This window comes from Melopsittacus undulatus, chromosome 21, assembly GCF_012275295.1.
Source record: "Melopsittacus undulatus isolate bMelUnd1 chromosome 21, bMelUnd1.mat.Z, whole genome shotgun sequence".
Lineage (NCBI taxonomy): Eukaryota > Metazoa > Chordata > Aves > Psittaciformes > Psittaculidae > Melopsittacus > Melopsittacus undulatus.
Genome location: NC_047547.1, coordinates 664,550 through 729,679, shown reverse-complemented (window position 1 = coordinate 729,679; position 65,130 = coordinate 664,550). Strand labels below are relative to the sequence as shown.

General features: G+C 59.7%; 8 protein-coding genes across 9 annotated transcripts; 4 read left to right on the top strand and 4 right to left on the bottom strand.

Moving 5' to 3' along the window:
* Nucleotides 1-5,020: 5,020 nt before the first annotated feature.
* On the bottom strand, nt 5,021-19,949 carry SENP1 (SUMO specific peptidase 1). The gene is made up of 17 exons (XM_034071608.1): nt 19,913-19,949; nt 18,480-18,811; nt 17,410-17,482; nt 17,148-17,307; nt 16,002-16,161; nt 15,673-15,776; nt 15,350-15,597; nt 15,132-15,186; nt 14,902-14,940; nt 14,728-14,812; nt 14,299-14,451; nt 13,973-14,104; nt 13,395-13,598; nt 12,447-12,526; nt 7,261-7,345; nt 6,826-6,921; nt 5,021-6,126 (listed from the first exon to the last, which is right to left on the bottom strand). Exons 1-17 carry the CDS (start codon nt 19,947-19,949, stop codon nt 6,064-6,066), a joined length of 2,106 nt encoding a protein of 701 aa, XP_033927499.1. The 3' UTR covers nt 5,021-6,063.
* A 997-nt stretch (nt 19,950-20,946) lies between these two features.
* Nucleotides 20,947-26,841, top strand: PFKM (phosphofructokinase, muscle). The gene is made up of 23 exons (XM_034071639.1): nt 20,947-21,000; nt 21,083-21,181; nt 21,746-21,819; nt 21,906-21,983; nt 22,085-22,274; nt 22,449-22,614; nt 22,704-22,748; nt 22,832-22,940; nt 23,010-23,105; nt 23,209-23,301; nt 23,385-23,510; nt 24,004-24,068; nt 24,151-24,214; nt 24,292-24,438; nt 24,636-24,706; nt 24,781-24,868; nt 24,972-25,124; nt 25,211-25,375; nt 25,486-25,547; nt 25,632-25,743; nt 25,915-26,014; nt 26,166-26,271; nt 26,406-26,841. Exons 2-23 carry the CDS (start codon nt 21,091-21,093, stop codon nt 26,551-26,553), a joined length of 2,349 nt encoding a protein of 782 aa, XP_033927530.1. The 5' UTR covers nt 20,947-21,000; nt 21,083-21,090; the 3' UTR covers nt 26,554-26,841.
* A 470-nt stretch (nt 26,842-27,311) lies between these two features.
* Nucleotides 27,312-31,112, bottom strand: ASB8 (ankyrin repeat and SOCS box containing 8). Its single transcript, XM_034071645.1, has 3 exons — nt 30,842-31,112; nt 29,598-29,702; nt 27,312-28,796 (listed from the first exon to the last, which is right to left on the bottom strand). The coding sequence occupies exons 1-3, from the start codon at nt 30,956-30,958 to the stop codon at nt 28,164-28,166; spliced, it is 855 nt and encodes a 284-aa protein (XP_033927536.1). The 5' UTR covers nt 30,959-31,112; the 3' UTR covers nt 27,312-28,163.
* Nucleotides 31,113-32,496: 1,384 nt separating this feature from the next.
* On the top strand, nt 32,497-33,824 carry LOC117437353 (zinc finger protein 853-like). Its single transcript, XM_034071606.1, has 2 exons — nt 32,497-32,560; nt 33,278-33,824. The coding sequence occupies exons 1-2, from the start codon at nt 32,497-32,499 to the stop codon at nt 33,775-33,777; spliced, it is 564 nt and encodes a 187-aa protein (XP_033927497.1). The 3' UTR covers nt 33,778-33,824.
* A 3,080-nt stretch (nt 33,825-36,904) lies between these two features.
* Nucleotides 36,905-40,254, top strand: LOC117437352 (zinc finger protein 79-like). Its single transcript, XM_034071605.1, has 4 exons — nt 36,905-37,137; nt 37,401-37,468; nt 37,793-37,888; nt 38,318-40,254. Exons 1-4 carry the CDS (start codon nt 36,905-36,907, stop codon nt 39,118-39,120), a joined length of 1,200 nt encoding a protein of 399 aa, XP_033927496.1. The 3' UTR covers nt 39,121-40,254.
* Nucleotides 40,255-40,397: 143 nt separating this feature from the next.
* On the bottom strand, nt 40,398-42,886 carry PFDN5 (prefoldin subunit 5). The gene is made up of 6 exons (XM_034071648.1): nt 42,770-42,886; nt 41,558-41,660; nt 41,425-41,456; nt 41,152-41,226; nt 40,718-40,823; nt 40,398-40,642 (listed from the first exon to the last, which is right to left on the bottom strand). Exons 1-6 carry the CDS (start codon nt 42,839-42,841, stop codon nt 40,563-40,565), a joined length of 468 nt encoding a protein of 155 aa, XP_033927539.1. The 5' UTR covers nt 42,842-42,886; the 3' UTR covers nt 40,398-40,562.
* A 381-nt stretch (nt 42,887-43,267) lies between these two features.
* On the bottom strand, nt 43,268-55,699 carry ESPL1 (extra spindle pole bodies like 1, separase). Of its 2 annotated transcripts, none has more exons than XM_034071556.1 (31): nt 55,647-55,699; nt 54,766-54,876; nt 53,584-54,681; nt 52,968-53,072; nt 52,682-52,805; nt 52,370-52,506; nt 51,941-52,134; nt 51,038-51,280; nt 50,710-50,854; nt 50,382-50,526; nt 50,144-50,283; nt 49,904-50,038; nt 49,697-49,816; nt 48,936-49,107; nt 48,622-48,750; nt 48,352-48,508; nt 47,915-48,024; nt 46,597-47,660; nt 46,202-46,520; nt 46,005-46,118; nt 45,574-45,775; nt 45,288-45,472; nt 45,072-45,187; nt 44,870-44,992; nt 44,641-44,796; nt 44,394-44,564; nt 44,202-44,306; nt 43,987-44,099; nt 43,829-43,912; nt 43,579-43,743; nt 43,268-43,496 (listed from the first exon to the last, which is right to left on the bottom strand). In XM_034071556.1, exons 2-31 carry the CDS (start codon nt 54,844-54,846, stop codon nt 43,295-43,297), a joined length of 6,354 nt encoding a protein of 2,117 aa, XP_033927447.1. In that variant the 5' UTR covers nt 54,847-54,876; nt 55,647-55,699; the 3' UTR covers nt 43,268-43,294. The 2 variants fall into 2 exon arrangements, with proteins under 2 accessions (XP_033927447.1, XP_033927448.1); XM_034071557.1 differs by having other exon boundaries at nt 43,987-44,096.
* A 633-nt stretch (nt 55,700-56,332) lies between these two features.
* BCDIN3D (BCDIN3 domain containing RNA methyltransferase) lies at nt 56,333-59,769 on the top strand. The gene is made up of 2 exons (XM_034071513.1): nt 56,333-56,538; nt 58,512-59,769. The coding sequence occupies exons 1-2, from the start codon at nt 56,347-56,349 to the stop codon at nt 59,148-59,150; spliced, it is 831 nt and encodes a 276-aa protein (XP_033927404.1). The 5' UTR covers nt 56,333-56,346; the 3' UTR covers nt 59,151-59,769.
* The last annotated feature ends 5,361 nt before the right edge of the window (nt 59,770-65,130 follow it).

Here is a 65,130-nt window from a genome sequence, read left to right as displayed (position 1 = left end):
AAAACCGAACAAATCCTCAGCTCAAAACTGTCACTTTTTGGTGCTGGCTCCTTTCGGGAACCCCAAATATTTCCCCTGGCCGGCCGGGAATGGGAGCAGAAAGACCCTTTTGTCCTCCATTCATTCCATATTGCTACTATGGGGGGGGGGGAAGCGCCTCCAAAGTGGTGCTTGAGCCCATTGGAGGGGATCTCCCCCCCCCCCCAAACCCAACATCAGCCCTGATTTGGGTGAATTTACCCCCAAAAAGCCGGTTTGGGGACCCCAGAACCAGGCAGGTCCCAGTCACCTCGAGGCTCAATCACAGCACCTCAATCACCTTTAGGCTCCATCACCCCCCCCCCCGGGATCCCCAATTCACCCTCTTCCCCCCCCTCCATCCCATCTCCCGTTGGGAATCCACCCCCAGCCCCTTTCCCAGCTGATCCGGATTCACTCAAAGCACCAAAATAGGTCTTTTCCCCCCCATTTTGGGGGGGTTTATCACACACAGCCCCTTTGTCCCACCGCCCCCCCCCCATCACCATCACTCCAAGGGGCTCCCAATGGGAATGTTGGGGGGGGGGGGGGGAGATGCCGGCATATTTGTGAGATGATGTCAAGCGATTCGCCCCCCGAAGCCGGCCCCTTCCTCCTCCTCCTCCTCCTCCTCCTCCTCCTCGGGAGGTTGGGATGAAAAGGAGCCTCTTTGGGAAGGTAGAGCCACACAAAGAGCCCCTTTGAGCTCGGAGCAGGGGGGGTTTGAGGGCGATCGTGGTGATTTTGGGGCTGTTTTTTTGGGGGGGGGGATATTCACACTCTTCTACCCCACATCTGGAGCAAGGCTGCGTTAATATTAGGGGGTTGGAGGGATGAGCCCCAAAACACCCCAAATTGAGCCATTTACCCCCCTTTTAAAGGGGCATCACCCCCCCCAAAGTGTTTGGAGAAGCAAACAAAAAGGGGTGAAGTGACCCCCCCCCCCCCCCCCCAAAACGCACAACCCTCATACAAACCATCAGAGAATCGCCAGGGTAAAAGCAGCTTCAAGGCTGGGACAAACCCCAATCCTGGGGTACCAAGGGCCCCCCCAAACCCTCCTTGGGATGGGGGGAGAGGATTATTTGCCCCCCCCCCCCCAAAGGAAAAGGGGGAATAAAGCTGCGGGAAGCAGTGCCAATGGGGGGGGGGATGCGGGCTCACCGCTAATGAGAGCCGTGATTGTCCCACATTAATGAGGCTGGAAAGGGGCCGGTGCCATTTGTGGGGCTGGGAGGGGGGGGGGAGGTCTTGGGGTGTCGCGGGGGGCCCTGGGGGGGGTGTTGGAGAAAACCATCGGATCAAGCCACTGCCCCTTCGTTTTGGGGCCAAATCCCATAAATTTGGGCAAAAAGAGCAATTTTAAGGAGTGGTGTGGCCTCGATGCTTTATTGGGGTGCAAATCAAAAGGGGGGGTGATTTGGGTGCTGGGGGTGCTCTGGCACCTCTGTCCCCATCCCTGTCCCCAGCACCGGAACCAAGCACCCTAAACCAGGCAGGATGATGGCACCCCCCCACTTTGGGGGCTCAGCACCCCCAAAGACAGAGCCCAGCAGTGTGTTTGGGGGTGGTTATGGGGCAGGATCCATCCCTAGAGGGGGCGGGGGGTGTTTCAGGGGCTATAAATACCTCCCGGGTTAAACAAACCCCAAAGCTCATCCCTGCTGCGACATCCCCACTGCTCTGCCTCCCAGATCCCAAATTACCCATCCCCAATCCCAAATTATTCATTTTGAACCCCAATTTATCCATCTGGAACCCAAATTTATCCATCCCAACCCCCGAATTACCCATTCTGAACCCAATATTATCCATCCCAACCCCAACATTATCCATCCCAAGCCCTAAATTACCCATCCCAAATCCAACCCTATCCATCCCCAAGGAGACCCCAAAAGCCACCCCAAACACTGTCTCAGGACCAGGGCACCCCAAACCCACTCCAGCTCCGAACCTGGAGGCGCAGGAGGGGATTTCACCCCTTTGGAGCACGGGAATAACGTGGGATTGAGCATCCTTTGATGCCGGGTCCCCCCCATCCAAAGGCATCTATTTGGGGTGGCAGGGAGCCAGCGCCCCAAGCGCTGCCCCGCAGCGCACCGGGGCCGGGGCACAGAGCGCGGCTTTGTGCCGGGATGAGGATGCTGGAAACAGGCAGGAATTGAATAAATCAAGGCAAAAAACACCCAAAAAACCCCTTTCCCCCCCCAAATCCCTTCCCAAAGCTCCGTTTCGGCCGCGGCTGCAACGAGGGTCCCGTGGCTTGAACGGAGACCGGGCTGGGGGCTTGGGAAGGGAGAGGAACTGGAGCAGCGGGATCGGGAGGGATAATGAGGGATTAGCGGGGGGGGGGGGGGGGCCTGGCTGGGGGCTGTCGTTAGCACCAATTACAATCAGCAGTGACCTGGACTGTGCAGCCCCCCCCCCCGCCTTGGCTGGGTTAGGGACCACAGACGGCTCCGGGGGGATGCGGGGGGATAGGGATGGGGATGGGGATAGGGATGGGGATGGGGATAGGGATGGGGATAGGGATGGGGATAGGGATGGGGATAGGGATGGGGATGGGGGGGGTGTGGACCCCTCCTTACCCGAGAGGGAAACTGAGTCACGGTTCATCCCACCCCTGGGCTGGATCCTGCATCCCGGCCGGCTCCGGGGTTGGGATTAGGGAGCCCATGGGAATGGGGGGGGGGGGGGGGAGGAAGATTCCAAGTGATTCCAGCACCCCAAGAAAGCAAAGATGGGGGAAAAGAGGGATTTGGGCATCAACCCCCTGTCAGGTCCCTAAATATCAAGCATTGGACCCAAAGCAGAGCGTGTGCCCCCCCTCCAAAGCTCCCACAGTGGGGTGGGGGGGACCCCAAAATCACCTGGAGCTGGATGGAAACCCCTCCCCAGCCCATTGCAGGGCTCACAGCGGGCATCGACCCCTGGGTTTGGGACCAAGGGATGTCCATGTGTGTGTGTCCCCCCCCAAATCCCCTTGGCACAAGGGCGTCTGTGTCCACACACACCGTAAATCCAGGCCTCGGCTTTATGGGAATGGCGCAGTTATCCCGGGCAGCGCTTCCCCAACAATGCGGATGCCAATCCCAACACGGAGCCACAAAGGGCACCTCTGTCCCAGACGGCTGCGCTGTATCCCCTTCCCCTTCCCTTCCCAGCAGCTGGGATGGATTCAGCTCCCAGCAGTGGGAGAGGGATCAAGGCTCATCCCTGTATCCCTGTCTGCGCCCGGAGCATCATGGGATGGGGTGGAAGGGAGCTGGGGTGATGGGATGTGCTGGGATACCTGGGGGCTCAATGAGGAGGTTCCATGGGGATCTCCAGGCATGGTCCATGCATCCGGGCTCCCAATGGTGCCTGAGCTCTGCTGGTGATGCAGACAATGGCATTGATGGTGCTGAGCTCTTAGGCACAAGCTCTTCCCTGGGAGGCAGCTGTGGCTGCCCCATCCCTGGCACTGCTCAGGGATGGACACAGGGATCCTGCTCCAGTGGAAGGGGTCCCTGGGGCTGGATTGGTGCTGGGGGAGCTTTAAGGTCCCTTCAACCCAAACCACTCTGGGCTTCAACCCACTGAGGGTCCCATAAGGGACCTGCTGGGCTCAGGACCTCAGGAGGGAAGGATGGAGATGGATCCCCAGGGCAGGAGGGACGATCTCACCTGCAGGAGCACAGCACCGAGCCCCATCCATCCCCACAGTAACCAGTGGAGGCCGTGGCTGGTGCATGCATCACTCCAAACCACTGCAGCATCATCCAGAGCAGCACCAGCTCCCGAGCCCTGCGCCCACCCCAATTCCCCAAGGATTTAATGGGAAGCCCCCCATGAGCCCCATCCTTGGGGAGATGCAAATCGCACCATAAGGGCTCCACCAGCGCATGGAGCAGGGCAGGTAATTCCCGACTTCCAGGCACGGCTTTGGGAGCAGCTGAATGGAGCATTGAGGCCGGGCTGTTTACAGAAGCCACGTGTGTGTGTGTGAGGAATGTCAGAGCCGCTCACAACTGCCTCTTTGGGAGCCCTTGCTCCCGTCTAGGAATAAGGATGCAGGAAGGAGGCAGGAGTCAATATGACCTGAAAATCCCCAGCCTGTGCTCAGTGATGGATGCTATTAATAAGCCTGGAGCAGGGCAGGGATCAATGCTCCATGCAGCTCCGGTGGCCGCAGAGGGAGGCTGGGAGCCTCACAGGGATCCCAGGCACAAACCGCCTTTGATGGGGAGCTGGGAGCTGGAGGCCAAGGAAAACAAGGGATGTGTTGATTCTGTCCCGGGACGGTGTAAGGGGCTCTTTCAGACCCATAACTGCTCCTGCAGGGAGGCAGTGGGGCTGGAAGCTCCAGTCTGGGACTGGGAGGGTGAAGTGCTAAAGCAGGTTACTGGGAGAGGAGCCCCTGTCCCTCCCCTGCAAGCAGCAGGATCAATGGTGATAACACCCATACAGACCTTATAACTGCATCCTGCAGCAGCTCCCTCCTCCATCCCATTGGGCTGCCTGAAGGGGCTGGATCTGAACCAGGTGAATTGGCACCAAGCAGCCTCCTCCATGCAAGTGCTGCTCCCATCCCTTGCACAAGGATCCAACTCCTTTTACCCATAAACAGCCTGGATCTGGGGCTGCTCTTTTGCTTCAGATCTTTACTTGCAGTCAAAGATAGAAAAAGAACTCGGTATAAAACACACGGAGGGGAGAGGGGAAGGGGGAGAACGCAGCCTACAAAGAACACAACCTGTTGGGAGCAATGGGAGGGGGAAAGGGAGAGGTTTGGTACAAAACTACTGTTAACAGGTAGAGAAAAACGTAGAAAATATCCTCCCTCTTGGAGACAGAAGTACAAAAGTGGGACATTGGCTCCATCCTTCCTCCCATGCAGGAAGGGCTCCGCACAGCACAGGGAAGCAGTGGGATCAGCATCACTCCCTCCCACATTGCACTGGGGATTAAACCGGTTGAAAGCCTGAGCCCAGCCCCAGCCCTGGATGGGCAGAAGTGGGGGGGGGGGGGGGGGGGGGGCAGCCCCCAAAATCCCACTTTTTGGAAGGGTTGAAGCACTTCCCGGATGGACTCGGAGGTACCTTTGGAAGCGCTTCCCAACTGAACCCTGCGGGGCTTTGCCTTCAAATGCAGCCTCTGACCCAGCATCAGCCTCAAGCAAACCATGTGCAAAACAGCCTGGAGTGGATTCATCCTGCTCCAGCCCCAGCCCCTGCCAGGAGGCAAAGGGGACCCAAGCAGCCCGACCCCAGCACCCTCAGCCTTTGTTCCGTGGCTCCAGAAGAAGGGGGAGTTTGGCAACGAGCACAAAGCCAAGGGAACGGCTCTGGTTTTGTACCTGAATATCCGTAAACACTTGGAGGCTTCCAGCCCTGGGGGTGAAGTCCTCAGGGAGGAAAATGCCTCCGGCAAAAGCTGCTTTTTGCTTTCAGAGATCCCCCAAATCCTGCCCTTGAGGATCCCGACCTGCCCCAGCCCTCCAAAACCCATCACCAGAGGTACCAGGTTATCACCCAATGGGTGCTAAGGGGCACAGTTTGGTGATGGGTGAGCAAACCCTGCCTTTGAGGATGGAGGGGAGGTGATACAGGAGTAGAGGATCCACCAACCACATCCGTCTACAAGCAAATCCCTCCACATCCACCCCCAAAGAGGCTTTTGCCCACCCAGTTCAGTGCTCCCCCAGTGCACAAAGAGCCCAGAGCCACCTCGAGTGCCTTCCCCTGCCCTGAAATCCAGCCAAAGTCACACCGTGGGCTCAAAGCTGGCAAAGGGAAAGATGAAAAGCTCCTTGGATGGTGAAGCTGCCCCCACAAGTCTCAGCACCTGAAATTGCTCATAAAAAACCCCAAACCCCAGGTCTGGAGATACAAACCCCAAAAGAGCAAAGGGGGAAAAGCAAGTGTGCTTGTGAACACTCGGCTTGGTCCGTGATGGTGCCTGATCAGGATGCAGAGCTGGCTCGTGGGGGCTTTGGAGCCCCAAGGGCAGGTCCATGCTCAGGGCACTTGGAGAGAACCTGGCAGGGTTCAGGGCTCGAGGGCATCAGAGGAGCTTGCGGTGCAGGATCTCCCAGGCCATGCGCTTGCGGAAGTACGGCATGTGCTGCTGTGGGGGGACAAGGGAACACACATCAGCCTCTCTGACACTGCTGGAGCATGGAACAGGCTCTCATAGGACCATGGAGCTCATCCAGCTCAAATCCAGCTCCAGGGACCCCTCCCCCTGGAGCAGGATGCTCCAATCCCTGTGTCCAACCTGGCCTTGAGCACTGCCAGGGATGGGGCAGCCACAGCTCCCTCCCAGGGAAGAGCTTGTACCTAAGAGCTCAGCTCAGTCTCCCCTCTGGGCAGGTTAAGCCATTCCCCTTGGCCTGTCCCTGCACATCCCTGTCTAAAGCCCCTCTCCTGGGTGCAACTTTGGAAGTGGTGCCTTTCCTTAGGGAAAACTATATGGAAAACAGGACAGCGCAGGAGATCTGGGTAAGAACTGATGATGGATGAAGCCTTGGGTGATATGGTTTAGTGTGAGGTGTCCCTGCCCATGTGGGTTTGAGCTTCCCCTAGTGGCATTAGTGACCTGCCCCATGGGTTGGAGTACATGGGAGACCTGAGGATGGCTTGAGAGGAACCATCTGCATGATGCAAAGAGCTGCCCCAGTGCCTTGTGTCAGCCCTGCTCCAAGGAGCACCCCTATGATCCCCACATGGGCTGGGGGCACTTGGAACCCACAGGGAAGGAAAGAAAGGGCACTGGAACATCAGTACATGGACCTGAGGATGAGGGGGACACAGGGATGGGCTGTACCTGGGTGAAGTTGATGGGCTTGTCTTTGGTAATGCAGTCGGCGTATTTGCAGGCGAACATCCCACAGTCGCTGCCATTCATCTGCTGTGGGATCTCCTGGAGGCAAAGGACACAAATCCAAATGTCATTCCCAAAGGAGCCACACTTGCCAGCTCTTAAACATGAAGGGCTCTGAGTGAAGGACCTCTCAAACAAGTCCTCATGGGGCCAGTGTGAGCAAGGGGGGATGAAAACAAGAGGGTGGGCAGCAGGAATCGAGGTGGGACTGGATCACCCAGCTCCCTGCTTCCACATGGGACTGGGTGGGAATCTGCAGCAAAGCAGCCACAGAGGAGCTGGGATTTGTGAGCGACACCAGGAGCGTATCCATTGGGAAAACCAGCCAGGAAAGGTGCAGCAGAGACCCCAGGGGACCCTCTGCCTGCCTGCACCCACCTGGCTCTTCTTGCTCAGCAGCGACCAGCCATTGGTGTCAAACTCCTTCCTTTTCTTGTCAAGGCTTTCCTGTTTCAGGTATTGCCTGTAGGAAGAAGGGGACAAAGAGAAGCTTGCTTAGAGGAGAGGGGAAAGCAGCCAGTGGGCTCTGGGGCCGTTTACCCAGGACACCTCTGCCATGTTTGCAGACTTCATGCCCTATGGAAGTCCAATATTTTCGTCTCGGTATTGGCCATTTCAAACAGGGCTCCACAGACCTGGGCTTTGAGGCAGACAAAACAGGACCCAGAAGCACTGCAGCCCTCATCCAAATCAAGTACCTGCCAAGCAGAGAGTCAAAACCACAAACAAACCAGCGAGAACAAACCTAATTCATCCCAGGGCGACTCAGGGCAAGGAGCTCAGCAGCCACTGGGCTGCCTCAATAGGTGCCTGCCATGGGAGACTGGAGAGCTGGGCTCCAGCTCCAAGGGTGCCCTGTGCACTGGTACCTCTTGTTTAGCATAAAAGGGGGACAAAAGCAAACGTGTCACAGCTTTAACAGCATCCAGCTGCTCTGGAGCAGTCACTCCATGGGTAAAGCATCCCCAGACCACCACGATGCTCCTCTCCAGGCTGGTGGTGATGATCTCCTGGAGCTCTTCTCCTACATTTCTCTTCCACTCCTCATTGAGGACTTCTTGTCATCACAGAGGGCACACAGCAAGGAGGAAAAGTAGAGAAGATGACCCTGATTTTCCCCAATAAGGTCCAAGGTTTGGGGATGGAGGGAGGCAGCCACACCACAGCCCTCTCTGAGATGCTGTTACAGGGATTGAGTCAAGCTGGGAGCACACATGGGAGAAGGAGCAGGGTGGGATGTCAAATACCTGCCCAAGCCTTCAACAGTGGCCTCAGAGCCAGTCCTATTGCAGCCCCTGGAGCTGGAGGACAAGGAAAGTTCATGGGTACTGGTCCAGCTCCTCTGCCCAAGGAGGCTTCCACCAGTTTGGCCTAAATGATTCCATGGAAGAACAGGGAAGTGTGGGGTTTTCCCTGCCTCCTTGATAAAGCTTAGAAACTCCACCAAGACCATCCCAAGCTGCTGCCACGCTCTTCCCTGCGCAGGTATGAACACCCTGAACTATTCCCCTCGCTGGGAAGTGCAGAAAGAGAAGCTCAGGAAGGATGCAGACAAAGGTGGACTAGAAGGAGCCCAAGGAGATGAGGTGATGGGCCCAAGATGTTGTCAATGGCCCTAAAGGAGTTCCTCTCTGCTGGCTGCTGGTGCTGTTAAGTGACATTCAGCATCACAGGCACCTTCTGCTCATGCTGGCTACCAAGAGGAGCAGGAAGGTCCACAGAACCCAGCTCCTTCACGTTTGGCATCTTCTCAGAACAGCCCGAGGAGCTTTCTCACTGTCGCAGCTGCGATCAGACCGCTTGGAAAGGAAAAAGCAAGGGATTAGATGCTGTTGGCTCGAATGGAGGGGTCAAGAGAGCGTCTGGCATGGAGAGGGAGGCGGGTTTGGCTGCCAGCATGGGGAGATGTGCCATCTTTCAGCAATCTGATCCACAAAGGCTTGGCTAAATCACATCTTGCTGTTAGTAAACGCCGTGACGCGACGGGAGAAGGGGTGATGTGACCTGCAGACAAGCCCCAAAGATGCAGGCTCAAACCTGCTGCCTTGGTGCCAGCCAGGGGGTTTTCTCCATCAGAATCCCAAAGAACTACTCAAAGGCCTCTTCTGGGCCAAAGTCTCACTGCAACACCCAGAGGCCACCGAACAGAGCCCTCAAAGTGGCAGCAGAACAAGCCAGCAGCGTCTGAACACGAAGCCAGCCCCATCCTAGTGACTGTGCCTCTAGAAAACAGCCAGAAATAAACAGGTTTTGCTGGATGTGGAAGTGTCAAGGGGGGAGTTTCCTCCTGGCAGGCCCCTGAGAGCAGATCAGGTCTAGGCAAGCATTCTCTATCAGCCTTCATTAGCTGATGCTCCCAGTTCCCCCGCTCAGGGCCTGCTGGCTGCCAGCAACTGCTGTCATTGCTCTTGGGAAGCTTCTGCTTGGCTCTGACTGGGCTGCAGTTTGGGCAAGATCAGCAGGGGGTAAATGTTCAGTCCACAACCAACCCCACACAACCTTTTATTGAGCATGAGAAGTATCCATCTCCATAAGTAAAACCTAATGGGTGGGGAAGAACCTCCCTGCACCAGGTTGAGAATAAGGGCGAGCTGAGCCTCCAGCACAGAGGAAGGCAGCAAGTGCATCACACTACAAACATCCATGTATCAACAGCCTCACTGCAGGAATAATAAAGTCCTGGCAATTGCTGCCTACTCCAGAAGCCACTTGAAGTATAGCTATAAAAAGAGCAGCAGCCCACAGCCCCCTCCGCTCTGCACGATAAGAGACGGGGAGTGAAGCTGTGCTGATAAACACAAGGACACATCACACAGGGAGCCTCCAAGCAACGTCTCCACATGGACATATGGAGAGGAGGCAGAGAGGATCCAAGCGTGAGACTCGTCTGGCAGGCAGGGAGGAAGCCAGGGATGCTGAAATGATGCTGGTGGCTTCAGCACATCCACTTTTACCCGCAGCCGTGATGCTGACACACGTGGAGCAAACAGGGAACTTGGAGTATTTCCTGGGAGAGGAAGGAATAACCAACTGTGTGCAGCTCCTGTTAACTGTGCCCATCACCTGGGCCTTCTGGCTTCCCAAAAGCAGCCTCCAGCAACGGACAAGGTGATCAGCAAACATCAGATCACAGCACTGGTCCTGACTCGGAAACAGCCTAAACCCTCCTTTTAAGAGGCTGAAAGCAAATGCCTTGACTTCAACTCATGAGACAACTTCAGGAGGCAGAACTGAAGTGATGAACATTGTCAGGACCTCAAGGGGAAGCAGCCTGACCTGGAATTCTGATTACATGCCAAATCAAAGCCCGACCTGCCCGAGCTGCCCCAGCAATCACCGCAGGCTTTCCTATACACCTGAAATGGATTCTTGCCCTCAACAGTGCTCACAGACACACAAAAACCTGAGCAGGTGCCTCAGGGAGCTGCTGAAATCAGCTCCACACCAGGCTGCTAAGTGTCTAAGAGCCTTGAAGCAAAGAGCACGTGAAGGGAAGCACTGCACCCACTGCTGCTAGCAGGAGATAAGATTCCACAGGCACGAGGGGCTTTGTGTGCTCTGTTCCCTGAGCTCTCCTCCCATCCTCCTACATGAGAATCGAGTTCTTAACTCATCTGAACAGGTTGGTTTACGTCTGCTCCAAAGCACAGCCCTTTCCAGCAGAGCTGAGACACTGAACACTGTGTTCCCCAGAGAGAAACCCCCAAAACCAGAGGCAGCCTCCCTAAAATCCTCTCCAGGTCTCACCCCCAAGCTCAGATGCTGAAACAAAGCAGGGCAGCCACCAAAGCATGGCCATGTGGGGTCCCTACTCACCCCTCGCCAGGCCAGGGGCCCTGGCATTTAATCACTTGCCTTCCCTGGGCCTCAGTTTCCCTCTGTGAAGTGTGGCCAATGGGACAGCACTCACCACCTTTAGGAAGCTCTAAAGATTGAAAGCATGAAAGGGTCACTAACCATGAATAGGACCTCCGTCCCTTCTTCCCGGTGTGATCCTCCCACTGCATTCAACCAATAAAAGCCTCCTAAAAGGAAACAGAGGGAAAACAATTATGTCCAGGGCAACAGTGACCTGAAATCCTGGCTCTAGACCACTCGCCCTGCATGGCTGAAACACTCTGTATGCTCTGATACTCTCTAACACCACTCTGAGGACCTGCTTCCTTGTCTCACATCCCTCAACAAAGCATGGGAAGGACTCCCTGATGCTCTTTGCACCTCTCAGGTGCTTCACTTCACCGGACATCCTCGGATCAGAGAAACTCAGGCTGAAAGGAACTGATTATACCCCAGAGCATCCCTGCCCCAGGGCTCTGCCTGCAGCATTCTAATGGCCAGAGCCACACAGTGAACCTAAGAAATGCAGCCCCAGGCCACTTCCAAAGCCTTTGGGCTTTTCCTTTCCCTTTAGACCAACATCCCAGAGCAGTGTGGAAAAGGGAAACAGCTGCTTATACAGTTCCTTACATTGATGCAGCACACACAGGCTGCAGAGCACCTGAGCAGGAAAATAAAGGTGCTCAATGGACTGGAAACGGCATTTGCCTGCTCCTTCTCATTACCCACATTCCACAGCTGAATGAGTGACACCTCTGCTGACAAACTCAGCCTCCTGCCAGAAGAGCTGGGATCACATTCCCAAGTCAGCATGAAAGCAGAGCGGAGACGAGAACCAGAAGCGACGGCAGAGCTGGGGTCAGCACCGGAGCCATGGAGCCGGCGACTGCGGCTCCTAAATCCCTCCTCAGTGTGATCTGTATCGAGGCTGACGGCCCTACGTGAGCAGGAGCCTTCACAGGAGCCAAGGAGCAGCTCGGTTTTAACCTCACTCCATTCAGGAGCAGCTTCCAAGCATGGGAAAGCAGTTCTGGATCTGCAACACCTCTCTCGAAGAGCAGGCAGCTCTGCTCCATCCCGAAGCATCGCTCAGGATGGGAAAACCAAGACCTCCTCTGCAGTTTGAAGCCACAAGAACAGCTTTCACTTTGGGGGCATGGCACAGCGTGTGACACCCTGCTGGAACCCAATACAGAAGAGCCCATGCAAACCTTTATCCACGGCCTGATGCAAGAGACATTCCCACATCCTACATCCAGCATCGTGCTCTCCAGAGCCTCCTCCAAACAAAGGGCTGAGCTACTGAGTGGACCTTTGCCAGGGCAGGACAAGCTCCCACCTGGAGGAAGGAGCCAGGAGGTGCCATTTCTTCAAGAGGCTGCAGGATGAGGGCAGGACCCTGATCCCTCAGGGTGTGAGAAGCTGTTTTCCTCCTACAGATAAGGCCCAAGATGATGCTCTAAGACTGATACAACCTCATGTGCTTAACAGCACAGGTCTGAAACCTGCCTATACCCATGAAGGTAACAGCAGCCTCCCTGAGGGACCTTCTGGGAAGAGATGAAGACATCGGCACAGGACACTCACAGACCACCTCTGTATCTGCAGACCATGGTGAAATCTTCCTTTCAGGGCCCAGAAAGGGACTGTCCCCATGGAAGGGTTGTGGCTTCCAGAGCAAGAAGCTGTCCCGTTTTTAAACAGGCCCAACTCAAAGTGTTACTCACAACAGGATCCTGCAGGCTTCGCTGTTTATTCCACCCATGGAGTCGTAGTAGGTGATGGTTTTCTTCCTGAAGTCTACAACCTACAGAGAGAGAGAGGTTTGGTACCAACACAGAGCACAAGGAGCTCCCCCCTTTGCCAGCACACTCACTCTGCTGATAGAAAGCAGTTAAGTTTAGAGCATTTCACAGCAGAGAAGGATTTCAGAGGGCTTCTAACAGCCTTGGTGCTGCCCTCCCCATGCCCCCCCCTTGCTGCTGTGTTATGAAACCACTTGAATCTCCCCATCAGGCTCCCCTCACATCACCCCTGTAAGACACAAGAGCACTTTGTTATCCTCATTGTTCACCCTCATCCTCATTGTCCAAGTCCCAGATAGGTTTACAGATGCTTTGTTCCACCTGACGTGTGCACAGTGAAGCAGTTCAAGACAGGAGTGTCCCCCCCAAAGTGCTCTTTGAGGGCCCCATTTCCACTTCCCACCCATGTGAGCATTGCAGGGAGTTCAACAGCCCTCAGAGCAGCTTTGAGCCAAGGAGGCTGAGCCAGGCTTCAAACCCACGTGGGAGGTGTGAGCACACAGGTGCCAGCAGGCAAGGGAAGGAACAGAAGGAGATCAGGGGCAGGAGGGAGGGAAAGGGGCTCAGTATCTATCACCTACATCTCTAAACCGACCCCATGGCTACGTCTCTAAAGGTGAGTTTGTGGGAACTGGAAATGAGATCCTTCTGCAGAGAAGGACTTGGCCTAAGGTGGCCTCCCCAGCTGCCTGCTTCTCCTTTGGAAACACACCCAGGAGGTCGGTTTTTGCTTGCTCTGCACCTCAATTTTGGCCACAAACACCCTGCACCAACTGACAATAACCAGGAAGCTTTAGCCTCAGTCCAACATGAATTCATTAAGACCAGAAATTCCAGCTCTATCCCATTAGGAAGACGTGAAGCACTCACTGCTAGGCACCAATGCACTCCCAGATGGATGGGCACCAGGAGGAGATCCACGGAGAAGATATCCACTTTTTTAGTCCACCGTTTGACAGCCTGGTACCCTGCTGTTTTTAACTTGGTGAAGAAGAAAGTATTGAAGGCGTGAACCGCAGGCAGCCCCTTCTCCTTGCTCCTCTCCATCAGCAGGTTCATGTAGAAATTGATTATCTGGGGAAGAAGAAGCAGCCAGGACACATCAGAGCCTTGACAGTGCTTAACTAGGTAAGGAATTGGATCTGCCTCCATCCACCCTCTGAAGAGCTGCTCCTTGAAGGAACAGCTCCACAGCCTTCAAACCTTCACAATCCATGAGGATTCAGGGATGCAGCTTTCGGTATTGAGGATTTACTTGGATTTCTTGCCCTGATCATGCCCATGGGCAGTCCCACTCCTCCCAGTATTACCTTTCTTGATCCACACAGGTGTTTCTCCACAGATGACCTGCTCCAGAGTGGGAATCCCAGCCCTTGGCTCCAATTCCCTCCCAGTTCTTTGAGCACAGAGAGGGCAGTTGGAACAAGAGCACCTCAGCAGCTCCTCACCTCGTCGTTGAGCCAGTTCAGGTTATTGAGGGTCTGGATGTCTTTCCGAGTGATTGTTAACCGGAAAGCTTCACTGAGGATCTCATCCTGGTTCCCACCTCGGAACACGCTCTTGATTTCCTTTTCCATTTCCTACAGGTAGAACACAGCATCAGGAAGAAGGGAGAGCTCCTGCTATTCCCATCACAAGGGCTGGATCCAAACCCAGCTTTATTTGCTCCTCAAAGGATAAACTTGCTACAAAATGTACATGGAAAAGGGAACAGCTCCTTGTTCCTGTGCATGGATGGCAGGAAACCACGGTTGGATTTAGATCTTGGACTTACCTCGGTGATTTCAGGGAACTCCTCTTCACCATCAGCTGACTTGGCATCTTCCTTCTCTTCTGGGACCACCGTGACAGGGATTTCCTTTTCCAAGGGGACTCGAAGATTCAAATCCACCCGATCCTGCACAGAGTGCTCCTGTTCCTGCAACCGCTGGAGGAGAGACCTTCAGGTTAAGGTGGTGTCCAAGGAAGCTACATCTCCAGGGCTTTCAAGGGCTCAATTCCATCAGGAAATGGTAGGGACATGGACAGGGAGCATTTATCCTGGCAGTAACACTACTGAGAGCCCTGCCATGGGAAGGGGAAGCAACAAAGACCATGAATGAGTGGAATTTTGTCATTGTTCCCTTTCCAATCTGCTTTCCATTCTCTGGTTTGAACTTCCAGCCCCATAAAACCAGCTCCTGCAGCACCTGCCCCCTGTTACCTGGCTCTGCAGCTGCAAGGCCAAGGCTTTCTGCTCCTCTATTTGCCTCCACCTCTCCCGAGCTCGTGAGTCGTAGACACTGGTCCTGGAATCACAGTTCAAGTGAATACATCAATGGCTTATCCCTGTAGGACATTCCAGGGCAGGAAAAAGGAGCAGAAAACATGTACTTACAGTTCTTTGATCCATAGCTCTGCCTGGAAGAACGGGAGGCTGGAAAGGGGGAGAAAGGAGAGGTGTAAGTGCTCTCCATGTGGGGGGAAAGGAGTTGTCTCATTTGTATTAGCTGAGGACAGCCCCACTGCTAGAGCCAGAGCTGGGCACCTTCACTCTGCATTGTCACCTCCATGGAACTACAAAAGCTCCATGTAACTGACCCCTTCCTCCATTCCACAGCCTCTTACCTTGGTGCTGGGGTTCTGGAATCCTTTACTTTGAGCAAAATGACAGAGTCTGACCCTAAAAAGAGCAAAGTTGATGGAGTATTGTTACCAGCACCATGACCGTGCACTTCCTCTGTCCAAATACAGACAAGGGGGGGGGGGGGAAGTGGGTTTGCCACATACATTTAAGTCCAACTGCCCAGTTGTAGGTGTCATCTTGGGTTTGGTTGGGGTTTTACCTTCAGACTGTGTGCTAGATGCTGGTGGGTTTTCCTGCTGCTGCTGGGCTCTGGAGTTACTGGACTCAAAGATGCTGGAGGAGTAGCTGGGGGCAGAGTAGAGCGATGGTTTATGGGACGCCTGCTCCTGTGCTCTGAGGACGCTGGGTGCTGAAGTGGCTGGGGCAACACTGGGAGCTTCAAAGAGCTTCGAGTTCTGGCTGGGAGCTTCCTTCACCACAGCTTTGCTGGAATTGGAACACCGGGACCTAGGAAGAGCAGAAAGTGAGTTCCCAGTGAATGCACTTGGTGCTGTTGGCTGGGGAAGAGCAGCTGATACTCACAGATGGAAGGGGAACAGTGAGGAGGGCTTGGACGTGGAAAACTGCTTTCCTGTGACCATCTGAAGCAGCTGCCTGTAGATCTCCCGCTCCTCCTCTCGAACAGTCTGCAGGGGAACAAGCAGATTCTCACCAACACAGACACTGGGATCCACATGAACACATCCAGGGCTACTGCAGAGCCCAAGCATCAGCTCTGCACACGGGCAGAGCTGGAGGCAGCATCTGCCTGCCACAGGGAGCAAATCCAGCCCTGAGGAATCACTTCAAGCCACCTCAGGTGCTCCATGGTGCCCCAGAGAGTGCTCCCTCCCCAGTAAGCAGCCCCTCACCTCCTCGGCCGTGCTGATGAAGCGCCGGGGGGTCTTCTTGGGGCTGAGCAGGCTGCGGCGGCAGGGGCCGCTCCATGAGGGGCTCTGTGCAGGTTTGATGGGGAAGGCAGAGGCATGGCAGTGGTGGTTTGATTTCCCTACAAAGCTGTTGGATGGCCCACTGCGAGGAGAGCAGAGACATAGGATCATGGAATGGGGTGGGTTGGAAAGGACCTGGGGCTCGTCCAGCTCCAACCCCTGCCATGGGCAGGGACACCTCACACTAAACCATGGCACCCAAGGCTTCATCCAACCTGGCCTTGAACACTGCCAGGGATGGAGCATTCACAACCTCCCTGGGCAACCCATTCCAGTGCCTCAACACCCTCGCAGGAAAGAACTTCCTCCTTAGATCCAATCTAAACCTCCCCTGTTTCACTTTGAACCCGTTACCCCTTGTCCTGTCACTGCAGTCCCTAATGAAGAGCCCATCCCCAGCATCCCTATAGCCCCCTTCAGACACTGGAAACTGCTCTGAGGTCTCCACGCAGCCCCATCCCGCCCCATTCCCGAGGCCGGTGCAGCCACACCGGTGCCACCAGGTGGCACTGCGAGGCCGAGGAGCCCCAGGCTGCAGAGCCCGGCCAGACCTCCCTGCCAGCTCCAGCTCCTGCTTCCATCCGTGCACCACAAAATGGCTGAGCCCTGCATGGACACATCCAGGAGCAGGAACCCCCTCGCCCTGCTTCTGCCCAGCCCCGGGCTGGGAAAACACGCACGGATCATGGAATGGCTTGAACCTGCCCGAGGGGGGGCTGAGCTGAGCTCTTAGGCACAAGCTCTTCCCTGTGAGGGTGCTGAGGTGCTGGCACAGGGTGCCCAGAGGAGCTGTGGCTGCCCCATCCCATCAAGGCCAGGTTGGACACAGGGGCTTGGAGCAGCTGCTCCAGTGGAAGGGGTCCCTGGAGCTGGAGGAGCTTTAAGGTCCCCCCCCACAAACCAGGCTGGGATTCCCCAGGGAGGTTCTCAACACCCAAACACATAAACCAACCCCAACCCACACTCTATGAGCACACCCTGAGCTCCCTCTGTACCGATGCCAGGGACCTGTGTGGGTAAAATCCCCCCCCCAATCAGGGCTCTGTGGGGGGGGGGAGCTGCACGTACCTGGGGCTCTTACGAGCATCAAGGTAAGAGCCTCGGCTCACCCGTGGCTTCTGTGGCACCGAGCCCAGAGCAGGGGCCAGGCCCCTCCACTGCCCATTGGCGCTGCAGCCGAAGGCTCGCGGCTCCCCCGGTGCCCGGTAGCTCTCAGGGCTGGGGACGTCTGCAAGGGAGAAGCAGAGCGGGCAGGGAAGAGCCTCAAGCTGCTTTTGGAAGGGTGGGAGAGGCAAAAGCTGCTGCCCCAGGGCAGGACCCAGCTCCTTACCTGGGCTGTAGTTGAGGGCACAGGAGGCGTTGCCAGCAGGGCAGGCGAAAGCACTCATCTTGTTGGGTGAAAGCTGTGGGAGAAGATGCAGGGGTTGAGGAAAGGTGCCTGGCTCCATATGAACCCCTGGGTGATGAGCACAGGGGGAGGAAACAGCGACAGCTCCTCGCAGGACACGGTGTTATCCATCGGGAACCACCGGTGGGATCACACAGCAGTGCTGGGCTGCAAGGCAGCCAAAGCAGCTCTGGATCTCCCATTCCCTCCCCCTGGAATCCTCTGTTCTGGGCATGAGGAGGAAGCAAAATTCCCCTCGTCTGGTACAAGGCAAGGCACAATCAGCATCAGAGGCCCTCGACTGCACTTGTGGGGCTGCAGTTCCCCATCTGTCCACAGCCAGACCCCCATGGGGCTGGGGTGTTCCATGCTCACAGGAACAAGGGAATCGCAGCACTCCTGAGATGAGGCTGCCACAGAACCATGGAATCAACCAGGAAACCAGCTCCAAGATCCAGTTCCAACCATTCCCAGCCCTGCCAAGGCCTCCCCTAACCCATGTGTGTGAGCACTGCAGGGATGCTGATGCCAGCCCTGCCCTGGGCAGCCTGTTCCAATGCTGAGCACCCCATGGGGCAGGAATTGGTCCTGAGCTCCATCTAAACCTGCCCTGGGGCAGCTTGAGGCTGGTTCCTCTTGTCCCATCCCTTGTTCCTTGGGAGCAGAGACCTCCTGACTCCATCCTCCTGCAGGCACTTGGAGGAGCCATCAGGTCCCCCCTGAGCCTTCCCCATTGAACCCCATAGATCCCTCAGCCCTTCCCCATCCCTTGTGCCCCATTCCCTGCTCCAGCCCCATTCCCTCCTATGGCCCCTCGAGGTCTCCCTCGCAGTGAGGCCCCCACAGGTTCCAGGTGCACCCTCCCCATTGCCCACCACAGGGCCCGATCCTGCCCCGGCCCCGGTGCTGCTCCAGGCCCCATTGCTCCCCCCCAGCACCCGCAGGCCCCAACGGACCCACCCCAAGGTACAACGGAGGCCCCGAAGCCGCCTCCTCCGCCCCCAGCCCCGCACCTTGCTCCGGGCCTCGAACGCGGAGCCGGGCCCGGCGCGGCCCTCCCGGGCCTCCATCCTCATGGGCTCCGCGGCAGCATCCGAGGGGCCGGGGCCGGTACCGGACGGACCCGAGCGGCGGCGGCTCCGGGGCAGGCCCAGGCCCGGCCTCACCGGAACCCCCCACACGGTTCTACCGGAAGCGGAAGTAACCGACAGCCACGCGCGCCCGGTGGCGGCTGCCGGCGGCGAGGCGGACGGAAGCGGAAGTTGACACCGGGCGCGGCGCCGCCGGAAGTGACGACAGAGAAGGGGGCGGGGAAAGCGGTTGGGGGGAGGGGGGAGTGTGCGCGCTGGGGGAGGGCGCCCCCTGGCGGCGCGGAGGGACAAGGGTGGGCAGCACGTGGGGGGAGGGAGGAGGGGGGCGGCTGCGGCAGCCAATGGGGTGGTACCATATGGGGTGTCAGCCAATGGGGTGTCAGCCTATGGGGTGTCAGCCAATGGGGTGTCAGACTATGGGGATGTCAGCCAATGGGGGTGTCAGACTATGGGGTGTCAGCCAATGGGGTGGTACCATATGGGGTGTCAGCCAATGGGGTGTCAGACTATGGGGGTGTCAGCCAATGGGGTGTCAGACTATGGGGATGTCAGCCAATGGGGGTGTCAGACTATGGGGTGTCAGCCAATGGGGTGGTACCATATGGGGTGTCAGCCAATGGGGTGTCAGACTATGGGGTGTCAGCCAATGGGGTGTCAGCCTATGGGGGTGTCAGCCTATGGGAAGTGTCAGCCTATGGGGTGTCAGCCTATGGGGTGTCAGCCTATGGGGTGTCAGACTATGGGAGGTGTCACAGTATAGGGGGTGCCGCACTATAGGGGGTGTCAGACTATAGGGGTATCACACTATAGGGATGTCACACTATAGGGGTGTCACCCTATGGGGGATGTCACACTATAGGGGGCATCACCTTATGGGAGATGTCATACTATAGGAGGTGTCACACTATAGGGTGTGTGTCATATTATGGGGGTGTCCCCCTATGGGGGTTTTCACCCTATAGGGAGGTGTCAGCCTATGGGAGGTGTCACACTGTAGGGGGTGTCACTCTATGGGAGGTGTCACCGTATGGGGGATGTCACACTATAGGGGGTGTCACACTATGGGGGTGTCACACTGTAGGGGGTGTCAGCCTATGGGAGGTGTCACACTATGGGAGTCATCTATGGGAGGCTGTAGCCCCATGGGGCAGCCGATTCCATAACAGCCAATTCCGTTATAGTTGATCCCTACAGCCGATCCCGTTACAGCCGATCCCGATATAGCCAATCCCATGACAGCTGATCCCACTACAACAGATCCCATGACAACCGATCCCGTTACAGCCGATCCCGTTATAGCCGATCCCATGACAACCGATCCCGTTACAGCCGATCCCGTTATAGCCGGTCCCTACAGCCGATCCCGTTACAGCCGATCCCGTTACAGCCCATCCCGTTACAGCCCATCCGGTTACCGCAGCCGCCGGTTCCGGGCTATGGTGGCCGTGCCGGTCCCCGAGCTGTCCCCCGAGGCCTCCCGGTTCCTGGTCTCGGCTCTCCTGGCCCTCGCCGCCGGCCTCCTCCTCCTCAGCTTCCTCCCGCCCGCCCCGAAGGGGGAGCCCGCACCAGGTCAGTGCCTGCCGGTACCCCCAGGGGGGGCACTGGGACCAGTAACACCCATAGACTGGTGCTGGTAACACACATAGAATGGGACCAGTAACACCTATAGACTGGTGCCGGTAACACCCATAGACTGGTGCTGATAACACCCATAGACTGGGACCAGTAACACCTATAGGCTGGTGCTGGTAACGTCCATAGACTGGGACCAGTAATGCCCATACCCTGGTGCCAGTAACACCCATTGACTGGGACCAGTAACACCCATAGACTGGGATCAGTAATGCCCATAGACTAGTGCCAATATGGAATACAGTCCAGTACCAGCAAGGAGGGCAGACTGGCCCCAGTAAGAAGCACAGGCAGGTACCAGTAAGGAGCACAGACTGGTACCAGTAAGGAGGACAGACTGGTACCAGTAAGGAGCATAGACTGGTACCAGTAAGCAGCATAGACTGGTACCAGTAAGGAGGACAGATTGGTACCAGTAAGGAGGACAGACTGGTACCAGTAAGGAGCACAGACTGGTACCAGTAAGCAGCATAGACTGGTACCAGTAAGGACTGCAGACTGGAACCAGTAAGGAGCACAGACTGGCCCCCGTAAGGGGCACAGACTGGAACCAGTAAGAAGCATAGACTGGCTTCAGTAAGGAGCAAAGACTGGTACCAGTAAGGAGCACAGACTGGAACCAATAAGGAGCACAGCCTGGCTCCAGTAAGGAGCACAGACTGTCCCCAGTAAGCACAGCCTGGCTCCAGTAAGGACACACCAGTCCCTTCAGGGCCATCCCCCCTTGCCGGGGAGGGGACACCCCCCCCATCGGGTCCGTCCCTCCCCCTGGCCCCATGTAGGGGCCGGTGCCCATCGGGGGGCGCAGTCGGTGGGTACCAGGGGTGGGCGCAGCCGGGGCCCCCTCGCTCCTTCCACCCGCTCCCTTTTGCCCAATCCCCCTCTTTTTCCAGGCAAAAAGATGGCTCAGAGCCCGTCGGGACATGGACACGCCGAGAACATGGGCATCGGCAAAGCCATTGCCGTGCTCACGTCCGGGGGGGACGCGCAGGGTAAGGGACACCCCAAAACCTGGGGCTGAGCCCTCGTTTTGGGGAGAAACAGGGTGAAATTGGGGTTTTGGGGGGCTGGATCCTGAGCTGGGTTTGGGGCTCGGGTGCTCTTCTCTGGGAGGGGGTTTTGGGGGTGACCTTGGGGGGGGGGACGAAGCCATGGGGCAGAGTCTAGGAGGAGCTTCGGAGTGCACGGGGGGGGTGCGTGGAGGTTAAAGGGACATCAGCACCAACCCAATGCTGGGGTTGCCCAAAACCGCAGGAATTCAGCCCAAAACTCATCCCCCACCCAAGTGGCCTCAGTGGGGGGGGGGGGGGGCACCACAGTGGAAGGTGGGGGGGGGATTCCAGCCCATGGGGGTCTCTCCCCCCCCCCCCCCCCCATGGTGCTGTCACTGGGGTCATGCGGCACCGCTGGTAAATGTCACCGGGGCAAAAATAACCCAGGCAGCTGCGGGGGGGGGAACAGGATTTGGGGGGGCTGAGGAGGGTGTACGATGACTTTGGGGGTCCCTTGGGTGATGGGGGGTCCCAGAGTGACGCTGTCCCTGTCCCCCCCCCAAGGCATGAATGCAGCCGTCCGCGCCGTGGTGCGGGTCGGCATCTACACCGGTGCCAAGGTCTACTTTGTGCATGAGGTTGGTGCTGACCCCCCCCCCCCCCATTCCCAATGTACCAAGAGGGGGGGGTTCCCAACATATCCATGTGTCCCCCTCCCTGCCAGGGCTACCAGGGGCTGGTGGATGGTGGGGACAACATCAAGGAGGCCACATGGGAGAGCGTGTCCATGATGCTGCAGCTGGTGAGCGCGGTGCTGGATGCAGCTCGGTGCCACCTTGGTGCCACCCGCACCGGGGTGGGATGGGATGGGCGGATGGATGCAGGGATATTGGGGTCCCGCAGGGGGGCACGGTCATCGGCAGCGCCCGGTGCCAGGACTTCCGCACGCGGGAGGGACGCCTCAAAGCCGCCCGGAACCTGGTGAAACGCGGCATCACCAACCTGTGTGTCATCGGTGGTGATGGCAGCCTCACCGGTGCCGACACCTTCCGTGCCGAGTGGAGCAGCCTCCTGGATGAGCTGGTTAAAGGGGGTATGTGTGAGAGCCCCACAAGGGCTTCTGTGGGGTGAGAAAGGGGGTTTGGGACCAAAATGTGGGGTTTTCACGTGCAAAATGGGGGGGGTCTCCCCGTTGTGGAGGTTTGGCCCCAGGGGATGTTCTGGGGGGGATGCAGTGGGAAAAGGGGGTGTCCCACCATGGCAACAGGGGGGATCACGGCGGAGGAGGCGAGGAAGTCGAGTTACCTCAACATCGTGGGCATGGTGGGCTCCATCGACAACGACTTCTGCGGCACCGACATGACCATCGGCACCGACTCGGCGCTGCACCGCATCATGGAGATCGTGGATGCCATCACCACCACGGCGCAGAGGTGATGGGGACCCCCCTGTGACCCCCACATGGGGGGGACCCCGATGTCTGGGTCTGTGGGATGAAGGATGAAACCCATATCTCCCACAGCCACCAGCGGACCTTCGTGCTGGAGGTGATGGGGCGCCACTGCGGGTACGTCCCTGTGCTGCCACCCGGAGCACCCACCTAAAAGTGGGGTAACCCCCCCCCTAAACCACCTCTTTGCCCCATTGCAGGTACCTGGCGCTCATCACCGCCCTGGCCTGTGGTGCCGACTGGGTCTTCATCCCCGAGTCCCCCCCTGAGGATGACTGGGAGGACCACTTGTGCCGGAGGCTGACGGAGGTAGGATGGGCTCCGGTGGGTGCCTTGTCCCCATCCCTGTCCCCATTGTCACCCCTGGCTCCCCCATAGACCCGCCTGGGTGGCTCGAGGCTGAACATCATCATCGTGGCCGAGGGTGCCATTGACAAGCATGGCAAAGCCATCACCGCCGACGACATCAAGAAGGTGAGGAGGGGCTGGGGGGGGAAGCTCCTTTTGGTCCATCCCCATCCCAGCCCTTTCCCGGTGCTGCTGTGGGGCCGGATCCAGGCGCATCCCTGCCCTGCAGCTGGTGGTGAAGCGTTTGGGATACGACACCCGGGTCACCATCCTGGGCCACGTGCAGCGCGGTGGGACACCCTCTGCCTTCGACCGCATCCTGGTAGGCAGCTCCTCTCCACTGCATCCCATTGGGATCGGGGTCTGGGGGGTTTGGGGGGTAACATCCCAGCCCTGTCCCTGCAGGGGAGCCGCATGGGGGTCGAAGCCGTCATGGCCCTGCTGGAGGGGACCCCTGATACCCCTGCCTGCGTCGTCAGCCTCTCGGGCAACCAGGCTGTGCGCCTGCCCCTGATGGAGTGTGTGCAGGTGGTGAGTAGGGGATGGAGCCTCCAGGGGGGTCAAACCCAACATGGAAACCCACTCAATGCCATATAAAGACACCCAACACCGTGAGAACCCATCCAGCACTGGGCAATCCCATCCAGTGCTGTGCAAACACATCCAGTGCAATTTAAACCCATCTAATGTAACCCAAACCCACCCAATGCTGTGCAAACCCACCTGGCAGGATGCAAACACACTCAATCCAACCCAAACCAACCCAAACTCAAACCCAAACCCACCTAACACAACCCAAACCAACTCAACCCAACCCAACCCACTCAACACAACCCAACTCAACTCAATCCAACCCAAACCCACCCAACCCAACCCAAACCCATCCAATCCATCCCAACCCAACTCAACTCAACCCAAACCCAACCAAACCAACACAAACTCAACCCAACCCAAACCCACCCAATCCATCCCAACCCAACTCAACCCAAACCCACCCAACCCAAGCCCCCTTTGCATTCCACAGACCAAAGACGTGACGACAGCAATGAACGAGGGCCGCTTTGAGGACGCCCTGAAGCTACGGGGCCGGTGAGCACCCACACCCTGACCCCACAGAGCCCCCTGAGCCATGGCCCCCCCTTGGGTCCCTCACCCACACCCCCCAATGCAGGAGCTTCCAGAACAACTGGAACGTCTACAAGCTCCTGGCGCACATCCGCCCGCCCTCCACCAAGGTACAGCCACAGGGATGGGGTGATGGGGACCCCCCGTGCCCCACATCCCCCCCCAACACTGTCTCTGTCCCCCCCAGAGTGGTTACACGCTGGCTGTGCTCAACGTGGGCGCCCCGGCCGCCGGCATGAACGCGGCTGTCAGGTCAACCGTGCGCATTGGGCTCATCCATGGGCACCGCATGCTGGCCGTGCACGATGGCTTCGAGGGGCTCGCCGAGGGCAAGGTGGGAGCCAAACCAGTAACCACGGCCCCATAGGGATAAGGGGATCCCTAAGGATGGGGAGGGTCAACCCCAACCCCACCATGGTTCATGCTGGTGGTGGGGCCAGTGTGGGGAGCACTGGGTTACCCCAACAACACTCCAATATGGACCCCCAAATCCTCCTCCTGTGTCCCTCTATCATGCTGCTTTACCCCCAGATAGAAGAGATCAGCTGGGATTGCGTCGGCAGCTGGATAGGGCTGGGAGGATCCAAACTGGGGACAAAGAGGTAATGGGGGGGGGGGTCCCCAGGTTGAGCCCCCACCCCAGGCAGGCTCAGCCATGGATGCTTCCGACCCCCAGGACCTTGCCCAAGAAATACTTTGAGGAAATCAGCACCAACATCAGCAACTTCGGCATCCATGGACTGATCATCATTGGTGGCTTCGAGGTGAATGGGGTGGTGGGTGCAGGCAGCACCGGCACCGGCACCAGCACCGGCACCAGCACCAACACCAGCACCAACACCAGCACCAACACCCTGTGTCCCACAGGCTTTCACGGGCAGCCTGGAGCTGCTGGAGGGCAGAGCCAAGTTCGAGGAGCTCTGCATCCCTCTCTGTGTCATCCCTGCCACCGTCTCCAACAACGTCCCCGGCTCCGACTTCAGCATCGGTGCTGACACCGCGCTCAACACCATCACCACGGTGCGGCCCCACACCCCCCCCCTGCCCCCCAACAGTGGTGTTCACCCAAATCCCTTCATTTCACCCCAATTCCTGCCCCTCTGCAGACCTGTGACCGCATCAAGCAGTCGGCAGCGGGGACCAAGCGCCGCGTCTTCATCATCGAGACCATGGGCGGCTTCTGCGGCTACTTGGCCACCATGGCAGGGCTGGCGGGTGGTGCTGATGCTGCCTACATCTATGAGGAACACTTCAACATCCACGACTTGCAGGTTGGGGACCCCCCCCCCTTGGGTGCCCCCATTCCAGCCGCAGGGCACTGGGAGCTGTATGTATTCCCACTTCCCAAGCATTCCCAATGCCCATTCCCTGCTCTACGTAGGTCAACGTGGAGCATTTAACTGAGAAGATGAAGACGACGGTGAAGAGGGGGCTGGTGCTCAGGTATGTGCCTGGGTGGGATGGGGGGAGCTGAGATCTGCCATGCTCGTGTCACCCCCATGAGCCCATCCCCATTCCCTGGTGCAGGAATGAGCGGTGCAATGAGAACTACACCATGGACTTCATCTACAACCTCTACTCGGAGGAGGGGAAGGGCATCTTCGACTGCAGGAAGAACGTCCTGGGGCACATGCAGCAGGTAGGGACCCCCCCAGGCAACAGGAATGGGGTCCTCAGGGAAGGGGGACCGGAGATGCTCAAGGATGGGGCTTGGCGCAAGCTGCTCTAGCGGAAGGTGGTGGGACTGGATGAGCTTTAAGGTCCCTTCCCACCCAACCCATTCCATGACTCCATGACTTTCCTGGCGCAGGGAGGCAGCCCGACCCCCTTCGACAGGAACTTCGGCACCAAAATGGGTGCCAAGGCTGTGGCCTGGATCACTGGGAAGATCAAGGAGTGCACCCGGCATGGTGGGTGCAGGTTTCTCTGCCTTACTTCCCCACTGCCATGGGGGGGCATTGCCAAAAGCACCCCCAGCTCCCTCCCACACCCCAATGCAAAGCCCCCCTGCAGATAAGAGGGGTGCTCCCCCCTCCTGAGCCTCTCCTGCCTCCCTTCCAGGCCGGATCTTTGCCAACACGAAGGACTCAGCCTGTCTGTTGGGAATGCGCAAGCGCAGCCTCGTCTTCCAGCCCCTCACCGAGCTCAAGGAGGAGACGGACTTCGAGTAGGTGCCCCCTTGATCCCCAGCCCTGAGGCTGAGCTCCAGCACCAGGATGGATCAGCGCAGGCTGGGAATGCTGCCTGTGGGTGATGCATGTGGTCCCCATGCAGGACCATCACATCCTGTCTCCCATCCAGGCACCGCATCCCAAAGGAACAGTGGTGGCTCAAGCTTCGCCCCATCCTGAAGATCCTGGCCAAGTACCACATCGAGCTGGACACCTCGGACAGAGCCCACCTGGAGCACATCACACGCAAAGGGGTCATGCTCGAGTCCGGCAACTGAGAGGGGCTCAGCACCACGGCTTCCCCTGCCCCATGGAGCTCATAACGCAGGGCAGCAGCTCTGCACCCCACTGCTGTGGCCACAAAGCTGCTTTTCCCCAATCAAGGGTAAATTTGGGGTTGGTTTAGGTATTTTATGGGCTTTTAAAGGAGAAAAGCAGCTCCCCATGTGCAGGTGGGATGTCACAATGAGCTGAGAGCAAGAGGCCCAGGGACACCACTTTAGTGTTAACAGTTCACAATGAAGATGCTTCAATAAACTCCTCACTCACTCCTGATGGCAAACGTGGATCAGGCTCCAGCCTCCGGTGCTCATCCCATGGGAAGGTGAATATGGCTCCTGCACGTACCCCTGGGCCCATTGGCTTCGTCTCCCAGGATAACAGGGAGGAATCCAACGTCTCCAATCCCAGTTCCTCCCCCAAGTTTCAAGCAATGGTCCAAGTTGAGGTACCTGATTTCACCTTCCCTGAGCATGGGCAGCTCTCCCGGAGGATCCCAGAGTGAGGAATGCACACACGTGAGGATGATGCATCCCAAAGGCTCCCCAAGCCAAGGGGTGAAGGGTGGATCAGAGGGTTCAGGCTGTGCTCAGAGGTTAAACCCATGCAGAGCTCGGTGGGATGAGGGTTTGCCAAGGCACAACCATGGATGGGGCCTGTGGCAGGTGCCAAAACCAAGCACCCCCAAACCCTCCCTGCTTCAGGAAGGACCCCAAAGGAGTGGGGCTGATCCCTGGCCTCGAGTGGGTGACACACATGCACTTTCCAACGTTTATTTCCATGGATACACGATGGAGCAAAGGGAGAACGGGTGCTGTCAATGGGGGTCCTGCCCAGTGCCCCCTGCCAGCACATCCTCACTCCTCCTCCTGAAGTCCATACACACACACACACACACACGAAATCAACACCAAACAGTGAGTTAATGGTGAAAATCAAAGCTAAGGAAGGGCCTGGGGGGGTTATGGTGTGGCAGATGGGGGGAGACCCTCCCTCTGCTCAGGGGCATGGAGCATCCCAAGCTCTGAGTGGAGCTACTCTGGAGCAGGTGTTGGCTTTTGGGGTGCTCCCACCCTCTTCCCCTCCACAGCAGTGATACATGTGAGAGATAAGAAGGGAAAAGCCCATTTCCAGGCATTGAGGGGATGAGGACACGCAAGCTCTTCCCATCTGCAGGGTGCTGTTGCCATGTGTGGGTCCAAGTGCTGAGCAAAGGTGCTGGCTGCACCATCACACAGGTTCACTGCACACGTTTAAGGCGGCTTAATCCACGTCCCACAGGATTCTCTGGGTCTGAGAACACCTCTTGCATTCCTGCCTCCAAAGGAGGGTCTCCCTGCTCTCCTCATACCTAGAAGGCTTCCCTTTCCCCAGGGCAAAAAACCCAGAGGGGAAAACCCAGCTTAATTCATCAGTTCGGGTGTAATCTGCCGTGGAAAGGGGTCAGTTCATGTCCTGAAGGGAGAGCGTGGCAGGAGCCGCCGAGCAGAGACACCACAATCAGCACCGGTGGGGCCCTGCAGGGCCGAGCAGGATGAACACCAGTGAGCGGGGAGGGGAAGGCAGCAGCCACAGATCCCAAACCATCCTCATCCTTCCTGCCCTTGCCTTAGCTGAGCAGCAGCACGTACTCCTTGAGGCAGGTGGGCAGGGGCAGCTGCTGGACGGCCTCAGGCAGGAACCGCACACCCAGGCTGCGGCGGACGGCGTACCGGGACAGCGTCTGCAGTGTCCCCGGTGCTGAGCAGAGCAGGGTGAGCTTCTGGCACAGCTGCTGGTCCCGTGTCACCTCCCAGGGCATGCTCCCGTTCTTCCTCAGCTCGAAGTGTCCGATGGCGCGATGGAGCAGGTCGAAGCAGGAGTCCTCCCGCTCCGTCCCCAGGCCCCGCACCAGCAATGCCACCAGCCGGGAGATGGGGCTCTGCCCTTTGAGGTTCACCACACGGACCTCAGCACCGAAGTCGAGCAGGATGCTGACGCTCTCCAGGTTGCCCTTCATGGCAGCCCAGCTCAGTGGTGTGTCGTTGTTGTAGTCACGGGCATTGACCAGGGCACCGTTCTCCAGCAGTGCCCGCACGCACTCGGCGTTGTTCTTGAAGGCTGCCCAGTGCAAGGGGGTGTCCTTGTTCCCGTCCAGGGCGTTGGGGTTGGCCCCGTATTCCAAGAGGATTTCCACGCATGTCTCGTCCTTCTCCGCTGCATAGTGAAGGGCTGTGCGGTTGTAGCCATCCAGAGCGTTCACCTGCACGAGGAGGGGGGGCTGATGGCATCAGGGGATGCTCCATGGTGTGAAAGCATTCCCATATCCCAGGTTTAGTTGGAGGGGGGGATGAGGCAGGGAGTGGCGGGGGCCCGACCCAAACAGCGGCCAGAAGGAAGTGCCATAAGTGAGGCACTAGAAAGGCTTTGTTTCCTTCAGGCTTCCGTCTCCCCCATGAAAGGGTACCCCAAAACCTCAGGCACCAACACTGCACCCCTGTTGGGATGAGAAACATTCACCTGGGCCCATTTTACCCCACAAAGGGCATGAAACCATAGAATCATGGAATGTGTTGGGTGGGAAGGGACCTTAAAGCTACTCCAGCTGCAACCCCTGCCATGGTGTGGAGCAGGATGCTCCAATCCCTGTGTCCTTGAACACTGCCAGGGATGGGGCAGCCACAGCTTCTCCATTCCACATCCCAACACCCTCATGGGGAAGAGCTTCCCCATATCCCACTTCCAGCTCTTCCAGCTGGAAGCCCAAACTCCTCATCCCATCCCTGCATCCCTCATCCCAAGCCCCTCTCCAGGTTTCCTGCACCCCCTTCAGGCACTGGAGCTGCTCTCAGCTCTCCCAAGCCTGTGTCTGTGTTGATTGCCCCGATCCAGGGGCAGGACCTTGCCCTTGGCCTCACTGAACCCCATGAGGTTCACACTGGCCTCCACCAGCACAAACCCAGCACCACATAAACCCATGGGCTCCAGTCCCAGCCTCCCCAGCCCCCTGGTTCAAAGGGCCCTTTATCCTTTCCCTGTGCTTTGACTGTTTCAAGGCCCTTACCTCTGCTCCCTTCTGCAGCAGCAGCTCCACGCAGTCGGCATCAGCCACCATGCAGGCGCAGTGCAGCGGCTTCAGCGTCCCGTGCATGCAGTTCACATCTGCACCCTGCAGAGCACAGCAAACCCCAGTGGGGATCAGCAAACCGGCCCAGCCTGCCCCTTCCCACCCAAACAGCCCCTCCAGCCCCCCCAGCAGAGGTGTCTTAATGGAGAAGTGGCATTACCACTCCTGTACAGCCTTGGGGCAGGGCTTGCATGGAGCTCCCTAAGGGCAGAAGCTCTCAACAGCCCCTGCATTGCTCCAGGCTTTGGGTTTAGTTCATTCATCATCACTAAATGTTGCCTGAAGACACTGAGTGCTGCAGGGGGTTGGTGTAACCCATGGAGCTGGTGCTGGTGCTGACTCTCTGCTCCAGCAGGATCTTAAGGAATGGCTGCAGTGAGGCTGGATGGGCACAGAGGAGGGGTTGGAAAGGGAATGGGGGTCCCTGGCTCAGCAGCAGTGGTTCAGAAGCCACCGGTGAGGCTCTGGCACAGCATGGGAGCATCCCTGGTGGGACACAGCCCTGAGCCCAGTGGCTTTCCAAGGGTGTCTCCAAGGAGGCTGATGATGCTTGGAGAGGCCTCAGCACCCAAAATAGCTCAGCAGCTGCCTGGAGCCGTCAGGCACAGCCGGGGCTCTCCGGTGCCCACGGGAGTGACCGGGGCTGAGGTGAATCATGGAACACTTTGGGTTGGGAAGGACCTTAAAGCTTCTCGAGGCCAATTCCCCCTCAATAAGCTGGGACATACTCAACCAGATCAGGCAGAGCAGTGTTATATCAATGCCTGTTGTGTGTGCCAGAACCACATCCAGCCTGGCCTGGGATGTCTCCAGGAATGGGGCATCCACCACCCCTCTGGGCAGCCTGTGCCAGGGTTTTACCACCCTCATTGCAAAGGATTCCTTCCTCCTATGCAGCCTGAATCACCTCTTTCAGTTTAAAGCCATCACCTCTCATCCCATCCCAACAGGCCTGGCTGAAAACCCTCTCTCCATGTTTCCCATAGGCACCACAATAAGATCTCCCCTTCAGGAGCCTTCTCTCGTCCAGGCTGCCCCAGCCCAGCTCTCTCAGCCTGGCTCCAGAGCAGAGCTGCTCCATCCCCTGCAGCCTCCCCATGGCCTCTCTGCCCTCACTCCATCAGCTCCAGTCCCTCTATGGGGCCGCCCCATAGCCCCCGCTCCGAGGGCTGCGGTCTCACCCTGCCTATGAGATCCTCCACGTTGTCCCGGGGGAAGGAGCGGATGGCGGCGATGGTTCGGATGAGCCGCTCCGACAGCGAGTACTTGCTCTGGATGCTCTGCATGATGTACCACATAGTGCGGGGCCGACGGCCACGGCCGCATGCCCCGGGCGGCCCCGGACACAGGCCCGCAGCGGCCCCCGGAGCTGCCCAGGCCGCAGCGAGGAGAGGGGGAGCCCCGGGCCGGGGGGGGTCCCGCTGTTAACGGGGTCCGGGAGGGGGTCCCGGTGTTAACGGGGTCCGGGGGCGGGGGTCCCGATGTCAATGGGGTCCCGGGGGGGGGGGGGGGTCCCGATGTCAATGGGGTCCCGGGGGGGGGGGTCCCGGTGTTAACGGGGGTCGGGGGGGGGGGGGGTCCGGGTGTTAACGGGGGTCGGGGGGGGGGGGGGGTCTGGGTGTTAACGGGGGTCACGTGGGGGGGCCGGGGGGGGGAACAGGTGTTAACGGGGATCCAGAGGGGGGTCCCGGTGTTAACGGGGGTCACGTGGGGGGGTCACGTGGAGGGTGTCCCGTGGGGGGGGTCCCGGAGGTTCGCGCAGCCCCAGCGCGGCCGCTGCAGGCCCGGAGAGAGACGGAAGCCGCGGCCGGCACCCGGAAGTGACGCGTCAGAGCATGCGCAAGGAGAAGCCACGCCCCTCCCCGCCGTCTCTCCACCAATCGGGCTCCAGGCGTCCCTCGAGGCTCCGCCCCTTCCCCGCCTTCAGCGGCGTCGCGCCCCCCTGGCTCTGTGCTCTCCTCCAATCGCCTCCCGCTCCCGCCCGCAAGCCCCGCCCCTCCCCTCTCTCTCCACCAATCCGCTGTCTCCCTGAGGACCCGCTGGGTTCCGTGGCCCCAACCTGCAGCCATGGCGGGGGGTACCCGGTGCCGGTGTCACCATGGCAACGAGGCCTAGTGCCCCACACCCACCATGGGGGGGCACACCCCAAACCCCCCCCCCACACCATGGAGGGGGGGGTCAAGCACCCCAAACCCCCCCCATACACACACCATGGGGGGGGGGGCACAGCCCCGGGCCTCGCCATGCGGCAGCCGAGGGCGGCCATGAGGAGAGCTCGCTCCGCACCGGCCCCCCCGGGGTGAGTGGGGCCGGGACCCCCCCCCAAACAAAGGGGGAGGGAGCAAGGACCCCCCCCCCCCCATTTCCTTTCCCCCCTTCCCGTGATGGTGGCAATGCCCGGGGGGGGGGGTCCGGGAGGGGAAGGGGGGGTTCGGGATGGGGATGCCTTAAACCGCAACCCATGGGATTGGTGCCCCCCCCAGCATCAGGAACTGAGGCATGGATGGGATGGGGGTACCCCCCCCCCCAGGGTCAGGAACTGAGGCATGGATGGGATGGGGGTACCCCCCCCCCCAGCATCAGGAGCTGAGGCATGGATGGGATGGGGGTAACCCCCCCCCAGCGTCAGGAACTGAGGCATGGATGGGATGGGGGTACCCCCCCCCCAGCGTCAGGAACTGAGGCATGGATGGGATGGGGGTACCCCCCCCCCCTCAGCATCAGGAACTGAGGCATGGATGGGATGGGGGTACCCCCCCCCCCAATGTCACCCCATCTCTTTGCCCCCCCCATCCCGGTCAGGATCGCCCCATCTGAGCGTGCTGGGATGGCAGCAATGGATGCAGAGGGGAAAGCACCCGCCCGGGACCCACAAGAGGTGCCAGAGGGGACCCCCCCAGGTGAGGACCCCCCAAAGCAGCTCCTGGGCATGGTGAGGGGCTGCGGGGTGCCCGTGGGGGGTGCTGTGTCCTATCCCATTGTGTGGGGCTGCTCTGATTCCTGCTATGGGGATGCTCCAGGGATGGGGGATGTCCTATTCCCATGGCAGGGGGGCACCCCAATATCACAGCACACGGGTATCCCAGTTCCATTCCCATGGCACAAGGATACCCCAGAGTATGGGGGTGCAATGATCCCACAGCACGGGGGTACCCCAGCTCTGGGGTACAGGGATGTCCCAGTCCCATGGCAAGGGGATGATCTGATCCCGGGATACAGGCCATGGAGCAGGGGCTGCACCGGAGTTCAGCCTGGGCTTGGGAGTGGGACAGGGGTGTCCCCAAACTGGAGAGGGGATGGGGAAGGTGGGAAAGGGATAGGGAAGAGGGAATGGGGAAGAGGGGATAAAGGGAAGATGGGTTGGAGAAGGGATGGAGAAGGGGAAGAGGGCATGGAGTTAGAAAAGGGATGGAGAAATAGTGATGGAGAAGGGGAAGAGGAGCTGGGGATGGGACAGAAGGAATGAGGAATAGGAAGGGAGGATGGAGAAGTGGGGATAGAAAAGGTGGACAAGGGATGGAGAAGAGGCCAGAGGGGTTGGCACAGGGGGGACACAACCCCTCAGTGCCACCCATGCCAATGCATCCTGCTGGTGCCCATCTCTCCTCTCCCCCCAGCGCGGCCGCCACGGAAGGCCCCGGCCCACGGCACAGCCACGGCACCGGCACACGCGGGGGGGCTGCGGGGGGGCCGCCTGCGCCCCACCATCTGCAGCGAGTGCGGTAAGGGCTTCAGCCGCAGCTCGGACCTGGCGCGGCACCGGATCACACACACGGGTGAGAAGCCCTTCACCTGCGGAGCCTGCGGCAAAGGCTTCAGCCAGAACTCCAACCTGGTGACGCACCGGCGCATCCACACCGGAGAGCGGCCCTATGGCTGCGGAGCCTGCGGCAAGCGCTTCAGCGAGAGCTCGGCACTCATCCAGCACCGGCGCACCCACACCGGAGAGCGGCCCTATGGCTGCGGGGAGTGCGGCAAGCGCTTCAGCGTCAGCTCCAACCTCATCCGGCACCGGCGCACACACACCGGAGAGCGGCCCCATGTCTGCGCCGAGTGTGGGGATGGATTCCGGCACAAGGCCCAGCTCCGACGGCACCTGAAGCTTCATGTCGTGTGATGGGGACGTTGGGATGGGGACACTGGGATGGGGACATCGGGATGGAGATGGAGAGTCCAAGATGGGGACACTGGGATGGGGATGGAGACATCAGGATGGGGATGTTGGGATGGGGACATCAGGATGGGGATGGAGAGTCCAAGATGGGGACATTGGGATGGGGGCATCAGCATGGGGATGGGGAGGCCAGGATGATGATGAAGATGCCAGGATGGGGACACTGGGATGAGGACACCAGGGTGGGGATGCTGGGATGGGGATGAAGGGATGGGGACACCAGGAATGTGGATGCCGAGATGAGGACACAAGGATGGGGACACTGGGATGGGGATGCTGGGATGGGGATGGGGATACCCCAGGTTGGGGATGTCAGGGTGAGGATACTGCGATGGGGATGTTGGAATGGAGACACTGATACAGGGACAAGGATTCCAGGACTGGGATGCTGGAATGGGGACACTGAGGTGGGGACAAGGATGCTGGGATGGGGAATGGGGATGAGAAACACCAGTGATGGGGCTGCTAACACTGGTATGGCAACACCAGAATGAGGGACAGGGATACTGGCATGGGGACGCTGGGATGGGAACACCAGGATGACACCAGGAGGGGGACATGAGGGTAGGGACAGGGATGCCAGGATGGGAATGCTGGGATGGGGACACCAGGATGGGGATGAGGACACTGGGATGGGGATGCAGGGGACACAGGGATGGGTGCACCGGGGTGGAGGTGTCTTTGGGGCGCATCCCCATCAATGGGCACCGGCATCGGGACCGGGGCTCAGCACCCCCGAACCGAGGAGCTCAATAAAGGGCCCCGAGCATCACCGCAGGGATCCGGATCCCCCGGATTTTCCCGTCCTCCCTCGGCTGGAGCCGATCCCGGTGCCCGGGGGGGGGATCCCCCATTGCACCCCCATAGCACCCCTGTAACACTCAGCGGGTGCTGACCCCCCCCCAGGCCTCGGCGCTGGATCCGATCCCGTTCTCCTTGCACAATTCCCAACCATTTTCCTTCGCCGGGGGGGCGGAAAACGCGGAGCTGGAGCCGGAACCGTTACACAAAGCGACGGGGGGGGGGGGGGGGGGGGGATCCGGGTGCTCATTTCCCTCCCCCCCCCCAATCCCAGCCTCCTTCCATCCCATCCCCCTTCCCAATCCCCCTCCGGAACGTTTTCCAAGCGGAGCCGTTATCAGAACACCCGAATCCCGGATTGAATCCCGGATTTCCGTCACCGGAGGAGCTGCCCCCCCCCCCCCCCCCCCCGTCCATCTCTCTCTGTGGGGTTTGGGGGTGTCGTGCTCTGGACCCCCCCCCCCCTTTATCCCAGGTCCCCCCCTTGTGTTTTCCCTGCTCCCGGTGGGAATAGCGCATCCGGCCGCAGCGGGGCCGGGGGAATGGGATGAGGTTGGGACCTTCCTGTTCCCGGCCTCCCCCTGCAGCAGCCTCGCGCTCAGCGCATCCCCCCCCCCCGGATCCATCACCAGGGCCCCCCCCGATCCCATCCCGGATCCCAGCGCTCCAGCCCCATAGAGGTGAGTGTGGGGCCGGTGGGTTTGGGGGGGGGGGGGGAAGGACACACACATGGATGAGCCGATGCCCTTGGGGTTGATGGGGGGGGGGATGCAGGAGGATGAGGACCCCCCCGTTATAAACCGGGTACCCCCATCTGGGGCCGGGGGTGCGGAGCCGCTGTGGGAGCGGTGCTGGGGGGGGGGTCCCGGTTCCTTTGTGCCCCTCGGTCCCCCCCCCCCGCGCCGCGGCCCCCCCGGAATCAACGGGGGGTAAGGGGGGGGGAAACTGAGGCAGGGAGGGGGGAAGGGGTGGGGGGAAAGGGGGGGGGTTTGGGGGGGGCAAAAACCCTGCAGCGCCTGTGCCCCCCCCTTCTTGTCCCCCCCCCCTTGATGTGTTGGGCCCCCCCCACAGCACCCCAATAAAGGGAACGGCTCCATGACCCCCCCCATAGAGGGGGGGCTCTCATTTAGGGTCAATGGACACGCGGGGGGGGCGCTGGGGGGGTCAATGCCTCAGTTTCCCCCCGCGGATGCAGCGTTGGGATGGGGATTGGGCTGCTTTAGCACCCCCATAGCCACAGACCCCCCCAAGAAGAGCCCGGAGATGGGGGGCATCGAGTGTGTGTGGGGGGGCACCTGGGAGGGGACCTGGTACCCCCCCCAGTGCCCTGCACTGGGAAGCTCTGGGAGGCACTGGAAGACCTGGGGGTGCTCTGGGTGCATTGAGCAGCTTTGGGGGGGCACCTTCCTGGGCCCCCTCGGATGCAATGGGCACCTCCAGGGCACCCCAGGGGGGGACTGTGGGCACCTTTGGGGTGCACTGAGCATCATTGGGGTGGTACAGACACTGCTGGGGGACTGCACGGGGGGGGTGCAGGCACCTTTGGGGTGCATGAGGCACCCCAAGGGACCAGTACAGGCACCTTTGGGATGCACTGGGAATGCTGGGGGGGGGTGAGGGGTGAAGGTGCTTTTGGGGTGCACCGGACAACATGGGAGGAGGGTACAAGCAACTTGGGGTGCACTGGGAATCCTCGGGGGGGGGGATGCAGACACTGTTGGGGTGCTCTGGGCTCCCCATGTGTGGGGTACAGACACCTCTGGGGGAGCTCCAGGCACCCTGAGGGGGTGTTAAGGCTCTTTTGGGGTGCTGCAAGCACCACAGAGAGGGGCACAGGCACCTTTTAGGGAGCACCGGGCACCCTAGGGGGGTACAGGAGCACTTGGGGTGCTGCAGGCACCATGGATGGGGATGCAGGCACTTTTGGGGTGCACAAAGCATTGCAGGAGGGAGGCACAGGCACCTATTGGGGTGCACGGGGCACCCTGGGGGGGTGTTAAGGCCGTTTTGGGGTGCTGCAGGCACCATGGAGAGGGGTACAGGTACCTTTCAGGGAGCACCAGGCACCCCAGGAGGGGGTGCAAGCATTTTGGGGTGCACCAGGCACCCTTGTGGGTACCAAAGTTGTTTTGGGTGCTGCAGGCACCATGGATGGGGATGCAGGCACTTTTGGGGTGCACAAAGCATTACAGAAGGGAGGCAGAGGCACCTATTGGGGTGCACCAGGCACCTGGGGGGGTACAGGAGCATCTGGGGTGCTGCAGGTGCTATGGATGGGGATGAAGGCACCTTAGGGGTGCACGGAGCATCCCAACAGGGGGTGCAGGCACCTCGGGGTGCCCCAGCGCAGCCCCGTGCCCGGGGGCGGTACCGGGGGTGGTACCGGGGGGGTGACCCCCCCTACTCCATCCCCCCCCCCCCCCCGGGGGCCGGGCCCTCGGAGCCCCCGCCCCCTCGGGCCGGGCGAGCGGCGGAAGCGGCGGAGCCGCCGCAACGGGGCCGGTGAGCAGGGGGGGGGGCACGGGGGGAACCGGAACCGGGGATGCTCGGGGGGGTCCCGGACCCCCCCCCCCCCCAGCAATGGGACCCCCAAGGACGGATCCATTCCCCCCCCCCCAGTGCTGCAGGACCCGAGAGGGGGGGTACGGGGGGGGTTAGAGCCTCCCTATGGGGGTGAATGGGGGGGCAGGTCCATGGGAGGAGGAGCAAGTGACCCCCCCGCGGGGTTGTAACCTCCTGTGTCTGTGCCCCCCTCTCCCCCCCAGGTTTTGGGGTTCAGTGTGGTGCCGTGGGGAGCAGCAGCGGGAGCCCCCCAAGACCTCCCTGGGCACAGGTAATGTGGGGGGACGGGGGGAGGTTTGGGGGGCACACAGGGATTTGGGATTGGGATGGCACAAAGGGATGGGGGAATCCCACAGTGGGGTTTGGGGGGGGGGTGAAGGGATGTGGTGCAGGACAAAGGGGTCTGGGGAAGCACAGAGGGATTTGGGGGGGGGGCACAGAGGGGACCCCCCCCCAACTGGTTCTGGACGGGCTCTGGCTTCCCAAAGGGGATGTGGGAGGAGCTGGGGATGTGGTTTGGGACCCTGGGGGGGGGGGGGGCAGAGGGGGTCCCTGTGTGAGGTGGGGGGTGCTGAGGGCTCTCCCTGCCCCACAGCCCCCCCTGCGGCCGCCCCCATGGAGCAGGAGGAGCCCTGCGTGGTGGAGCTGCACGACTCGGACGAGGGGGACATGGTCCGGAGGGTTTACATCGGTGAGGAGGGGGCGAGGGGGGGGGTCCATCCCTATGGACTGATGGGAAGATCCCCATGAGGCTTCAGAACCCCCCCAGTGTGGGGCTGCACCCCCAGAGCCTGCAGGGAACTGGGAATGGGGCTTGGGATGAGGGATGCAGGGATGGGACAATGGGAATGGCTTGAACCTGACCCAGATGAGCTCTTGGGTACCAGCTCTTCCCTGTGAGGATGCTGAGGCTGGCACAGAGTGCCTGGAGCAGCTGGGGCTGCCCCATCCCATCAAGGCCAGGCTGGACACAGGGACTGGAGCATCCTGCTCCATGGGAAGGCATCCCTGTGGCTGGATTGGAGCTTTAAGGCCCCTTCAACCCAATCCAGGCTGGGGCTCTATGGTTCTATAGGGGGGTGTGAGCCCCATCCCCATTCTCCCTCTCCACCCCCCATAGCCGACGACGGCATCGTGAGTGACTGCGAGGACGAGGTCCTGCCCCACGAGATCATCCAGACCGTGATCCCGCACAGCCCCCTGCCCCCCAAAGCCAAGAAACGGGGGGCACAGCCCAGCTCCGGCGCCGCCACATCCACGGGAGGCTATGGTGAGGAGGAGGAGGAGGAAGGGGGGACCCGGCACCGGGCCGGGCGCCAGCGCCCCTTCATCTGCAACGAGTGCGGCAAGAGCTTCAGCCACTGGTCCAAGCTGCTGCGGCACCAGCGGACTCACACCGGCGAGCGGCCCAGCACCTGCGGCGAGTGCGGCAAGAGCTTCAGCCAGAACTCGCACCTGGTGCAGCACCGGCGCACCCACACCGGCGAGAAGCCGTACCGCTGCGGGGACTGCGGCAAGAGCTTCAGCTGGAGCTCCAACCTCATCCAGCACCAGCGCATCCACACCGGCGAGAAGCCCTACAGCTGCGGGCAGTGCGGCAAGAGCTTCACGCAGAGCAAGAACCTCATCAAGCACCAGCGCACGCACTCGGGCGCCCGGCCCCATCGCTGCGCTCAATGCGGCCGCGGCTTCGCCCAGAGCACCAACCTGCTCAAGCACCAGAGGGTCCATGCTGCTCGTGGCACGGCTCCGGCGTGCCCCGACTGCGGCCAGAGCTGCCGCGATGGTGCTGAGCTGGAGCGGCACCGGGCGCAGGCGCATGGGCACGAGCCCTTCATCTGTGTGGAGTGTGGTGAGAGCTTCGCCCGCAGTGCCACGCTCAACCGCCACAAGCGTGTCCATAAGCCTCTCTTCGTGCCCTGAGCGCAGGGACTGGGCCACGGGCAGGGGATGAGGTGGCACCATCATAGGGGACACCGGGACTGAGCTGTGGGTACCAGGATGAGGTACCATGGAGCTGAGGACACATGGACTACAGCAGGGGGATGAGGTGATGCCGTCACAGGGGACACAGGGACTGAGCTATGGGCACCAGGATGAGGTACCATGGAGCTGAGGACACATGGACTATGGCACAGGGATGAGGTGGCACCTCAATAGGGCTGATAGGGACTGGGCCAAGGGCAGGGGGATGCGGTGGCACCGTCATAGGGGACACCGGGACTGAGCTGTAGGCACCGGGATGAGGTACCATGTTGCTGGGGACACATGGACTATGGCAGGGGCCAGGGGGATGAGGTGATGGGGAGCTGGGTGCCAAAAGGACAAGTGTGGGCATAGGGTTGAGGTGACACCTTAATGGGACACAGAGACAGCCACAGGCAGGGGGATGAGGTGATGGGGAGCTAGGGGACAAGGTGACACCTCAGCTGGGGACATAGGGACTGCCACAGGCAGGGGATGTGGTGACATGGAGCTGGGGGGCACATGGACTGAGCTATGGACAGGGGGATGAGGCTGTCACCCCAACAAGGACACATGGACTGAGCTATGAGCAGGGGGACGAGGCTGTCACCTCAACAGGGACACATGGACTGAGCTATGGGAGGGGGATGAGGCTGTCACCTCAACAAGGACACATGGACTGAGCTATGGGCAGGGGGACGAGGCTGTCACCTCAACAGGGACACATGGACTGAGCTATGGGCAGGGGGACGAGGCTGTCACCTCAACAAGGACACATGGACTGAGCTATGGACAGGGGGATGAGGCTGTCACCTCAACAGGGACACATGGACTGAGCTATGGGCAGGGGGACGAGGCTGTCACCTCAACAAGGACACATGGACTGAGCTATGGACAGGGGGATGAGGCTGTCACCTCAACAGGGACACATGGACTGAGGTGTGGGCAGGGGGATGAGGCTGTCACCTCAATAGGACACAGAGACTGCCACAGGCAGCCCCACCAGACCCCAGTGCCCTGCGTGTGAGCCCCAGTAGCCCTGGACTGGACCTCAGTGCCCCCCCCTGCAGGGGGTGGCCCCATGGATGTAGATACCGGGGGGAGGGAGAGGGGTGGGAGCCGTGGGGGGGTCCCTGTGCCAGTGGAGCGGGGCTGGGAATAAAGTTCTTCTGTTTGGGGGTACCTGGAGTGTGTTGAGGGGAAGGGGGATTCCTGGAGCTGCAGCATTCCCAGGATGGCCACAGAAGTCCCATTTATTCCATGCTGCCTACAAAAACAGGGATCCAGGACACCGCAGGGAAGATCCAGCAGGGAATGGGGACAAGGAGAGGTAGGGAAAAGGGGGGCAAGTGCCCCACATCCCCCCCAGCCTCTGCTGCATCCCATTGTGCGGATGGAGGCTACGCCTTGGTGGTGGCTCCTTGTGCTGCTCCCAGGGCTGTGAGCTGCTGGATCTTCTGGCTCATCACCTCCACCACGGCTGTGGGGAGAGCAGGGGGTCAGGATGGGGGTGCTGGGCCCCCCAAGGCAGGGAGGGATGGGGGGGGGGGCTCACCCTGCTTCATGGCGTGCTTCTCCTGCAGTGCTGGTTGGATCTTCTCCATCTGCTTGGTCAGGAAGTCGATTTTCCGCTTGAAGAAGTCCCGAGCATCATCGGCTGACTGGGATTGGGGGGGGGAATGGGGAAAGGGGGGGTGAGAGAAGGGGAAAGGGGGGGGAAAGGGGGGAAAAAGGGGAAGAGGAGGAAAAAAGGGGGATAAAGGGAAAGGTTTCACCCCTGTCCCCTCCTTCCCTCAGACAGGGAAGGCATTGGGGAAAGAAGGGAAGGAGGAGAAAAGGGCAGGGAGAAGTTTCCCCTTTTCCCCTTCCCTTCACTCCCTTTTCCCTGTTTTTCCTGGGCAAGGAAAAGGGAATGAGGAAGGAAAAGGGGCCGAGGGTAATGGGGAGCACCAAGGCCCAAACCCAAAGCATCCCAACCCCATCCCTCACCTTCTCCACGTAGTAGCCAGTACCGATGTCAATGAGGACTCGCTCCACATCCGAGAGCTTCCCCGGGACGTACATCTGGGAAAGGGGTCAGGGAAAGCAGGGAATGGGAGCTGGGAAGGGTATGGGGCTGTGGTGGGAAAGTCGGGATGGAACCGGGATGAAGCCGGGATGGAGCCGGGATGGAGCCGGGATGAAGCCAGGATGGAGCCGGGATGGAGCCGGGATGCCAAGGGTTCGACCCAGCATTGGGAATGGCAAGCAGGAAAAGGATACGGAGCTGGTGAGCGGCACCAGGAGGTCCTTCCCTATGGAAAAGCAAGAGGATAATAGGCAGGGATGGGGAGGTCCCATCGGGGGGGGGGGATGGGGAGGTCCCATCCTGGGGGGGGGCATGGACCCCACTTACCTTCGTTGCTCTTGGTGAGCACATTGAGGCAGTCCTTGGCTTCCACGTACTTGGTCTGCACCACCTTGAGCTGTGCGATGGAGGACGAGAGGAATTCCACCTCCTGGAGACGGGAAGGGGGGAGCAGGGATGGCCCCAGGCCCGTGGGGATGTGGGGCTCAGGCAGCCCCCCCTGTCTGTACACTGGTATCCTCTGGGGCCCGGTGACAACAGCCCAGCCGGGCCCCACACATCAGCCCCAGCCCCACACATCCCCTCCAACCCCCATAGCCCAGCATTGCCCCCACACAGCTCCCCCATCACCACACATCAACCCCAGCCACCACAGCCCAGTTGAACCCAGTTTACCCCAGTTCAATCAGTACAGTCCCCCTCGCCCAGTCAGGCCCCATGTATCAACCCCATCCCCATCCATCCTCTCCAACCCCCACAACCCAGTTTAACCCAGTATAGCCCAGTACATCCCCTCCCCCCAGTCAGGCACCACACATCAACCCCATCTCCATCCTCATTCAGCCCCTTTAACCCCCACAGCCCAGTTTAAGCCAGTATAGCCCAGTACATCCCCTCCCACCCAGTCAGGCCCCATGTATCAGCCCCATCCCCATCCATCCTCTCCAACCCCCACAACCCAGTTTAACCCAGTATAGCCCAGTACATCCCCTCCCCCCAGTCAGGCACCACACATCAACCCCATCTCCATCCTCATTCAGCCCCTTTAACCCCCACAGCCCAGTTTAACCCAGTATAGCCCAGTACATCCCCTCCCACCCATCCCCATCCCCACACACTCCCTCCAACCCCCACAGCCCAGTCCATCCCCACACCCCAGCCCCAGCCCCACACATTCCCCTTCCAACCGAGCAACCCCCCACCCCACTGAACGCCCCCAGCCCCATTGCTGCCCCATGGCCGCCCCATTGCTGCCCCATCCCTGCCCCATGGCCGCCCCATTGCTGCCCCATCCCTGCCCCATTGCTGCCCCATCCCTGCCCCATTGCTGCCCCATCCCTGCCCCATTGCTGCCCCATCCCTGCCCCATGGCCGCCCCATTGCTGCCCCATCCCTGCCCCATTGCTGCCCCATCCCTGCCCCATTGCTGCCCCATGGCCGCCCCATTGCTGCCCCATCCCTGCCCCATTGCTGCCCCATCGCTGCCCCATCCCTGCCCCATCGCTGCCCCATCCCTGCCCCATTGCTGCCCCACCGGACCTGGTCGAGCTGCCCCTTGAGCAGCTCCAGCTGCGGCAGCGGCAGCTCCGCCGCCGGCACCGCCTGCGCCATCTTGGGCCGCCGAGACGCTCCAGCGCCGGCCGCGCCTGTGGCTGCTCCGCCCCTCACAGCGCCCCCTGGCGGCCGGAGGACGGGACGGGACCTTCAGCATCCCAAGCACCGTGTGCATCCCATAGGAAACGCATCCAAGGTGTCCCCACAACGGGAGCAAAGGCAAACCCCAATAGTATAGGGATAACAGACCCCATAACCAACACGGGATGGGGGCAACAGCAAAGAGGGGGGCTCTGGGTCCCATCCAGCTGCAGAAGAGGGGAGCAGGAGCCGCAGTGGGGCTCCAGCCCTAGGGATTAAGGGTAAATGGAAAGGGGGAGCACACATGGGGGGACACAGGTAAAAGAGCAGCAGCTTTATTGGTGCAGAACAAACGTTTAAAAGCAATTCTGTTCAAATAAATAAGACCGAAAACAGCCCCCCCCAAGTGCTCAGGGTCCCCCCCAGCCCTCACTGCAGGCACACGGGCAGCCCATAGGCAACAGGGGCTGCCCCAATGAGGTACTTGAGCTTAGGGGCTTGGCGAGCCTGGGCCATGTAGTGCAGGAGAGGGGCCCCCGAGCCCCCCCGGAGCCAGCCCTCCAGCAGGGCCTGTGCGTAGCGATCCATGTCCCGGTCTGTCACATCCCACAGGTTCCCCAGGACCAAGGGGCTGCAAGGGAAAAGGGGCTTAGATCCCATTAGATCCCACCTTGGGTATGTAAACCCTATAGAGAGACCCCCCCATAACTCACCACCCGGCCATGATGTACTTGAGGATGATGCCGGAGCCCTCCAGGCTGCCTCTGACCACGAGCAGGGCGCTGCTGCAGCCGAAGAGCAGGGTGACAGCGCGGCATTCCAGCCGGGAGATGGTCTGTCCGTCCAGGAAACGGGCACCGGCTCCATGCCCGGCATAGCTACAGGGAGGACACAGCCTTGGGTGAGCCCTGGTGTCGGCTCCTACCCCATAGAGCGGCCCCGAGCAGCCCCACTGATGCTCACATGTAGAGGTCGTGCTCCAGGAGGGCTGCCTGCATCTGCTCCGGGCTTGGGACTGCTCCCGTCACCCCCTTCCAGCCGGGTTCACTGTGGGAACACTGGTGTGAATGGGGGGGGGGGGCACAGACCATCCCCCCCCCCCTCCGGAGCTGCTCACCCACCTCTCAAACCAGCCCCGGAACCGCTCCTCGGTGCTCTTGAGATTGCTATGAGGGTTGAGGACGTAGAAGGTGCTGCTGGGGTTCACGCCACGGCTCAGCACAGACCCTGCCTGCTGCAGGATGGGGCACACAGGGGGTCAAGGGCAAGGTTGGGGGGATCCCTCCCCACCCCAAGGCTGGGGTCTGTGGGGTCCTTCCCCCCTCCATCCTCTCACCTTCTGTGCCAGGGAGTAGCTGAGCAGGAAGCGCAGGGAAGGGAGCCTGGTGACGGGCACAGCCTTGAGGCATCCCATGCTCTCCCAGGGCAGCTTCTGGAGGTGCTGGGAGAGGAGGAGGAGGAGGAGGAAGGTGTGAGCAGGAGGGAGGCAGCAGAGCCAGGAGGAGGTGATGCAAGGCAGGGCCCTCACCTTATCCAGCACCAGGACAAGGGAGCTGCTGCTCTGCTTGGTGCAGGCTTTCAGCTTCTCCATTGCCTCCTGCAAGAGGAGCTGAGCCCGACGGGGCTGCTCTGAGCAGAGGCCGAAGGCCACGGCTTGAACATCACAGGGGGAGAGGAGGGGAGCAGCATTCAGCAGGGTCTGCAGGGAGGAAGAGGAGGATGAGCAGGGGCCGGGTCAGGGCTCAGCTCCCCCAGCTCCTGCCCCAGCCCAGCACCTTCAGCAGGGTGGGATCCGTGTCCCTCCAGCCGCACTGGAGGAGCTGGGGGTGCAACTGGGAGGCTTCCTCTGCCAGAGTGGGCTCGGGGCTGGTGGGGAGCAGGACCCCCCTCCAGCAGCCCAGCACCTGCAGCTCCAGGGTCTCAATGAGGCTCTGCAAGAGGTCAGAGAGTCACTGGGGGGGTCTGGATCCCAAATCCCACCCCACAGGGTGGATTCCCCCCCACCTTCATCCTGCGGTCCAGCTCAAAGCGGCGCAGCCACCAGTCCTGCTTGTCCGTGCAGGCATTGGCTTCCTTCTGCTCCTTCTGGATGGTGTCAAAGTCCCTCAGCACTGAGCGCAGTGGGGCCTGGAAGAGGAAGGGAGCAGTGAACTGAGCCCCTGTCTCATCCTTACCCCTGTTCCATCCCTTCCATCCCTATGCTCACCTTGGGGATGCGGATGTTCACAGGGGGGCTGCCCCTCTCCAGCCGTGTCAGCAGCAGTGTGTCCCCTATGGAGCCAGGCTGGGTGCTGGCGAGGGTCAACATGCACACGGTCACCCCTGAAAGTCACACCCAGAGCATAAGCACAGCACCCAAGTGTCACCCAGCACCTGCTGGGCAAGGAGCTGCTGGTGTCACTGGTCTCACACTGGCTCTTACCACTGGGGATCTGTTGCAGCTGCATCCCAAACCTGTCCCGTTCCTCAGGCCCCAGCCCCGTGGAGCTGAACATGAAGAGCCTCTCGAGCTCAGCGAGGTGCTGGCTGCGCTGGGCACTGCTGCCCTCCTGCAGGCACAGCCCCTTGAGCTGCTCGGCCACGTCCCCCACTGACTTCTTCCCTTTGCTGCAAAGGAAAAGGCACTCAGGAGGGGGCTGAGCACCCCAAAAGGGTGAGCCCCTTCTCTGTGGTGCTCTGGGAGTGAAGGGGGACACTGAGGGACTCACTGGATCTTCCTGTGGATGACATCAAGCAGTTGGTGGCGGGTGGTGATGGAGAAGGACTCGGAGAGCAGGTATGCAGTGGAGAGGGGGTCCCGGCTGCCCGTGGCCAGGGCCAGGAGCTGGCAGAGCTGGCTGTGCAGGGTGCTGGGAGGGCAGTGGCTGATGCAGTTAAAAGCATCCTTCAGGAGCTTGAGGATGGTGTCATCTGGAATGACAAAGCAGGAAGAGCCCAGGGCAGGATCAGTGCCGGTCAAGATAAAGACATGGATGGGGAACAGCCCCTCTCACAACTCCTCTTCAGCTCTTTCACCCTCTGCCTGCAGTTTTCACCCATTTCAAGTGTGGTTTTGCAGAGCTTCCAACTTCCACAGGCTCAGCTTCAGCTCCCCCCCCCCAGCACCCAACCCTCCCCATTGCATATGCTGGGTGCTCACCAGCAGCCGTGGGCAGGGTCCCCTCTGGGTGCAGGACATCCTCCCCAGCCTCCTGCTGCTGCCTGTTCTTCCTGCCTGCACCTTCCTGCCTGCACCGAGGCTGCTGCCTCCTGCCTGTGGGGAGGGATGGAGATGTCTGGGACTGATGGGCACAACCCCCTGCAAGGGCATAGGGGGGCATGAAAGCAACAGCTCACCTGGGGCTTTGGCTTCCTCCTCGGAGTCCTGCAACAGCTCAAAGCTGAGCTGAAGCTCTTCCTCCCCCTTCTCCTCTGCCTCTGTGGCCCTGGGAAGCTCACACTCCTCCTCTGCTCTCCTGCTGGCAGCCCTGCGGGTGCCCGGCCGCCCTCTGCGGGGCTGGGCACAGCTCCTGCGGGTGCTGAGCCCCTGTGAGCTCCCCTTGGCCCTTGTGGGCCGGGGGGACCGAGCTCTCTGGGTGCAGGAGGCCTTGCGGGAAGCTGGGGGGGTCCCCCCCATTGCAGGAGCATCCAGGTCACTGTCATCACTGAATGTCACCTGGAGGAGGGGGGGAGCGGGTGCTGAGCCTGGTGCTGGGCACACGGAGCTGCCCCTCACCATCCTCCCCACTCACCTGCAGGCGAGTCTTGACTCTCCCCAGCACCCTGGGTGCTCGCAGGAGCTGGGCCCTGTTGCTGGGGGGGGAGGACTCGCTGAAGATGGTGAAGGGGGTCCTGGAGGGGGGCCGGGGTCTCTGGTGTGGGGTGCAGGGCACCGGCACCGGCCGGATGACGATGGGGGGCACCTCCGTGTCCAGATCACTCAGAGCAAACACATCCTCGGTGCTGGGCATGGCTGAGGGCTTCGGTCTTTGGCTCTTCTTCACTCTGGGCTTGGGCATGGTCATGGTTGTCTTCTTCTTGCTCCTTTGGGGCTGAGCCTTGGCTGTCTTGAGGGCCTGGGGCACAGGCACCACTTCAGGCTCTGCTGGAGCCGGTGCAGGCAGCTGCTGGCTCCAAGAGCTGGCAAAGATGCCATCACCGTGGCTAAAGGCAGCCGTGGCTTTGGCCAGCAGCAGGGTGGCCCTGGAGACCTCCAGGCTGGGCACGTGTGGCCTGCAGGATGCCAAGAACTTCAGCCCTGTCTCCAGCTCCTCAGCCAGGCCGGGGCTGGCCAAGCTCTGCAGGGCCAGTGTGGCATAGGCAGAGGCCACCAGATCGTGCAGCAGCTCCAGAGCAGGTGGGTCCCGGTTGGTGCTGGTGCCCCATAGCTTGTCCTGCAGCTCGGCAGTGAAGCGGGTGGCCGCGGTGGCACAGCGTGGCACCATGGCACGGAGCAGTGCCAGCCCCTTGGCCGTGCCACCCGCTGCTAGCTCAGCCTGGGCACAGGACAGGAGCCAGCGCAGGCCGAGGGCTGAGAGGCAGAGGTCGGAGCAGAGGCAGCAGGGGCAGGCTGTGGGGTGCCTGAGGAAGGACGGCCTCTTCCTCCTCACTGGCTTCAGCTCCGGGGAGGCACTGAGGGCATCCACCCGCACCGGCTCACTCATGGTGGCCACAAAGGCCAGTGTGGGGCCCTTCAGGAAACCCTCCTCTTCACCAGGGGGCTCGGGGATGGAGTCCTGCTTCTTCCTGCCCTCCAGCTTGCCCTTCCTGGGCAGGATCTTCATGGGGCCGTGCTGCTCTGTGGTGGTTTCCAGCTCTGCAGGTGGAGAGGGCTCTTTGGGTCTCCCTGCTCAGCCCTGAGCCCCACAGCCCAAGGATGGGTGCAGAAGCCAGAGCCAAAGATGCTGCTTGCCCCACCTACACCTTTAGTGGCTGGGGGAGCCACTTGATGAGCCAGAACCTGGCTCAGAGTCACCTCCCACCTCTGCACCCATGATGATGGGGAGCACCTGCCCAGGCTTAGGGCTCACCTCCTCCATTGTCCCCCTCCAGCCCAGAGCAGGCACTCACCAGTGTCGGGCTCCAGGATGTAGAGAGCCTGCTGCAGGTCCGAGTGGCTCAGCTCCAGCTCGCTCTGCTGCAGCTCCAGCTGGGCCTTCAGCACCAGGAAGGATGTAGACCTAGAGGGGAAAACCAGCCCTCAATGGAGAATCCCCCAATAGCCCTCAATGGAGAACCCCCGACAGCCCTCACTCCATCCCTAGGGCAGTGTGGGAGGGAAGCTGATGGGCAGTGAGGAATGAGCCCACATCTGACCTGACAAGATGAGTTAATGGAATAACATCCCCCAAAGCAGATGCTTGCTCCAGACCGAGGTGCCAAACCCTCCCACCAGGGCCAGTCCCCCACCAAAGGGACACAGACACCAACATCCCCTGTGGGCACAGAGCAGCTCATCCCTAACCAAGGCCAGGGCCAGGCTGTTTTCCCCTCCATGGTGAACTCACCAGCGTGTGGCCTGCAGTCTCACGGCCAGCTTGACGCCCTCCAGGCAGAAGGCTTTGGCTTTACACACCACCTCCAACCTGCTGAGGAGAGCCACGACGTGCTCCGAGCAGGCCAGCACCTCAGCCAGCACTTGCCACTTCAGCAGCAGGTTGTCCCCTGCAAGGCAGGGCAGGAAGGTGACCAGAGCTGCCCCTCACAGGGCCAAGGAAGGAGCCCAGTGCTTTGTGGAGGAGCAGAGGGAATGTGCTCCACAGGAGTGAGCAACTCACCATAATCCACAAACTGGCCATCAGAGGCTGTTGACTGACATCCCAGCACTCTGCTGCCCATCAGCAGGAGGATGATGCTGCGGAAGAGCTTCTGGGCTTCAACAAGAGCTGTCTCGGGTGTCTTCCATCCTGTGTGAGGGCAGCTCTGGGTGTCAGCACCAAGACCCTCCCCAACCCAAGCAAATCCCCTCTCCTCACCCCAAACAGGCTGGTCTGGAGAAGGCCAGAGGTGAAACATGTGCCTGGAGCTTTGGCCATGCTCCCTGTCAGCCTGGGGCTCAGCAGGAGGCTTTAAGCATCCCCCAGCAGCTCACCTTGCTCAAAGATCTGCTGCCGGAGCTCCGGTGAGAGGTGGGCAAGGGGGAGGCTCAGGTAGGTGGCCACCAGCTGCAGGAGCTGGGCTCGCAGCAGGTACCAGACCTTGGTGACTTTCTGCAGGGCCATGTTCTGGAGCACCTTCAGCAACAGGGAGAGACCCTCCTCAATCTGCAGGGAGAGAAGGAGTCAGCATTTGCAGGCTCAGGTGTCTCCATGACCAAAGTCCCTACCCATAGGTAGAGCTCAAAGAAACAGAATGGTTTGGGCTGGAAGTGACTTAAAGCTCATACAGCTCCAACCCCTGCCATGAGCAGGGACCCCTTCCACTGGAGCAGCTGCTCCAAGCCCCTGTGTCCAACCTGGCCTTGAGCACTGCCAGGGATGGGGCAGCCACAGCTGCTCTGGGCACCCTGTGCCAGCGCCTCAGCACCCTCCCAGGGAACAGCTTCTGCCTTATCCCCAACCTGAACTTCCCCTGTTCCAGTCTGAACCCATCACCCTTGTCCTGATACAGTCCCTGATGCAGGTCCCTCTCCAGCATCCTTGTAACCCTCTTCAGCTGCCCTGAGGTCTCCATGCAGCTTCTCTGCTCCAGCCCTAATGTTCTCAGCCTGGCTCCATATGGGAGCTGCTCCAGCCCCTGATCACCCCTATGGCTTCCTCTGGCCTTGCTCCACCAGCTCCATGTCCTTATGTTGAGGACACAGCAGCCTCCTCAACACTGCTCTCCTGATGCAGAAGCCTTGCAGGAGCTCACCTGCTGGCTGACACAGCACAGGTGACTGCGCAGCAGGAGGCAGCTCTGCTGCAGCACCACATAGGAACTGTCATTGCTGTCGGCTTTCCGCAGGCAGGACTCTGTCTCCTCCAGGAAAAGCTGGAAAACACCATAGGAACCTGAGGGCTGCAGCCACAGGGGAGGCTGGGCTCATCCCATGGCCCCTTCCCTCCCTGCCAGCCTTACCTGGGCATAGCTGGGGCATTCCAGCTGGAAGAGCAGCCTGGTGACCTGGCACAGGGCATTGGCTGTGCCCAGGCTGTCTCCAAGTGCACTGCACAGGGCTTTGACCAGGAGGTAGCTCTCCAGGGCTTGCAAGGGCTGTGGGCAGAGAACACCCCCAGTTACACTCAGAGACCACCTCAGAGGGGTTCTGTGAGCCTGGGGAAGCTGATGTCCCACCAGCCTCCTCCCCAGCAGCATTACCTTGGCCATCAGCTTGTAAAGAGCTGCCAGAAGACGCAGGGAGGCTACAGTCTGCTCAGGGCTGCGCACAGCTGGGATGCCTGGTGCTGCCAGGAGCTGCTTCCACAAGGCAAAGGCATCATCCAGGTGTTTGGATAGAGCTGAGGGCACAGCACAGGTCTGAGACACCCTGATCCCAAACCAGGTGCTTCCAGACAAAGCCTCTTCACAAAGGGCCCAAACCTGCCAGCATCCTCACCAGTCTCTGTCTCCAGGTTGAAGGAGATGCCCTCATACAGAAACTCCTCCTCCAGCAGCCTGCCTTCGTAGTTGAGATCATTGGGCTCAAAGTCCTCCGTGCGCCTCAGCCCCTGAGCTTTGGCTCTTTGCTCCCTCTCTATGTTCTGCAGAGGGGGAGAAGGCAGCATGTTAAGAGACACCAACAGCCTTTCCAGTGGGGTCTGGGTGGCTCCAGAGCTGAGCATTGCCAGCAAGGCTGAGGAGAGCACCTCACACACACATGGAGCCCCAAGGCATTTCCAGATCTGGATCCGGATCCATTTTGGCATCCCACAGCCCCCACCCACCTTCTCCAGCTTGGACTCCAGGGTGCAGATGTAGAGCCAGAGCAGAGCCTGTGCCTGGTCATCGAGGAGCTGGTCCCGGTTCTGGGTGCTCCTGGGCACCAGCTCCAGCAGCCTCAAGGCTTCCTGGATAGAGTCTAGGGAGGAGCTGCCAAAGAGAGAGGGGTTAGAAACTGCCTTCAGCCCACAGAACCCCTGGAGCATTGGAGGGACCCCAAACAGTGCAGAGTCAGAGCAGTCCCCCTTCAGATCCTTAAACCTCCCCTTGAGGCCCCTCAAACGCTCCTTGAGGCCCCTGGCAGATGATCCCAGTATCCCGGTGTGTACCCACCAGTCTGTCTGCTGGGAGTAGCTGTGGTAGCACAGCACTTGGGCCAGCTCTGTGAGGCCAACAGCTCGCTCGTGCAGGCGGCCGCTGTCCTCGGAGCACAGCTCCAGCAGGTCACAGAGGACATTGTAGCGCTCCTGCCCCGTGTCTGCTCGCACTGTCTTGTAGGCCTTCAGCTCCGCAAAGAGAACAGTCACCAAGGTCTCCGTGGGCAGGTTGTGCCCCTTCAAGCCGTCCTTCAGGGTCCTAGGGGGAATGGGAGCTGTGCTGAAGGGAGCAGTGAGTGCAGGACCCTGATGTGGGTGGCCTCAGCAGGGTGGAAGAGGGGGTGATGCTGATGGGTCACGGTCCTGTTATGCCCCTGGGTGCCAGGGATGCAGACAAGACTCTCATCATCTCTGTTACATATCAAATACAGCAGGATGAGAAAGCAGCTGCCCAACCTGTGACCAGAGCCAGGAATGACTCCAGCTTCACCTCCACTTCTCAAGGTATTTGAGCCTCCTGATGAGGATATGACCCCAGCAAGTCCAGGGGCTCCATTCTCTCCCCTTCCTAGAGCAGGGACACCTCTTGGGTGAGATCTATGCCTCGCCTATACTGGATGGCACCTAATGAAACTAGCTTCAGTGAATTCCCACGTGGCCTAACTTGTTTTCCTGTTCAATGACTTGAGTTTTAGCTCTAATGCAGTTAGTGACTGTGGCAATCCCACATCTGTATCCCTGTTGCTTCCACAAACAGGACCATGCATCCATAATCATGATGGCATTTAGAGTCAATGAGACATGAAGCCCTCATCACCACTGACCCCTGGGGCTCTGCACACTGCAGTGGTCTCACAGGGAGGAGCAGCACCACGGTCCCAGCATGGGGACAGCTTGGGACCCCCACCCCAGCTCTTACCTCAAGCGCAGCTCCTCGTGCCCCTGCTTCCCAGCCTCGGATTTGACTCGGACCCAGAGGGAGATGGGCTCTGCCAGCAGGTCCCCAGTGCGGCCCCGCAGCGCCAGCAGCCACTGCTCCACAGAGGCCAGAGCCCTTCCTGGCCAGCCCAGCTTGCGGTGGCTCTCGACCTGCAGCCTGAAGCACTTGTGCAGCTGCAGGGAGAGCAGAGGGGCAGGATTCAGCCTCCTGCAGGAGCAAACTCACTGTGTTCCAGGTCCCATCCTCCAGTTTCCTTCTAGGCAAAGGGAAGAGCTCAGAGGCAGAGGAGGGAAGTGGAATCGTTCCACAAGCAAAAGCTGGTGCCATCCCCTCCTCTGCTGCCTTGGCACTGGGACCAGAGTGTCCAGTTCACCCTGTTATTGCTGGAAGCATCAGACAAGCACTTACCCTCTCTGCGGGTATCTCTGGGCATTCATAGGCATCCAGTGCCTGCAGCCCCTTGCAGAGGGGCTCACAGATGGAGCTGGCCTCCTCGTGAAGGTTCTGGCTGTAGAAGATGTACGCCAGCTTGAAGGTGCACGACACTGCACAAGGGAAAGCCAGCCATTGAAGAGGTGCTGGAGAGAGAAGGACCCTCTCCCTGTCACCCCTTACCCAACCCCCCCAGCCATTCCTGTCCCTGGGGGCACAGCTCTGTGACTGTGGTTGACCCAAAGCATGGCCAAGGAGCCAGGTTTGGTGCCCCCCCCCAGCACTGACCGGTGACATCCAGGTACTTGGCTTGCTCGCTCTCAGGGAGCCCCTCCAGTGCCTCCAGCATCCACTCCACGCTCCTCCTGCAGCCTGCTGGGAGCTGCTCCAGGCCTGGCCAGCCCTGCAATGGCTGTGGGGAGAAGGGACTGGCAAGAGGCTGCCAAGGACCCACAGCCCACACAGAAGCCCCTTCCAAACCCACCGAGGTTCCCTCTGAAGGGAGAAGCCACCTAGTACCACAAAGGTCTCACCCATCCCCAGTGCCAGAGACTGTCCCCTCCACCCCCAGTACCTGGGAGCACTGGAGGGCATCGTAGGTCACGTTGGCAAAGAGCTGGAGGCTGCGGTACAGGAGCTGCTTCACCATCAGCTTCTGTTTGACACCTTCAGGAGGAACCTGTGGCAGGCAGGGAATCAGAGACTGGGTTGGGTTGGAAAGGATCTTGAGATCATCCAGTTCCAACCTCCTGCTATGGGCAAGGACCCCTTCCACTGGAGCAGGATGCTCCGAGCCCCTGTGTCCAACCTGGCCTTGAGCACTGCCAGGGATGGAGCAGCCACAGCTTCTCTGGGCACCCTGTGCCAGCGCCTCAGCACCCTCCCAGGGAAGAGATTCTGCCTTATCTCCAACCTGAACTTCCCCTATTCCAGTCTGAACCCATCAACCCTTGTCCCATCGCTCCAGTCCCTGATGAAGGACCCTTTCCAGCATCTTTCCAGCCCCCTTCAGACACTGGAAGAAGAGCAGCATCCATGGAGCCTGGACCACACCAGGCACTGTTACTCAGAATGGGGGTGCTGGAGACATCCCACTGATAGATTAAGGGGAGCATCAAGCCTGGAGCAGATGCTCACAGAGGTTCTGATGGACCGTGCTATGTGCTCACCCCCCCCAACCCCAGCCTCACCCTGTCCAGCAGCCTGTGCAGGACACGGCAGCTCCCCTGGGTGAAGGCACAGAGGTCGAGCACATCTCCCAAGCTGAAGGGCTGCTGCTTGCTCCTCTTCATGCACTCACTGAGGACGGAGCTGACGAACTGGCAGCTCTCAGCCAACACCATGAGGAACTGCTCTGAGAGCTCTGCCACATCCCTGAGAGCAGCTGCAGCCTGTGAGAAGAGCGGCTCTGTTGGGCAAGCATCCTCAGCCAGAGCCTGGCTCAGCTGCACCCCGGTCTGCAGCAGGGTTAGGGGGGCACTGAAGGACTTTGTGTTGCTGCTGTCCCCCAGGAAGCCCCTGGCTTCCTTCACTGCTTCCTTGGCCTCGCTGTACCGGCTGCCCCTGCAGAGGTGCCGGCACCGCTCCTGGGTGAGCTCAAAGAAGCACAGGCATTGCTGGAGGCTCGGGGGCTCCGTCGCCTCCTTCCTCAGCACTGCCAGCAAACAGTCCCCGAGCTGCTGGGCGAGGAAAGCCGAGCACGGCTCCGGTTGTGCCTCGTACATGGCAGCAGCAGCAGCAGCTTGTTGGGCTGTCTGTGAGGTGAAGAAGGGAGGCTGCAGCAGGGACAAGGCCTCCCCATCCTCCTCCAGCAGCAGCAGGAAGCGCAGGGCTCGCAGGCGGACCAAGAGCCCTGCTCGAGCCTCCTCCTGCGGCCAGCAGGGCTCGGCCAGGGAGGCTCCCCCTCTCCAGAGCAAGCCGAAGCTGCTGCAGGCAATGGCCTTGAAGTCCTTGGAAGGCAGGGGGCCGGGACGGGAGGCCAAGAGCCGAGCTCGGAGGAGCTCAGCTGCTCTCCAACATGCCCCAGCACCACGAGCAGCCACGTTCCTTAGCAGGTGGTACAGGATCTTCTCCAGGTAGAGGGGTGCAGGCTGTGGGATGGCATTGAGGTACCCCTGGCATGCAGCCTCAGCCACGCTCAGCAGCCTGCCCACGGCATCAGGGCCACCACCAGCCTTGCCCATCTGCTCCACGCACACCCGCAGCACCCGGTCACAGGCCTGGCTCCTCCGCAGCCGCGATGAGGGGTTGGCACCGGAGGCATCGGTCAGGGCTGGCGAGAGGCAGGCCTGGGGATGGGGATGGGGTCAGGGCACAGCACAGGGCACCCCAAGAGGGTTCCCCCCCCCCCCACACTCTGCCCCAGTGCTCACCCAGAGCTGGGCCAGCAGCTCCTCGATGCCCTCCCAGTTGTCCCTGGGGGCAGCAGCATCAGCTCCATTGAGGTGCTTCATTCCTGGCACCAGGCGGGCGGCTCGGGAGGGCTGGAATGGGACAGGCAGGGAATGCAGTGGGATCCCCATGACTCATAGACACCCCCCCCCCAAGGCAAACCCAGCCCCACTCCCCAGCGCTCAAAGGCTCCTTTCCCCATTCCATGGCCCATGGGGAGCAACCAGCCCCATTCACAACCCCTTGGGGGGGGCTCAGCTCCCCCCAGCCCCATTCACAGCCCCATTCACAGCCCCTTGGGGGGGGCTCAGCTCCCCCCAGCCCCATTCACAGCCCCTTGGGGGGGCTCAGCTCCCCCCAGCCCCATTCACAACCCCTTGGGGGGGGCTCAGCTCCCCCCAGCCCCATTCACAACCCCCCCAGCCCCATTCACAACCCCTTGGGGGGGCTCAGCTCCCCCCAGCCCCATTCACAGCCCCTTTTGGGGTCCTCACCCCCCCCCCCATTCACAACCCCTTGGAGGAGCTCAGCTCCCCCCAGCCCCATTCACAACCCCCCCAGCCCCATTCACAACCCCTTGGGGGGGCTCAGCTCCCCCCCAGCCCCATTCACAACCCCCCCAGCCCCATTCACAACCCCTTGGGGGGGCTCAGCTCCCCCCAGCCCCATTCACAGCCCCTTTTGGGGTCCTCACCCCCCCCCATTCACAACCCCTTGGGGGGGGCTCAGCTCCCCCAGCCCCATTCACAGCCCCTTGGGGGGGCTCAGCTCCCCCATCACCATTCACAGCCCATTGGGGGTCCTCACCCCCCCCCCCCATCCCGTTAACGTGAACCTCGGGGCCCCCCCCCCGGTCCCTCACCCGCTCCGGCTCCGCCGTCACCGGGTGTAGGCCGCGCCGCGCGCCCCGTTCAAACAGCGGCCGCAGCCAATCAGCGTGAGGCTCCGCCCCCCTCCCTCCCCGCGCGGGGCACGCCGGGAGTTGTAGTCCGGGCTCGGGCGCAAGCACGTGGCGCTGCCAGTCACGTGGACGGGGCGAGGGACGGGGGGGCTGGGGGTGTGTTGGGGATGGGGGGGTCAGGATGAGGTGGGGGGGGTCAGGATGAGGTGGGGGGGGTCAGGAAGGGGGGGCTCTGGAGGGGGGGTGTCAGGTCAGGGAGTGGGGCTGGGGAGGAATTTGGGGATCTTTGGGGTGTTTTTAGGGTCATGGAATGGTTTTGGGTTAGAAACGGCTTTTGAGATCATTCCTTAAGAGATTTAAAGCTCTGGGAAGACCTTATTATTGCCCTGCAATTGCCCCATCATTGCCCTGCCATTGCCCCATTATTGCTCCACCATTGCCCCGCTATTGCCCCGCCATTCCCCTGCTATTGCCTCACTATTGTCCCCCCATTACCCCTCTTTTACCCCTTTATTACCCCTCCATCACCCCGCTATTGCCCCTCCTTTCCCCCTCGGCCGATCAACGCATGCGCGACCCCGCCCCCCCCGGAACCTTCCTTCCCGGAACCTTTATCCTCGCGTCCTGTGCCCCCCCGGGGGCGCTCGGGGGCAGCTCGAAGATGGCGGCGCCCAGGAGCGAGGCCTCAGCGTGTCCGGAGCCCGGCGCCGCTCCCTACGGTAACTTCCCCAACTACTCCCGGTTCCACCCGGCCGAGGACCGGGTCCGGCTCCTGCCCCGCGGCCTCCTCCGGAGCCTCTTCCCCGGCCCGGAGCGTCCGCTGCTGGGCCTCGATGTGGGCTGCAACTCGGGGGTAAGGGCCTGCGGCGGAGGGGCCGGGGGGGTATTGGGGTGGGATGTGCCCCTATGTGGGGTATTGGGGTGGGGTGTGCCCCTGTTGGGGTATTGGGGTGGGATGTGCCCCTGTTGGGGTATTGGGGTGGGATGTGCCCCTATGTGGGGTATTGGGGTGGGATGTGCCCCTATGTGGGGTATTGGGGTGGGATGTGCCCCTTGCGTGGGATATTGGGGTGGGATGTGCCCCTGTTGGGGTATTGGGGTGGGATGTGCCCCCTGTTGGGGTATTGGGGTGGGATGTGCCCCCTGTTGGGGTATTGGGGTGGGATGTGCCCCTATGTGGGGTATTGGGGTGGGATGTGCCCCCTGTTGGGGTATTGGGGTGGGATGTGCCCCCTGTTGGGGTATTGGGGTGGGATGTGCCCCTATGTGGGGTATTGGGATGGGATGTGCCCCTGCGTGGGGTATTGGGGTGGGATGTGCCCCTGTTGGGGTATTGGGGTGGGAAATATCCCTGCCTGGGACTGGAGCGATGGGATAAGGGAAGATTAGGTTGGAGATAAGGAAGCTCTTCCCTGTGAGGGTGCTGAGGCGCTGGCACAAGGTGCCCAAAGAAGGTTTGGATGCTTCATCCCATCAAGGCCAGGTTGGACACAGGGATTGGAGCAGCTGCTCCAGTGGAAGGGGTCCCTGGAGCTGGATTGGAGCTGGATGAGCTTTAAGGTCCCTTCAACCCAAACCATTCCATGATCCATGTGTGGGAAGCCCCCTCCAGGTCTTTGCGAGGAGGCTGAAGGTTGGGTGAAGGCAGCCATGAGGTGGAGCTGCTCGGCTTCTCCGTTGGTTTAGGAGCTGTGTTGTGGGTCTGGCCTGAGGCTGCAGAGCATCCCTGTTGTGTTCTATGGGGTCACATCACCAGTCCATGAGCCACAGCTGGAAGCTGAGCCCCTGCTTCTGTAAATCCCCTTCAATCTCGCATCTGAAAGCTCATTTCTTGACCTGATTCTGCCTTTTATGGCCTGGTGGCTTGTCCTCAGGTGCACTGCATTGTGTGGGGTTCAGAGGTGCCTGTGCAGCTGGGATGTGTGGGGTTCCGAGGTGCCTGTGCAGCTGGGATGTGTGGGGTTCTGAGCTGCAGCTCTGGTGTGTGCTGGTGCAATGTTGAACTGGGTCTAAAGGTGCTCCTTAATTTCTTTAATCAGTTTCCCTTATTTCCTTAAAGGAAGCTTTATCCATGTGTGAATTTAGTGCCAAAGGAATCCAGGTTCATTCAGGATGCGATTGCAGCCTGGTTGGGAACAGGAGCTCTGCTGTTCCCATGGCTTCCCTTGCTTCCTCCCGGAGGCATCAGCTAAAGGACAAGTGAGCCTCCTATTGCAGGTGAACCTGTAGAGCAGGCCAGGGGAAAGTATTCCCAGCCCAGTTCTTTTGGGATGCGGAGACTTTGCCGCTAGAGGATGCTCTCTGCCTGCTCCTATGGGCCGTGCACTCATTCCTGCTGGCATCATTTAGCAAGAGATGGATCCAGTTTCCATTCAGTGAGGCTCTCTGTGGAAGGGAATCCAAAGGGAAGCTCCTGTGGGAATTCTTCTCATGCTACATCTAACGGTCAGGGATGGCTTTTACCTTAGCAGCAGCAGATGACACCCATTACTCCAAATTAGGCATCAGCCAGAGCTCTGAGTGTCACCAGGGAGCCCTGAGGCTCTCCTAGGGAAGCCATTTAAACCTGGATGGGTTTATCCAGCGAGATTCCTCTTTCTGAACCCATAGGTTTTGGAGCAGAACCCCAGGTTGGAGGTGGTGCAGGTTTAATGCCCATCTCTGCTTGACTTCCTGCTGGCCGGGGCTCTGGGATGCTCTTGGCTGCATGAAGGGAGCTTGTGGGTGAGTTTGTTCTGCACTCTGAGGGGCAGCTCCTGCCTCGGTGCTGAGCTCCTGCATGCTGGGAATGTGGCCCTGTGAACCACTGTTGTTTCCTTCCTGCAGGAGCTAAGTGTGGCTCTGTACAGGCATCTCCTTGGCCTTCAGGAGAGCCAGGGCAGCCTGGATGAGTCTGCAGCTGGGAAGGACCTGAACCTGCTGTGCTGTGACATTGACCCTGTGCTGATCGAGCGGGCTCAGCAGTGCAGCCCCTTCCCTGCCTCCATATCCTTTGCCAAGCTGGACATCATGGACTGCAGCGCCAGGGACTCCTGCCTGAGCTCCTACCTGCGCCGCTTTGGCCGCTCCACCTTCGACATCGGGTTTTGCATGTCTGTGACCATGTGGATCCACCTGAACCACGGCGACCGGGGCCTGCTGGAGTTCCTGGCCTTCCTCTCCTCCATGTGCACCTACCTGCTGATGGAGCCTCAGCCCTGGAAGTGCTACAGGGCGGCCGCCCGGCGCCTGCGCAGGCTGGGCCGCAGTGACTTCGAGCACTTCCGAGCCCTTGCCATCAATGGGGACATGGTGGAGAGGATCACGCACATCCTGACCAAGGACTGCGCCATGGAGCTGGTCTGTTGCTTCGGGAGCACAGCCTGGGACAGGAGCCTCTTGCTTTTTAAAGCAGGTGCCTCAAATCCTGAGGGCAGAAGTCCTGTTCTGAGGAAGGAGGCTCCGGAGCAGGAGCAGGGGCTGTAAATGGCCTCTCATGTGGATGGATTCATAGGCAAGGAGGTGCTTGCTGTTCACAGAGGCAGGTCGAGGACTTCCTTAAATCCTCACTGGGACTGGACCTTGACCTCTGTGGGGAGAAGAGAGAACACACCTGGAGCATCTCAGGGAAAGGGAGTGTTTCTGTTGCGCTGTTTGTTCTGCTTCTTGCCATGTTTCCTGTGTAAAATACCCTTGGAAAACACATAACCTGGCTCACCAGCTGGGAACAAGGGAGTTGAATCACTTGGGAGGGGCAGCAGGATGCCCAGAGTGGTGGTGATGGATGTCCCATCCCTGGAAACATTCCAGGCCACGTTGGACACAGGCGCTTGGAGCAGCTGCTCCAGTGGAAGGGGTCCCTGCCCATGGCAGGGGTTGGAACTGGGAGCTTGAAGGTGTCTCCCATCCCAAACCAGTGGGATTCTAGGGTACTGGTCTGGCTGTGGTCAATGCACCAAAGCAGACTGGGCTTCCCTGGGTGACACAGTGTGATCTCTGTGTGGCGTGAGGGATCTCTATGGCAGGGCTTGTACTCGTGTGTGTAACACAGTGAGTGCTCTGTGTGTAATAGCCTTGCAATAAAATAACTCAACGTTCCTGTAAATCCTCTGTTGGGTTTTTGACCTTTCATGTGTTGGTTTCAGTGCCTGAGCTCTCCCAGGTAACCGGGTTTAGCATTGGGATGAACTTCCAGGCTCAGATAAAGGCTTTGCTAAGCTCGAGGTCATGTTTGGTGAAGGTTAAAGTTTGACAGCTCCCACTGGGCTGTGGCTTTGTCTGTTTGCTGTTGCCTTCGGTAGAATCCCGGAAGAAGGAAAACTGGAGCCAAAATGCCTTATTTTAACTTCATTTCCCTCGGTTTTAATAGACTGTGACACAGGAAATAAGGAACTGCTGACTCCTACAGACATCAAGGTTCTGCTGCTTCCTGCCCTGGAATGTGCCACCTGGAGGTGCTGGGTCACTAGAGCTGGGTGCTGGAGAAGGACATGAGAGCAGGAATCTCCTCCAGGAGGAGCTCTTGCCCAGGAGTTCTTCTATGCAGGGCCAGAGACTTGGGTTGCCTTTGTCCTTAATGGGACTTCCCTGTTATTTACTCATGATAGGGAAGGGGGAAAGCTTTGCTTAAGCACAATGAGCTCAGGTAAGAGGATGTGTGTTCTGCCTGGCCAGATGACCACTACTGGCACCCACGGGTACATATGTGATGGATTGTGTGTTTAAAGGGTCACAGAAAGGCTTTTAAGCTCTTCCTTATGCAGCTTCCCCAGTGGTGTCCTATATAGGAAGTGATGAGGATTCCCAGCAGAGCTCCTCTGCTTCTCAGCCACACACAAAAGTCTTCCCTGATGGTGAGGTTTCCTATTCCAAGCCTGGAAGTGTGACTACATTATCCCTGTGGGAGCAAGGGGAGAACCAGCTGGGCATGAGCTTCCCTGCAGCGTATCTATGCCATTTACCCCTTGGGGAGATAAGCACCTTGTCTGACACTGGTTGTAAGCCTTGGGTAAGCTCCAGTCACTTGGGGTGTTGCTCACAGCAGCTCCCCATTCCTCACTGCTCTTCCCTGTGCTGTGCAGCTGGTGGCACTGGAGCATCGTGCAACCTCCAGCCTCACCCTTGGGCTGCTGCTCTTGGCTCCTGTCAATGGCAGTTTGCTTTGAACTTTGCTATATTTATAAAGCAGAGCTGGACTTTGCTGCTCAGTGCTGGGGTTTAAAGGCCTCCATGGGGGTTATTTTCAGTTTCCTTTGGGGATTTCCACGCTTGCTTTAGGAGGAGTTGCTGGGAAGGTAACAACACACAGGAGGTGGCCCCTGCAGCCATCTAGAGTGACCTTCCCCTTCAGAGAGACCCTGTTCTATGTGCCTCTCACAGTGTGGGATGGAGCAGTGTCTGCCTGGGGTTCTGCTGCTTGTTCAAGGATTGTGCGTTGGGGTTTAGTTCCTTTTCCAGCCCTTACACACTGACCATGCACTGTGTGTGTAACAGCTCCTTATCTGCCTCTCCAGTCTGTGCTGTTGAATTGCTCTATCTCCATGTTCCACTGCCTCAGAAATGGCCCAGCTCCAAAACCAGCTCCCTTTGGCTCTGGCACAGCAGTGGGTTTTGCTTCTTGTCCTTTGGATATTGCCCCAAAATAACCTCAGCCCAAAGCTCCCTGCAGCTCCTGGGTCCCTGCAGGGCTCAGATGGAGTCAGGCCCTTTGCAGGCTGGAGAAACCACAAGAAACCCTTCTCTCCTTTCCTTTCCAGCTGCTGCTGCTGCCATCCAGGAGGCTGTTGGGAGATGAGCTTAGGTGGGGACCCAGCTGTGTGCACAGGGATGGAGCAGAGCCCATGGATCTCAGCTGCAGTGCTATGTAAGGCTTTCACCCTTTACTCTCTCTGTGTTTTGCAATGTGGCTCAAATGGGTCCCAGTCCTTAAGGTGGGGCAGAATGAAAGTAAAGCTGAGGGTTAAACCCAACACTTGTGCTCCTTGGTGCTGAGAGCACTTTGCAGTTGGTTGGTAACTGCTCATCATGTGGCTGGTGGAATGGAGATGCCCTTTGCTGGCTGAGTGCTGGGGTGGTCACCTGGATTAAGGGAAGGGCTCTGTACTGGCCATGCTGCTTGCTCATCTCCTCCATGACCCAAGGATGGGGCTGACTTGGGGTGGTTGCTGCTGGTAGTGCAAGGGAGACACAACTGTGTATGCAGAGAGAGGGTTGTGCTCCCACTGCTCCCTGGAGCACACACATGTGGAGGTCCTGGCTCACCCATTATGTGCCATGTTGTGTGCATCCCTAAGCACTGGAGGGGTAGTCCAGAGATCCTGCTTGTTCTTTCCTGCCCTTAAACCCCCAGACTGAGCTTGCCCACAGGAGCCTGCTGCATTCAACGCCTGCACAGAGCACGTGTAGCTGAGCAGTTCCAAATGGAGCCAGAGAGTTGCAGGGCACTGATGTCAAGCTGGTGGCCTGTCCCATGCAGCAAGCAAGGGTGTCTGTGTGAGTTCCCAGGCTCTGTGGGCTGGGATTGCTGCTGGGCTCCTCAGTTCCTCCAGCCATGAAATGAGCTTGATAACCACCCACACTGGGGAGGTTTCTGCTGGGGACTATTAGCTGTGTGTTTGCACAGCACTTTTGAGAGTGAAATCCAGGGCTGAGCTCTATCATCAGCTGTGAGCTGTGCCTCTGCTCATATAATCACTGCAGCACTTCAGGTAGTAATTAGGTCCCATACCTTCAAAGTGTTCTGAGTAACCAAGCCTCACGCCACTGCTGTGTGGCAACTCACAGCTTACGCTGCCCCTTCCCTGCATGGAAAAAGCTAGGCAGAGGAGGTGAAGAGCAAGTTGTGCCTAAGCCAGCATCAAAGCTGGGGTGAGAACATGGAGATTCCACTTTCCAGATGGTTCTGCAGTCAGCTCTTGGGGGAAGTAAGATTTAGCTGGAGTCAATGAGAGCTCCTGGTTTTACCGTTCTTTTAGGTTCTTAACTTGAGTTCTTATGCTCAGAGCCGGTTGCTGCTTCCTGCATTCTTGTGCTGGATGAGTACAAGGGATGCCCTCAGTGGGGAAGGGTTTAGTGGGTAACTGTTGTGCGAGAGCAGCAGTTTCCCCACGTTACCATTGACAGCTGCCTGGGCAATGGCTGCTGTGAGCAGCTCTCCCTGCTGGGTGCTCCCCTCTGCTCATCAGCGTTTCTAAAGGGTGACATGGTCCAAAAATGCTTTAATTCAACCTTCTCCACAACGGGTGAGCAGCCTGAGAGTGAAGGAATCTCACTGAGGAGCAGTTGGCAGCAGCGTGTCTGCACCCATCAGCAGCTTCCTCTAGCTGGAGCCCAGCAGCTTGTCCCTGCAAGCTCCTATGGCAGAGGCTGCAGAGCTTCGCGTTTCCTTTGCTCAGCTGGGGGCAAGTTCCTTCTTGTTCTCCCTGGCACTTTGCTGCCTGTGAAGTAAAGGAGTCCACCCATGGAAACAGGGGCAGCTGCTCCTGGCACTGTGGAAGGCTGGGGAAGGAACAGCCACAAGAGGTCTGTTTGATCCCAGTCCTCTTGCAAAGCCTGGATGTGTTCAGTGGGGTGATGGTGGGAGGAGAGAGCCCCTTTGGCAGAGCTGGGGGGCTCGGTGGGGAAAGTGACCCCAAAGCAAGGGGTGGGTCTGAGCTTCACCCTGGACAAGTGCTGAGGCTGGGTCTGTTTGCTTGGGAAGTGAGGAGTCGGAGGGGATCAGAGGGATGAGCTGTTCCCTTCCTTATGTTGGTTATGGAAGTGGAGGCAGCTCAGCTGTGTACACTGCAGCTCAATGACTGGGTGGGAATGCTCTCTTCAGGTCCCTCTGGTGCAGGAGCTGCAGGACAGACAGGCAGTGTGTGGGAAGCCTGTCCTGCCATTGCGTTCCCTCTTTGCTCTGCAGGGTTTTGGTGCAGGCACCTCGGTTTTCCCATTACGTGCTGGTTTCCCACAGGCCCCGGCACAGGAATGCCTTGGAGCACTATGGGCAGAAGCTTTGCCACCAATCCTCTTATCGAGCAAGCTGAGTTTCTTGCATTTCATTAGGTGGGAATGGCCCTTAGGGCTGGGTCACCCATTAGGTTTGGGCTCCAAAGGGGTCTCCAGTTTGAAGAGGAAAGCCTGGGGTCATTCCCTAGGGCTGGGATGTACTCAGACAGAGCTGGGAGGGCTCATGTCTGAAAGACCTTTGCTGCCTGTCACAAGTGTTGTTCCTATCCCAGCCTACAGACCTTCCCTTGGGCCTCTCGTCTCACCCTATGGGGAAGCACAACCTGACGTGGGGTGATAAGCACTGAGTTATCACAACCTTGAGCACAGAACACTCTGCAGCCCTGCTCTGTTGGGCCCAGACACACAGAGCTCAGGCAGCTGTGGGGCTGCCCTAGGAAATGCTTATCAGCTGCCTGGATTTGTAATCCCATCCTTAAACAGGGCTGGTCCTGGGATGCTCAACAGAGGGGCTTGACTCCGAGCTCTGGGTTTCTATGGAGTTTGAAGAGGTGGGAAAGCTTCCTGGCCTCATTCACTGCAGTGTGGGGCCCTTGCAGTGAAGCAGGGAGGTAAGGAGGGATCTCACCCATAGCAGAACATGCTTTAGATAAGGGCTTTGGTAACTGATTAAACCCCCTTCATCTAAGGCCAACGATTACACAGGCTCTGCTGGTATGGGATACTCCATGATTCCATCATGCTTCCTGCTGGTTTCTTGTTGCATTAGCCATCTATGAGACTTCCCAGTGAGTGACAAGGGTTTAGTTTAGGGTGATGCTTGCTTCCCCTCCACCACTGGACTCAATGCAGAGGCTCCCAAGGCCGTGAAGCACCCAGGAGCTGCTGCAGTGCAGGTCTGTTGGCCCTGCAGCCCCAGGGCAGGAGCAGTCGTGCTGCAACAGGCTCCCAGTGAGAGAACAGGCTGCAGGCTGACACATCAAACGAGACAGGCAGCACCAGGGTGTTCTCTGCCAGATCAAAAGGCAGCAGTAAGCAGGGCGGCTCCTGTCCTGCCTGGCCCTGCACACTGCTCATCTCCTGCTCTTTACGTGTGCCTTTAATCTCAGCTCCCTCCTGCATCACTGCTTCAAGCATGGGAGCTGCTGGTGGGAAAAGCTCCTCTCTGAAGGGCTCCGTGGTGTGAATGAAGCACATGGGAGAGGGAAGGGTTTAGGGCAAACCCTGCGTGTCCCATCCGAGCTGGGGATGCAGCAGGAGCAGAGATGGGTGCAGGGCATGGGAGCTGCCCTGTGTGGGTCTGGTGTCCATCTCTACCTAGAGCCCATCTGCAGCTGCAGTGCCTTGATGGTACCAGGGCAGGAGGGCTCCCCTGTGGGGCTCCATTGGGGTCAGTGCATGGAGGCAGTGAGTTAGCAGGGCAGCATCTGCAGGTCCTGAGGGCTGTTCAGGAATGTTGGTGGCTGTTACCCAGGCTCTTGGCTTCCCTGGGACTGCTGCTGTAACCACTGCGTTC

What these genes read in the sequence shown, in the direction of transcription:
- SENP1 (XM_034071608.1), bottom strand. Translation starts at nt 19,949, where the DNA reads ATGGGCTGTAACGGGATCGGCTGTAACGGGATCGGCT. An exon ending in CGGCTGTAACGGGATCGGCT is followed by an intron (nt 18,812 to 19,912) that starts GTAGGGACCGGC and finishes GCCCTCCCCCAG; the next exon opens with CGCGCACACTCCCCCCTCCC. An exon ending in TGCCCTCAACTACAGCCCAG is followed by an intron (nt 17,308 to 17,409) that starts GTAAGGAGCTGG and finishes TCTCCCTTGCAG; the next exon opens with ACGTCCCCAGCCCTGAGAGC.
- PFKM (XM_034071639.1), top strand. Translation starts at nt 21,091, where the DNA reads ATGGCTCAGAGCCCGTCGGGACATGGACACGCCGAGAACATGGGCATC. An exon ending in GTGATGGGGCGCCACTGCGG is followed by an intron (nt 22,749 to 22,831) that starts GTACGTCCCTGT and finishes GCCCCATTGCAG; the next exon opens with GTACCTGGCGCTCATCACCG. An exon ending in TCATCATTGGTGGCTTCGAG is followed by an intron (nt 24,869 to 24,971) that starts GTGAATGGGGTG and finishes TGTGTCCCACAG; the next exon opens with GCTTTCACGGGCAGCCTGGA.
- ASB8 (XM_034071645.1), bottom strand. Translation starts at nt 30,958, where the DNA reads ATGTGGTACATCATGCAGAGCATCCAGAGCAAGTACTCGCTGTCGGAG. An exon ending in TGGAGGATCTCATAGGCAGG is followed by an intron (nt 29,703 to 30,841) that starts GTGAGACCGCAG and finishes TGTGCTCTGCAG; the next exon opens with GGTGCAGATGTGAACTGCAT. An exon ending in TGCTGCAGAAGGGAGCAGAG is followed by an intron (nt 28,797 to 29,597) that starts GTAAGGGCCTTG and finishes CTCCTCGTGCAG; the next exon opens with GTGAACGCTCTGGATGGCTA.
- LOC117437353 (XM_034071606.1), top strand. Translation starts at nt 32,497, where the DNA reads ATGGATGCAGAGGGGAAAGCACCCGCCCGGGACCCACAAGAGGTGCCA. An exon ending in GCCAGAGGGGACCCCCCCAG is followed by an intron (nt 32,561 to 33,277) that starts GTGAGGACCCCC and finishes CTCTCCCCCCAG; the next exon opens with CGCGGCCGCCACGGAAGGCC.
- LOC117437352 (XM_034071605.1), top strand. Translation starts at nt 36,905, where the DNA reads ATGGATGGGGATGAAGGCACCTTAGGGGTGCACGGAGCATCCCAACAG. An exon ending in GAGCCGCCGCAACGGGGCCG is followed by an intron (nt 37,138 to 37,400) that starts GTGAGCAGGGGG and finishes TCTCCCCCCCAG; the next exon opens with GTTTTGGGGTTCAGTGTGGT. An exon ending in GGTCCGGAGGGTTTACATCG is followed by an intron (nt 37,889 to 38,317) that starts GTGAGGAGGGGG and finishes CACCCCCCATAG; the next exon opens with CCGACGACGGCATCGTGAGT.
- PFDN5 (XM_034071648.1), bottom strand. Translation starts at nt 42,841, where the DNA reads ATGGCGCAGGCGGTGCCGGCGGCGGAGCTGCCGCTGCCGCAGCTGGAG. An exon ending in TCAAGGGGCAGCTCGACCAG is followed by an intron (nt 41,661 to 42,769) that starts GTCCGGTGGGGC and finishes TCCCGTCTCCAG; the next exon opens with GAGGTGGAATTCCTCTCGTC. An exon ending in GCTCACCAAGAGCAACGAAG is followed by an intron (nt 41,457 to 41,557) that starts GTAAGTGGGGTC and finishes GCTTTTCCATAG; the next exon opens with GGAAGGACCTCCTGGTGCCG.
- ESPL1 (XM_034071556.1), bottom strand. Translation starts at nt 54,846, where the DNA reads ATGAAGCACCTCAATGGAGCTGATGCTGCTGCCCCCAGGGACAACTGG. An exon ending in GAGTCAAGACTCGCCTGCAG is followed by an intron (nt 46,521 to 46,596) that starts GTGAGTGGGGAG and finishes CCCCTCCTCCAG; the next exon opens with GTGACATTCAGTGATGACAG. An exon ending in GTCATCCACAGGAAGATCCA is followed by an intron (nt 45,473 to 45,573) that starts GTGAGTCCCTCA and finishes TTTCCTTTGCAG; the next exon opens with CAAAGGGAAGAAGTCAGTGG.
- BCDIN3D (XM_034071513.1), top strand. Translation starts at nt 56,347, where the DNA reads ATGGCGGCGCCCAGGAGCGAGGCCTCAGCGTGTCCGGAGCCCGGCGCC. An exon ending in ATGTGGGCTGCAACTCGGGG is followed by an intron (nt 56,539 to 58,511) that starts GTAAGGGCCTGC and finishes TCCTTCCTGCAG; the next exon opens with GAGCTAAGTGTGGCTCTGTA.